Below are 72,089 nucleotides of genomic sequence, written 5' to 3'. Positions count from 1 at the left end.
AATGTCTACCTACACTGATTTTTAGGTTCCAAAGGAAAAGCTAGGTGGCCACTTGTTTACCATACAGTGAAGCTGATCACTTTCATCTATGTAGCTTTCAATTAGTTCTTCAGTGCTTCATTCTCAAATGTGAACAGCAGATAATGACTAGATCTCTGAAGACAGTTTCTGATACGAAAGAGAGGAATCGAAACAAACAAAAAGGAAATTGGCAGAAGTATAAACAATGCAGGGAGTTGTAAAGTTTAATTTCTTTAAACTTTAAAGAAATTGGAATTAATATCCTCAGAGATTATAAAATACAGTGCGTCTGTGACACAAGTATAGGATGCTGTTTGCAAAGCAGAAGGGCAACAATCAGAGAATCAGAAACAGCCTTTGGAAATTGAAACTGTGATAACTGTAATGAAAAGTTCAGCAGAGTTGGGAAAACATTGAAAAGTCTTCAAAAAACTAGAACAAAATGATGAAGAAATATACAAGAGGAAAGAATCCAACTCCGAATTTCATTACAGTTTTTGAAAACAGAAATCAAGAAAATGTAGAGGAAGAGATTATCAAAGGAACAATAAAATTAACCTTCCCAGAACGGAAGGGTAAGAGGTTCTAGATTACTTCCTACCAGATGCTCAGTACGACGGGTGATAAAATACTCACATCAGTGCACACAACAGTGAAATTTCAGAATACTGGGCTAAAGGGAGGATCCTAGAACATCCAAGGTGGGGTGGGAAACAGATCACAACCGGAATGGCACTGGACTGCAAAAAGGCAAGAGCTAGACAGCAATGAGGCAAAGACTTCAAAGACCTGAGAGAAACCTTTTCCAACCTAGAATCCTAGACTGGCAAGATATTCAATCAACTGTTAAGGCACAAATGCAAAAGTCTAAAAAATAATAGCTTCCATGTATATTTTAGCTAAAAGAGTTAAAAAATGTTGCCTTTAGAATATTGGATAGTGGTGAGAGATAAGGATTTGATATATCTGTTATATCGTCATAGAATTTTAAAAACATTTTTAGACTACACACATGTTTAATTTTTGATTAAAAAATAAAATTAATTAAAAAGTAAAACATAAAATCATTTTTCTCATGTCTTTTACCTTAGAACTTTACTTTGTCTTCTATTAACATATTAACCTCCATTTTCCATATTTCTCCTTTTTTAATATTTCAGCCGTGTCTTTGTTTATACATGGATCTGAGTCTGTTTGGGTCATTTTATTCTAGTGCGTAAATTGTGGACAACACACACTCAGGTTTCAGGTTTTGACCCCATCTCTCTGTCTTTTCATAAAGAAGCTTGATCCTTTCGCTTTTATTGATACAACTCCTATGTTTGATCTTTCTTCTGTCATCTTTTCTATGCTTTCCACCTTTTTATGTTTTCTTCGCATTCTGACTTATGATAAATGGATTTAGCATTTTGAGAGACGTATTCCGTTTTAGCTCTACTGATTCTTTAAGTTTTTTTTTCAAAAATGGTTTTCAAAAGGCATTTCTTAAACTGCATTTCCTTAATCATCTGAATCAGAATTGAAACATTAATTTATCCAATTTTTGTTTAAATTCTGCTTTTCTCTTCTCTCTTTTCCCTTCTTTTCACAACTTATTTTTGAGATTTTGCATTCTATCAACTCATTCATACTTTTATCATGTAACAAACCTTGTTCCATATATTGGCCTAGACAGTAGGTTTAGAGAAAGGAACATAATCCTTGCCCTCTAGACACTTGAAGGCTAATAGGGAAGCAATTGTAGTCTAGGGCAAGTGGTATAGCAGAGTTATGCCTATGCTATGGGAGAGGACCTCGGAGAGGCATGCAATCTGGACTATCTTCTCAGGAAAGACTTCCTGGTGGAGGTAACACTTGAGTTGTATCTTAAAGCATGATGTTGATTATTCAGTGCAAAGAATGGGAAGAGATCTTTCTAGGGCGGAGGCAACAGCATATGTAAAGGCAAGGAAGTAGGAAGATGTTTTGGGTTTCGCTAACTATAAATAGCTCGGTGTTGCACAAACTCAAGTGGCTGGTATGAAAAGAAAGAGCCAGAGAGATAAGCAAGAGATCATCTCACTAGGTCACAGATGACCTTGAATGTCACTCTGAAGAAGGATACTACCAAAGAATCTTAAGCAGGATGCAAACAGAACAGCGGAGAGGGTAGGAATGAGGATGGAAGGCGGCAGGCCTTTTATGAGGAACTTATAATAAAGGTGAATTAAATGAAGAAAAAGGGATGGAACAGGAGAAATGAGTATAGTCAAGAGACCTTAAGACTGTGTCCTTGGAGGGAGAACAAGGAGGCTATCTCTCCATGTGCTCTCCAAACTCCCTGGTCCAATCTTTCTCCATCTCCATACAAAGCTCTTTTGGAAATGGAGTAAGACCTTCCAGTTTATACCATAAAGAAACGTCATCTCTGAGGCCTCATGTGTCAGAGTCTAATGGCTTGAACGAGCTGTCTTTTGAGGAGTCAGAGATTCAGGTAGAAGACAGGAGAAGGTAGAAGTCACTTCAAGCCCAATTTAATGAGGTGACAGAGAGACTGAGTGAGCCCTCTTTCCCCTGCCTCAAATTTTCACCCATCCCTTGTGAAGTCTTTCATCTTTTAAACAGAGACAATTTAATAAGGTTTGGCAATGTTAGGAGTTACAAGGAAAAACATGGTTCATCTCAGGGTTTTGCAGGGTAGAGTGGTGTGTTTACGTGGGTGGTGGTGGAGTACTATGAGTAGATGAGAATGAAAGTCCTTAATTTGGTATTCCTAATACACGAATGTTACACCTTTCGTTATGTCCCACAGTCCCTGGGTATTCTGTTCTGTCTTGTTCATTGTTTTTTCTCTTTGCATTTCAGTTTTGGAATGCAAATGCCATATTCACTCATTCATCCATTCGTTTATTCATTCATTTCTTCAAGCTTACTGATTCCTTCCTCAGCTGAGTGCAGTTTAATGATGAGCCCATCAAAGGCATTCTTCATTTCTGTTACTGTGTTTTGATTTCTAGCATTTCCTTTTGATTCTCTTTTAGAGTTTCTCTCTCTCTGCCTACATTACCTATTCATTCTTGCGTAATGTCCACTTTTTCCATTAGAGCCCTTAGCATATTAGCCATAGTAATTTTAAATTCCCAGTCTGATAATTCCAACATATCTGCCATATTTGAGTCTGGTTCTGATGCTTGCTCTGTCTCTTCAAACTGTGTTTTTTTTTGTCTTATAGTATGCCTTGTCATTTTTTGTAACAGATAAAAGGAACCCGGTATTGGTTCCTGCAGAGTTTTCTGCTCCTGGACTTCAGCTCCAGTAAGGTGTGATTCTCTGTCTGCCTGTCTATCTCTTCCATTTTGGGGGGCATCAGCTGGCCTTATAACATCAATTTTCTGATGGATCTAAGAAGAGTTGTTGCTTTTCAGTTTGTTCATCTTTTCTGTTGTTGGTGGATGGAAGAGATGACTTCTAAGCTCCTTACATGTTGGTCTAGAAACCCCAAGAAGTCTTTAATTTGAATTTTATTCATCAAGAGTTTACAAACAATATTAAGGAAGCTGGTTTTAGAATTTTAGAATGACAGCTTTTAACCACTCGTTGCTTACTTGGTGAATAACAGGAAAGAACTAGGCTTTTGCCTTCAAATGAGAATGTTTACCCAGATCCAGTCCTTTTCTTTGTAGATACATAGAACTTTAGGAGACTCTTCCTCACATTTTACAGATATGCACACCTAGGTTCAGAGAGGTAAAGTGATTTTCTCAAGATCACACAGCCAATGACAGATCTGGGGCTTGAGTCCAGGTCTCCTGATAGTCAGTTCAGTGTTTTTTCCTTGGCCCATATGTCTCCTTGGTCTACACTCCTAAAGATAATGGAGTCCTTTAGCCTTCATTCACAGAGATGATAGTCACAAGGAATCTGGAGGAGTGTGTGTGGCCTTACCGAAGTGTGGGAGATGAGGAAGTAATACTAGGATGATTCAGAACCAGGAAGAAATGTCTTGATTGGAGAAAGATGTGTTTCGAAAAGGAAAACAGACTTAGTGGCTATGGGAATGTGAAAGCCACCTTCCCTCACAGTCCCTGGAGCTCAGCATCCTGCCCAAATTCCACAATTGTCTGCACACTGATGCCCTCTAGTGGTTTGGAGAATGACATCCTTTCCCCCAAACTTGTCTACAGTGGAAACTTCAAGCTTGAGCCCCTGGGAGGGAAAGGAAATATTCCTCCTCCATCCCTCTCTCTGGTTCACAGATTTGTGTAACCAGGACTTTTTTCTCTTTTACCCTTTAACTTTTTTTTAATTAAATAATCCAAAGACATTTAAAAACATGAGTGAATATGAGCATTACCGCATATGGAAAACCATATGTACCTAAGTGTGACGATGGAGGAAGAGAAGCCATAGAAACACAGAAAACACCCTGGGATGTTTATACACAAATACACATACTGCGGTGGATGAAGGCTTCATGGGCCCTAGGGGTTACAAAATTTGGGAATCTCCCTTTGATAAAAAGAATATAAAAGTAGAAATACAAAATTAAGTACAGAGCCCTGGAAGGGTTCCATTCATCAGCTTCATAGTGAATGATCCTCGCACATACCCATCTGCTTGTGCACATACAGAGAGGAAAAGAAGGGATAAAACAGAGCTATTTTTATTTTTTAGAATTACCCCTGAAATTCCGTATGTACTAAGAATGGTTCACCTCAGTACAGTCACCTTGGAAGGCTGTGCACTTATTCTTACCATGTTGCCATTGTTTAAAATGTATCTGGAATTGTTCCTTGGAATTGCCTTCAGATCCTCTAGCATGTTCCTTGGAATATCATTAATGATGACAACTTTTATCACCTAAGTTCAGATTCTTTTTTTCTTTTTCGCAGTAGTCAAAGCCACACAGAACCAGCCTTGATAAGTACTAAGACGGATAGTCAAGCTGGCTGATGAGTCTTTTTTAACCAGCTCTGGTAGTCTAGTGGTTAAGATCTGGCACTCTCACCACTGTGGCCCAGGTTCGTTTCCTGGTCAGGGAACTACACCACCCATCTGTCGTTTGTCACACTGTGACAACTGTGTGTTGCTGTGATGTTGAAAGCTGTGCCACCAGCATTTCAAATATCAGCAGAGTCACCCACGGTGGACAGGTTTCAGCAGAGCTTCCAAACTACGACAGACTAGGAAGAAGGACCTGGCTGCCCACTTCTGAAAAATTGGCCAGGAAAACCATATGATTAGCAGTGGAGCATTGTCTGATGTAGCGCTGGAAGGTGAGAGGATGGCGCTAAAAGACAGGACAGGGTTCCACTCTGCTGTACACAGGGGTGCTAGGAGTCAGAATCGACTCAACAGTACTAACAACAAACAGAGAGTCTTTTTCAAAGCTATCAAACTCTTTTGTCCCTTCATTGCTTCTATACTCCCCTGTGAGGAAGTTTCCCTGAAAAGGAACTCCTAAATGTTTTTAGCAATGAAAGAATCATTGGACCAGGTGTATGTTTGTGGCGGCGATGAGAATGTGCCTCGCAGTCCTCCAACTACAGCAAGGACAATTGACCAGGGGCCCAGCTGCAGAGCTGTGAAATCCATTCATTTCCACAAGAAGGCCAGGCCTCCCACGGGCTGCTCCCAGCTCAGAAATGCATGCAGCAGGAACATGACGGCAGATCAGTTTTCAGAAGGGACTCCTCTGATGGCCAACTTTGGCTCAAAGATATCTCAAGACTTTCCTGACCCTTTTTTAGACTACACGGCAGTCTAGGATTTTTCCATCAAACCTTCTCTTCCTCTATCCTTCACTCAAGGTCAAACTTGCATCACAGTCTGATGGCTTTTCCAACTTGCCCAGTCCCTTCCCTGTTTTTTTCCCCATAGGCATTTTTCCTAAAAACCTTTACACAGTTAATCCCATCTTGGTTTCTGCTTCTTGGAGGACCAGACCCAGCTTTCTACAGTGACCACTTAAAAGAACAGCATCATCTTTGTTTTCTCTAATATCTAGGTAACTGTAGTAAAAGATCTGGCCCTATTTTTTACGTTTGACTACTGACGGTTTTTAAGCTCCATCCTTCCTCCTACCTCTTGTACCACGCATCTGGGAGAACTGATAAGAAAGCCTGGGTGCCCCTTCCTTGGCACCAGCAGGAAATTCAAACTCCCCTAGCCCCTGCCCCTTCGTAGGACCTCTCGCCCCAGCCCTGTCCCCTAACCACCGTAATAACCCAGGCCAGTCTCCTTTCGTCCATCTCTCAAGTCATTTTGGACCTGCTTGAGAGCCCTGATCTCAGTTATCTAAGGAACAAGCCTTTTCATACCTTCTTGGTGAGTGTGTGGCATCGTCATTTTGACATACAAACCAAATTTTGGGAGGAGGTCTACCTGTCTTTGAAGCGTGGTCACAACAGGAACAAAATGATGTCAGTTGCCACATTTTGGAATTGGCTACTCGGGTCCACGACTAAGAAGAAGTGTTGCTAAGTGCCCCATGTTCTCCCTTGAGAGGGTCACCAGCTACGTGGTCAGCCCCCTTCCTTCAGGGCGTGTAGAATGATGCCACTCAGTTAAGTTAGCACTGCCCACCCACTGCTCACACACTGTAATATAAAAGGAAGGCTGAGAAGGAGAGGAGGTGGCATTTTGAAGGAGTGTCATGTTCGTGAAAAGTAGCTCTTGCTTTTCCTCCCCAAAGTTAAGAGAGAGAGAGAGAGAGCTACCAAGAAATCAATCATAAAGTGGAAAGTGCCTGAACCTCCTCTCCCTTCACTAAGTCGGAGACTGGAGATCATCTTGTCTGAAAGTTGACAAGCGAATGGAATGGCAAAATCCCTACGACTAGGACATGTCAGAGGTGATAGAAGAGAGAAGGTATGGCTGAGATAGGGTATGCTGGTCGGGGAGCCAGGACTCATCACCACTTCATGTGGCAGAGATGCATATGTGTCCTGAGAAGGCACGAGGGCAGATAGTTCCAGACAACTTGAAGCTACTTCAGCCTATGGGGCTGCTTGTGCGGTTTGGGAGATCCATAAACAAGAGGTGATGGGCAGACAGCCTGGAGTGGGTCCTGGGAGGAGGAGGAGGAGATCGCAACCGAGAGATGAACCCAGGGTAACATGTAGGCGGGCAGGCCCCCTAAGGGTCTCTGAAACAGCAACAAACATCCTGCGTGAAATAACCAGGATTCTTTTGGAAACTTGACACACAGGGAGAACCAATGGCCACTGGCTACTCAGTGTTAGAGCAGAAACAGCAGCCGACAGAAAGAACCAACTTTCCCACTGGGCAGCCAGTAAGAAAACACGTCACCCCCTTCCTCCCTGGCACGCTGACATCATGTGGTATGTACCACCCTCTATCTTCCATGCCACTAGCTGCAAGTCTAGCCCCGTGGGAGGGGAAGCTGCTGGGGGATGGGCGAGAGGGAAGTTGAAATGATCACAGAATTAGCAATTTAAAACAGCACTGAATCTACGAGAAAGGAAGCAAGATTGATTTAGTAACCAAAAGTGATCAAAGAGTTATGGAATTCAACTGCAAAGTCATGAAGGGAATGCACTCTCACATGAGGGAGAAAAAAGTTGATTTTAACCCAAGTAATAGCAGAAACTGGAAAAACAACATGACTTTGTGTTTCTGTTCTAGTGAGTTGATATCCTTCTCTAAATCAGCTACATATGATTTTTAAAAATACAAAAACATCTTTACAGGAAATAATTAAACATCAGCTATAATTTAATGCCCACTATATATACACATAATTAATTGCTTTCACGTATTCAGACAATGTTAATTTAAACTATAGGTTGTGTCTATTATTTCCACCCTCTGTGATGTGCTCACATTGTTCTCTTCACCTTGAATATCACGTCCTTGCACTCCAATCTGTATCACTCAATTTAAAATCTTATGTTACTAGAAAAACAAAGTTATCCTTTTCCTCTCCCTTCAGAGAGTCTGGGGAAGAGAATGGCCCTTGGCAAAGAATTTAATCTAGCTCTTTCAAGAAATAATTACCAAGCCCCTGTTAGATCTTTGTGTAGGCATGAGAGCAGTTCTTAAGAGGCACAAAGCTGGAAAATGGGCCCATTTCTTATCTCCAACAGGCCCCATGGGTCACACTTTGAAAGGGTGGGGCATCTACACTGATCAAAGGTAAATGGTATAAAGCAATAATTACACATAGAGAGGAGGCTTTGAAAACTATGGGGATGTTAGAAAAATATTTCTTTTCCAGCTTATGGGTTTAGACTGTAATCTCTGATAATTAATATTTATCCTTGGGAAATGTGTATGTGTGTATGCTGGAGGAGGAATTGGAAACCCCACAGCTCTCCAATGAGCCATCGATAGAAGAAGGAAGATTGACCTCCACTCTCTATGGTAGGGAGAGCCCTAGGGGGCTGGGATGGGAGTAACCACATCACCCTGGACAGCTCTGTGGGACTTGGAATGCCAAAGGCCACCATGGACTCTCCCTGGGATATCGTCTTAAATGGAAGGACTCGGAGCTGGGCGAGTGTTCTCTTGGGCTGGAGGGAGGTAGTTACTGGGTCGAGATCCGTCCCTGTAGGAAGACAGTCTTCCTGAAACATGAGTAAAGACTCATGAGAAGGAGAGTAGAAGAAGGAGAGGGTTCACGATGAGGAGCAAACCCCCAAACAAGAGAGAGAGCACCACTAAGAGCTGGAGGGAGCCCAGGAGGGCATTCCCTGTGTGGGGTTAACATTGTGAGTGTTTTCCCTACCAGGGCTAAAGTCATATTGGAGTTTTAAACGTCTGTGCTCCTCTAGTACAATGTCCTTTGGTTACTACAATCCTACATAATAATCGATATATATATATATATATATATATATATATATATATATATATATATATGTCTATATATGTATAATAGTGGTTTATGACGGACAAAGGAACAGACTAATGAAGGGAAGCAGGGCCTGCCCAGTTCACCTTTCCATGGGCTGCCATGCAGAGCGAGAAGCATCCTAGACAGAAACTGCTTCCCAGCAAATTGTTCAGAGAACAGAGATGGAGCTGGGAGCTGTGGGAAGGAGCAGGATGGTGAGGCTTGGAAGGCCAGTAAACGAAACCCTCCTCACTCCCTGCGCGTATGAGAAGAAAGTGACCTTTCAAAGTGGGAAGAGGCTGACGTGTTGGTTACTCTATTCACTCCTCAAGGCTGTCTTCTCAAATGCCGCATCATTTACTGAGCCCTCCCTGAGCTCATCCAAGCTAGAAAGAATCCCTTACACCTCTGAAAGCTGAGAGCCCTCGATTTAGGCCTCCCTTATGGCGCTTACCAATTTCTGCTTTAAATGAGAGTTATTTATAAAGAACTCCTTGCCCAGACACCTTTGGTTTGCCTTCACTTCCCCCCGTGCCACTCCATTTTTCACTCTTCTCCTTCCTGCCTTCTGCAGGAGGACACTGAGCTGTATGCAAAACACCAACAGTTGCCTGTGCTCTCCAGCTTCTGTGGGCCCCTGGGGAGCTCTTACAGTAGGCAGGAGGGAGGTTGGGGTATTTAGTCCCCTTGTTCTTTCCCCGGGAGGTCACCTCATGGTAGCTATGTCTCTCAAGATAGCCGACATGAAGAGACTCCATACCTTTCCGGGTTCCAGGATCCACTACATCCCTAAGTTCTGTAGGGCCTGGGGAGGACAGCACCGCAGCTTCACCAGCCCAGGTAACCATAATATTCCTCGTGCTTCTCCTATATTCGTTCCTGTGTAAATAGTTCTTCAGCTTATCATATTCTGGGCCTACCAAATATTTCCAGTTGGGACCCTGCCAGATACACTCCCTTACTAAATAAATTGAGAGCATATCAAAATATGTTTGAATTATGCTTATATCTGAATCATGGCTAAAATAGAGTCTTGCATATTGTAAGTGCCCAATAGTCATTTGTTCAATTAACGATATGCCTACCTCTCCACCTCTAGACCAGAGTTTCTCAACCTGGGCACTACTGACACTTTGAGATGGATAACTGTTGTGGGGGGCTGTCCTATGCATTGTAAGATGTTTGGCAGATCCCCGGCCTCTGTTTACTAGATGCCAGTAGCACCCCAAACCCAATTGTGGCAACCAAAAGTGTCTGCAGACATTGTCTGCAGACAAGACCCCCTGGGGAGCAAAACCATTCCCAGTTGAGTTCACTGCCATAGATGTTTGCTACTCTTGTCATTTCAGCATTTACGTTACAAAAACCAATCTCATTACTTCATAGTAACAGTTCATAGTATACATGCGTGTACATACACATGCACACACATGAATGCACACATCGGGACCCATAGGCGTGGAACGCTTCCGAAGCTGCCTAGTCTGACATATATAAATATATGTGCACCTGTGAAAAATGTATTTGAAAGAAATTTTCTTAGTTGGGAAATCAAAGACACCTTTTCTTATTTTTAAAAACGAAATCTTTATTAACAGGTAGAAAAAAAAAGTCACCCAAAAATTGGAGAAAAGGTTAAATGAGATTTTTTTGACCTCTACAGACATTCATGTGCTTAGATCTTCAAAAGATCATAGGCCGAAGTATAAACGTAGAAATTCTAAACATAGTACATGAAATAGAAAATGATCAAAAGAAACAAGGTGCTTCCAGGTGCAATGGTGAGAACACAGGTGTCTAAGGATCATCCTCCCCCCACACCCAGATACTCGCTGAAGTGACCAACGGCTTGCAAGCACAGAGAAACTTATTATGATGTCTTTTATTTTGCTGCCTGCAAGAGGAGTGTGCTAGGGGCCTTGAAAGTCTAAGTGACACTATCATCTTGGAATATTATCTCAGGTTTCATTCATCTTCTTCCTCTTTTGTATCCACTTGCTTCCTCTCCAGTTCTTTTTCTCTCTCCCACCAATGGATATTGTGTCAGTACCGCCATGTTGCACAAATCCAGGAGACACTCTTCACTTTTTTGGGGAGCTTTCCTATGCTAACGCACTCTCTCTTATAAAAAAATCAGTACAGTGCCTCCCCCTTCCCCTCCAGAGGGGCTGAGGGCATTGTGGGACTGTTTGGAGAAGTATTTCGAAGTCCTGGGTGCATCATAGATGATGGAGGAAACTTTCCCAGGGTCCTGGTGCATGGAACTGAGGCACAATCACTGGACACTCTGTCCTAAGGCTCAAATAGGCAGTTTAAAATGAGGTCACCAATTCCAACAGAGCAGGGCACAGAGGAAGAGTCAGTATACCATTGATATCAGCCATGATGGGAGCCGACAAAAGAAAGTCATGAAATCAGCAAGAAGAAACCCAGGATAATTCTTGAGCCTGAGGAAGTTATAGAGGCAAGAGCAAGAATCTGCAGTGGGTTTTTGTGTTGTTCTCAAAGCAGTTGACAAGAATGTGTTGGATTTAAAGGGACAATAATGTAAAATCAACCACAATAATAGCAAGCAAATTAATTGAATTTCCACCAATCAGATGCACCCAAGTGAGACTTTGATTTGAAGCTGAGATAAGAGACAGACATGGATCATTCACTTTACAGAGAAAGGCAATGGCAACAGCTTTCTAAACATGGCAGAGGTAACTGGTTCTGCTCCTTGTTTCTCACCCGTAATTGTTTCTAGAAACAGCCTAAAACCTGTTCCACCAGCCTTTCCAAAGATTTCCTAAGTTACTAAATAACCTTTAATAAATTGTTTCCTGCTAAAGTACGAAGATTATATGGTCTACAGCTACAAATACAGTAATCCTTGGGTTTTAACTCAAGCTGTGTGTCTGTGTGTGCCCTGAAATAACGCACTCTACACGGGTGGGAATTTGGAAAAGACATGATTGGTGTTTGGGCTCTCATCCTCTGGCAGCCCCCCTTTGGAAACAGGGATGGCTAATTTTATTACCTTTCATTGGAGAAAGACTCCAGTAAGAGGTGAAAGCCTTGTAATAATTTGGGACTTTCTCATTTCAGTGCACAATCAGTATTGTACAGTATATGACAATACAGTACTGAAGCAATATAGATTGCATGAAAAAATATCGATTTCCATTAACCTACATTGTATGCAATTGAATTTTTAGTTCCTACTTATTGCTTTATCATAAGAAGTTACATATATAGTATGTTTATATACACATATACATATGTATATTATACACACACACAGATACACATTTGGTATAATAAGATAATTGAGTTTTTATGACACCTCGTGACAACAAAAATTACATTACAAAAGTTTCATCACAAAAATCAATCTCCCAGGAAACTGACTTGCAGAGGAAGGACTCCAAGGTAATAGAAAGTTTCTGGATAGGATGCAGGTAAGGACAGACCCCAGGAAGTTGAGCCTAGAGTTTGTGGTCACTTTTCACTTGTGGGCAATTTCTGATTCCTCGGGGGGTGGCTGAGAGGATCTAGTAGGTCAAAGATTAAAGTCTAGGGTCCACTAGGCTGGGGTCTTGTTTCCTTCCTCACTTTGGGTTGGGCCTTCAAAGTACAGCACCCTAGAAACCATAGTGCACCAGAAGTAGACAGGTCCTGCCAGGGAATGGAGTACATCTTCCACTCATCTGTATCTCTGATGATCCCTTACCGTTAACGCTACCAAATACCTGGCAGATGCAAATGTAAATTATTTCTACAGAGAATTTTTCCAATACAATATCTGCCACACAATAAAAACAGCACAAAAGAAAAAAAAACATGAACGAAACTCAGCAAAAACAACAAACAGTAAAATAGATTCCCATGGCTCTAGATGTTTTAGTTATTAGGCATAGACTTTACAATAAACATGCTTATTGTGTCCGTGACAATAAATGATGCAATTGAGAATTTTGACAGAGAATTAAAACTATGAAATGAAACAATGAAGTAAAAATTCCAAAATGAAAATAAAAAGTGACATTAAGAATTCAACCGGGCCGGCCCGGCGGCGCAAGTGGTTAAGTGCACGAGCTCGCTGCAGCAGCCCGGGGTTCTCCGGTTTGGATCCTGGGTGCGCACTGACACACCGCTTGTTGAGCCATGCTGTGGCGGCGTCCCATATAAAGTAGAGGAAGATGGGAATGGATGTTAGCCCAGGGCCAGTCTTCCTCAACAAAAAAAAAGAGGAGGATTGGCACATGTTAGCTCAGGGCCAATCTTCCTCACAAAAAAAAAAGAATTCAACAGATTATCAGTATATTAGACACAGCCAAACAGAAAAGAATGAGATGAAATATAGATCAGAAGACAGTATTCAGAATAAATCTTTGAGGACAAAGGAGTGGAAAACACAAAATAGAAGATAATATAGATATGAATATAGTGAGAAGGAGAGGAGCTCAAGAAGGAGAGGAAAGGGAGAATGATGAAGCAATATTTAAAGAGATAAGGTGGCAAAAGTTAAGAAGACCAAGAAGGACAAATGAAAAGAAGTTCAGATCTAAATACATAATAATAAAAACTATTGAAAACCAAAGACCAAGAGAAAATTTTAAAAGCAGCTAGAGAAAAACAAAACATTACTGATCAAGCAAAATAAGCTATATTAACAACCTCAAAGTTGCAGTAATGATAAATAGTAAAGGTAAGTTTCTTGTTCACATCGCATACCCACTGCATGTCAGCATGAGAGCCAAGATACACGGCTCATCATAATTACTAAGGGACCCAGGCTGATGGGTGTGGAGGCAATAAAAGGGCACCACTTGGATTTCCCTACAAGAAGGAACTTGCCATTAGCTGCAAGGAGTGCAACTAACTGAGCCTCCAGCTGCAGCATCTTCAGGATCTACGACAGCATTAGAGCGAAAACTACACACTTCCCAAGCATCTCTCAGCCAATGGCTGAGCACAGTGGCTCAATTAGAGTGTCCTCTAATGGACAAGGTTTTGTCCCAGAGTTCCCCATTTGGTTGGCCGAGACTTTGTCAGATCTGCATGGTAATCTGAGTCTCTCCTTACCTGATTCCACTCCTCCTCCCCTTCAAATCTACATCTGGCGTCAGTTCTACATTGTGGTCTGAAGGATTTCCCAACCGAACTGCTTCTTCCTCCTTCATCTTGCACAGTTGCTACCCATCCACCTATAAAGCTCTTGTACTTCCCTGTCAAAGCTTCTACTTCCTGAAGGACTTGAGCTGATACCATGGGGAAGCCACCAGCTATAACGCCGCCAGGCACCATCCCAGAAGCAGAAGAGAGTTTTGAAAGGTCTTGCATAAGCAAATAAATGCTTCAACTTGAGAGTGACACCTTTCACTTCTACTCACCTCTCACTAACCAGAATTAATTGCATACTCCCATCCAACCACAGGTGTCCAGGAAGTACAATCCAACCATGGGCTGAAGAGCTAGAAGTAATCGGTGAACAGCGTTAAGAGGTACCACAATTACATCTAAAGGAGCAATAGTTTGACTCACAACTAACTTCTCAAGAGGAATAATGGAAATTACAAAACAACAGATGATGAATTTAAAATGGAAGAAAACAATAGACAGCCAAAAATTCTATTCAGAAAAATAGTTTTCAAGAATAGAGAAGTAAAATTATTTTAAAACAACGATAAATAATTTCATTACCAGAAGAACTACACTAAAGAAATACTAAATGGTGTTCTTTAGGAGAATAAATATAGATAGAAGTTCAGAGATAATGAAGAAACTGGGAGTTCTAAAAAAAAAAAACTCCATGGCCAAATAAATATTGGTTGTATAACACAATAACAATAATATATTAGGTTTAAAATATATATAAAATTAAAATGCACAAAAAAATTGCTTATAAGATGAAAAGGAGAAAAAATGAGCTAAAGTGTTCTAAGGGCTTACATTTTCTCAGAACAGATATAATTACTAATCAATATTAGACTTCCAAAATTCAAAATTGAGTGTTGAGTAAATACTAAAAGAGTAATCAAAGCTTGTATATCTAAAATGGGATAGTACAACAAAATCCAAAAGAAGTAAAAAAAAAGAGAAAAAGGATAAAGTAAAGGTGGGACAAATTGAAAATAAATAGAAAGATGGTTTAAATATTGAAACAAAAATATATTAGTAATTACAATAAACATCAATAAACTATATATTCATCCATTAATGGGCACTTAGGTTGTTTCCAAGTCTTGGCTGTTATGAATAATGCAGCAATGAACATGAGGGTACATATATCTTTTCAAGTTAGTGTTTTCAGTTTCTTTTTCACCCAGAAGTGAAATAGTTGGATTATATGGTATTCCTATTTTTAATTTTTTGAGGAATTTAATTTAATTTTTAATTTTTTGAGGAATTTCCATACTGTTTTCCTTAGTGGCTGCACCAGTTTACATTCCCACCAGCAGTGTATGAGAGTTCCCTTTTCTTCCCATCCTTTCCAATACTTCTTATTTCTTGTCTTTTTAATAATAGCCATTCTGACAAATAAAGAAGATGTGGTATATATATACAATGGAATACCACTCAGTCATAAAAAAAGATGAAATTTGCCATTTGTGACAACATGGGTGGAACTTGGTATTACGCTAAGCAGAACAAGCCATACGGAGAAAGGCAAATATCATATGATTTCATTCATATGTGGAAGATAAACAAACAAACACACAGATACAGAGAACAGATTGGTATTTACCAGAGGGGAAAAGGGGTGGGGGGAGGGCAAAAGGGGTAAAGGGGCATATTTGTATGGTGATGGATGGCCACTAGCCTTTCGGTGGTGAACATGATGCAGTCTATACAGAACTCAAAATATAATGACGTACACCCGAAATTTATATAATGTTATAAACCAATGTTACTTCAATAAATAAGACTATATACTTCAGTTAAAATACGAAGTTGTCAACTGGGTTAAAAAAATCAAAAGACATTCATCTTATAAGAGATGTATTCTAAATATAAAAATACAAAAAGTTGAAATATAAAAGGGTAGAAAAAGAGATATTATATGCTATAGACTGACTGTGTTCCCCAAATTTTATATATTGAAACCTAATCCCCAATGTGATGGTATTTGGAGGGGGCTTTGGGGAGCTAATTAGGTCATGAGGATGGAGTCCTCATGAACGAGATTAGTGATCTTATAAAAGAGACTCCAGAGCCTCCCTCCCCCACCTTCTACCGTGTGAAGACACAGCAAGAGGATGGCCTTCTATGAAGCGGAAAGCAGGCTCTCAGTAGACACTGCAACTGCCAGCACTCTGATCCTGGATTTCCCAGCCTCCAGAACTGTGAGAAATAAATTTCTGTTATTTATAAGCCACCTAGTCTATGGCACTTTGTTATAGCAGACCAAATGACTAAGACATTACACAAAACTTAATTTTTAAAAACCTAGTGTACCTAAACTAACAAGAGACAAAATATACTTTAAGGCAAAATGTTTTACTGCAAATAAAAAAGGAATACTTTAGAAAGACAAAAAGGTTCAATTCACCAAGTAGATATAACAATTGTAAATTTGTATGTATTTAATCACATAGTCTCAAAATACATACACATAAATTGAGAGAACCAAAGTTAAACAGACAAATCCACAATCATAGTAGAAGATTTTAACATACCTCTCTCAATAACAGTTAGAAAAATAGACAAAAAATCAATGAAGTTATAGACGATTACAATAACACAATTAGAAAACATGACCTAATAGAGATATAAATATTCCCCTCAATAACATAGAGCTATATATTCTTTTCAAGCACACATGGAACATTTACAGAAATTATCATATGTTGGCCCAAAAGCAAGTTTCATAAAATTCAATTAAAAGATTGAAATGATACATAATGTGTTCTCTGATCAAATTCAAGAATGCTATAAATCAAAAATGATACTAAAAATATCCTGTAAATGGCTGGAAATTAAGAACTAAGCTTATACACAACTTGTGAAGAAATTACAATAAAAATTGGAAAATAAGTTGTACCAAATGATAATAAAAATATGACAAAAATTAATGGGGTGAGGTGGAGGAGGGATTTTTAGACCAGTGAAACTGTTCTATTACTGAAAAGGTAATACATCTCATTATACATTTGTCAAAATCTACAGAATATACAACACAAAAGAATGAACTCTATGGTAAACTCTGGACTTTAGTTAATAACTATGTACCAATATTGATCCATCAATTGTAATATAACATACTGATATAAGAGGTTAATAATAGGAAAAACTATGTGCAGAGTAGGAGAGAGTGCATGTGGGAACTCTCTGTGCTTTCTGATCTATTTTTCTGTAAACCTAAAACTGCCCTAAAAAATAATTATTAATTAAAAAAAGAAAGTAGTGAGATGGAATGAAGCAGCAACCGAGGAAAACAGTTTGGTGGTTCCTCAATAAGTTAAACACAGTGTTACCATATGACCCAGCAATTCCCCTCCTGGGTATATACCCAAAGTAAGTGAAAAGAGGTGTGCAAACAAAAACTTGTATATGAATGGCAGCACTATTCACAATAGCCAAGAGGAAGAAACAGCTCAAATGTCCATCGATCAATGAATGGATAAACAAAAGTGGTATATCCATACAATGGAGTATTATTCAGCTGTAAAAAGGGATGAAGTACTGATACATGCTACAATATGGATCAACTTCAAAATCATTGTGCTTAGTAAAAGAAGCCAGACACAAAAGGCCACATATTGAATGATTCCATCTATGTTAAATACCAGAATAGGCAAATCCATACAGACAGAAAACAGATTAGTGGTTGCCAGGAACTGAGAAGAGAGCAGAATAGTAAGTGATTGTTTAATGGGTACAGAGCTTCTTTTTGGGGTCATGAGATATTCTGAAACTAGATAGTGGTGATGGTTGCAGAACACTGTGAATGTACTAAATGTTACTAATGGGGGGCTGGCTGGGTGGTGAAAGCGGTTAAGTGCGCATGCTCTGCTGTGGCGGCCTGGGGTTCGCTGGTTTGGATCTTGGCTGCGCACCGAAGCACTGTTTGTTGAGCCATGCTGTGGCGGTGTCCCATATAAAGTAGAGGAAGATGGGCACGGATGTTAGCTCAGGGCCAATCTTCCTCAGAAAAAAGAGGAGGATTGGCATCAGATGTTAGCTCAGGGCTGATCTTCCTCACTAAAATAAATAAATAAATAAATAAATAAATAAATAAATAAATGTTACTAGTGGTAAATTTTATGCTATGTGTATTTTAACACAAAACTCAAAAAACTAGTGGGATGCATATATTTCAAGAAATTTGAAAAGGAATAAGTTAAAAGAGTAAATTAATTATAAAAAAGTGGAATAATAAAAAATAAATATAAAAGTAGAATTTGATAAAATAGCCTACAAAAGAGGATCAATAAAGCCATAATTTTGGGGGAGAGGGTTGCCTAGTAAAATCGATACAGGCCTAATGAGATTGTCAAGAGAAAAAAAAAAGAAGACAAATATCCAATGTCAGGAACGAAACAGAGTGTATCATTAAAGATCAGGCAGATGTTACAAAGGAAATAAGAGAAAATTATTAACAGCTTTATGCCAACAAATTTTAAGTTTTAGATGAAATGGATCCAGAAACATAATTTATCAAAAGTGACACAAGAGGAAATAGAAAACCTGAATAGTCTAGTAATTCTTAAAGAAAATGAAACCATAATTTAAAATATTCCACAAGTGCAACTCTAGGAGCAAAGAGCTTCACTGGTAAATAACAGTCTTACACCAAACCTTCCTCAGATTAAAAGACAGACTACTCTCCAGTTTGTTTTATGAAGTCAGAATACCTTAACATAAATACCTGACAAGGTCATTATGAGAAAAGAAAATACTCACTTGTGAACAGGGAGGCAAAAATTCTAAAGAAAGTATGAGCAAGCCAAATCCAGCAACATATGAAAAGGATAATATATTATGATTAGGTTGAATTTATTTCAGGAATGCATGGTTTAATTAAACATTTAAAAACAACATAATATATCACATTAACAGAATAAAGGAGAAAAATAACAGATGCAGAAAAGTCATTTGACAAATTTCAACATCTGTTCATTAAATTAAAAAAAAAAAAACCTTAGCAAGCTAAAAAGAGAAACTTCCTGAACCTGATAAAGGGTACGTGCGCACACGTGTGCCTGTGCACCTACAGCAAACATAATCTTAATGGTGAATTATTGAGTTTTCCCTTTGAGATTAGAAATAATACCTGCTATAAAATAAACATTTTAAATATATACATTTTACAATAGCATCAAAAATATCAAATACCAAGGAATCAATCTAACACAAGTTGTATAAGACTTCTTTGTAGAAAATGTAAAAGGAGAAATTAAAGAAGACTGAAATAAATGAAGGGATGTACCATGCAAATTTGAAACTCAATATTTTTAAGATGTCGATTGTTAGCTAGATTGATACATTCAATACACTCCTAGGGTTTTACTTTTTGTGGAAAATTGGGGACTGACCCTAAACCTTACCTGGAAAAACAAATGGCAAAGATAGTTAAGATGCTCTCAGAGAGGAACAAGGTGGAAAGCTGACTCTACTTGATATCAAGAATTATTATGACTAGATTAATTAAGACAAGGATAGACAAATAGATCAATGGAATAAAAAAGAGCTTTGAAATAGAATCATGCATATATGGATAGATAACAGATGACAGATGTGACACCTCAGAGAAGGAAGTAAGGGTGGTCTTTTCAATAAATTATGCTGGAACAATTGAATATTCATATGCAAAAATAAAGAAAAGAAAAAGAAACTTTTGGCATTTATCTCACATGTCCCCAAATCAGTTCTATCATATGCCCCATATACCCCAATCAGTTCTAGTTGAATTTAGCATGTATTAAGTGTTCAAAGGAAAACAATGAAACTTCTAAAGGATATCTTCATGATCTTGGGGTAGGTGACTTTTAAACATCACACACACACACACACACACACACACACACACACACGGCTAACCACAAAGGAAAAGGTTAACTCAGCTATCTTAAAAAATTAAGAATTTCTACTCATCAAAAGATGCCATTAAGAAAATGCATGAAAAGGCAACCCAAAGACTGGAAGAATATATTTGTTGCTCATAAAGCCAATAGAGGGCTTACAGCCAGAGCATAAAGAACTGTTATAAGTCAATAAGAAAAGGCAGACAGTCTAACAGGAAAATGGGTAAAAGGCTTGAACAGGCTCTTAAACAGGTACAAAAGATCATATTCAAATGGCCAAGAAACATGAAAAAATGCTCAACCTCATTAGAAATCATAGAAATGTGAATTAAAACTATAATGCAAAGCCACTGCATACCCATGAGAATGATGGCTAAAATTTGAAAGGTTGACTTGACCAAGTAGGTGAGGACAGGGAGCAAATCGTTTACAAATTTATAAAGAATATAAATCTGTGCAACCACTTTGGAAAACTGTTAGTCATTGTCTGCTAAAGTTGAAGATCTGCTTTCCCTATAACTCAGCATTTCGTTTCCACCTATATACTTAACAGGAACGTGTACACATGTACATCAGGAATCATGTACTGGAATGGTCACAGCATTGCTATTTGTAACAGCCCCAAACTAAAAACAACCCGACGTGCATCAACAGTAAAAATGGATAAATAACTTGTGGTGTATCCATCCACTGAAACATCTTACAGCAATGAAATGAAAAAAAATGAAGCACCAGCAACGTGAATCTCACAATGAAAACACATGTAAAGCTACATGAAAACACAGTATTGAATGAAGGAAGCCAGACACAACAACAAAATACAGTGTATAATTCATTTATAGAAAGTTTAAGGAATGGCTAAAACTAAAATGTAGCATTTAGATACACATGTGTGATATTACATATATATACATATATCTCATACACATGCACAGAAGTGATAACCATAAAAATCAGGAGGATGATTCTCTTTAGCTGGAGGGCTGGGCAGTGACTGGGCTTAGGTGTGAATGGGGCTCCTAGGGTGCTAATGATGTTCTATTTCCTGATCTGGTGCTAGGTACACGGGCCTTTGGATATCTGCTTTGTGATACATTTTTGAGCTATCCATCTTTTCTTTTGCACGTTTTTTCCTGCGTGCTATATTTAACAATTAAAAAAAAATAGTTTATAAAAACAATCGTTTCCATGCAAACAATAAAATAGTTAGAGGCTATAGAGTCTCAGACTGACAAAAAAAAATTATTTTTCTTATGGCAGTTTTAACAATAAAAGCACTTCCATAGTTATAAATCTATTTTTATTGCAAGCTGAAAAGAATAAATTTTTGGATAAAAACGAACCAAAACATGAAATGTCTCTGTGTTTGCTGTTCAGTCCACACCCCCAGGGTTCTTTCATGAGTGCTACTATTTCTGCGTTTGATCTTTGCCATGTTGCTTGCAATACAGTTCATTCCCCTTGTCCAAGGGGCTGAGAAGGAGTGGGTGGGCTGCACTCTCGGGCTGAGTTCCCCTCCCTTACCCCAAGCAAGGTGCAGAGGAGTGGCCTGTTGAGTGAGGACTCACTTGGGCTCACTCCAGCAACTCGGAGCTGCTCTCATGGGCTTACATTCTAGAAGGAAAACAGAAAACAGGCAAACACATAGTGTGTACCATGTCAGATAGTCATAAATGCTCTCAAGGAGAAGGAAGTCCTAAGAAGCTACCCAACAAGGGAGGGGCTCTATCAATTCTGCTGGCTTCACAGGATCCCACAGTAGGTGGGGCCCAGTAGCATTCGTTGGTGGAAAGGAGGGAGGGAGATAAGGAGAAAGGAAGTAAAGGATGGAGGGAGAAAAAGAAAGAGAAAGAAGCTCCTGATGGAGGTTCTTTTACACACAATTCCCATGGCAAAACCCATGGTATAGGAAAAATTCCTGTGTTATTCTATACATACATATATTCACACTGCATTGACACACTCATAACATGGTTTCTATTTCGAAACTTCCCTTTTTCATTTAAATTATGTCATGAATATCTTTCCATGTTAACAACATAAACATGCATCATCTTTGGAAAACTTGCATCCCAGTACCTACTCAGATTAGTCTCCAGCCTGTCTGTGTGGCATCTGTTTGTCTCTACCAGGGAGGGATGGTCAGCACCACTGCTGCTCTGAGATTCTTCCCAATCCCAACTCTTTCCTTGCTCATCCCCTGCTCACTCCCTGGCTGGCCTGGCGGTGGGCACGGTGTTGTTCAACACAGCATCCACTCCTGGTGTATTCCCCACTCCTTTCTGCTTCCTAACACTCTCTGTTTCCTGGTCTACATGCCCGTTTTCACAGGACCCAGGTTCCACTTTACTTCTTTGGGAAGCATCGTCATTCTAGAACACAGCCACAGTGGACAGCAGGGGCCAAAGGCACTTGGAAAAACAGACTGAGGAAACCAAGGGTAAGGGGAGTTGAGTGAGTCGTTCAAGTCCCTACAGCCAGTTACAGGCAGATCTCAGGCCTGATTCCTAGTCCAAGGCTCTCTCTCTGTGACAACACGCTCCACCAAAAACCAACAGCCCACAGATGTTTGCAGCAGTTATTCGTAATTGCTAAAACTTGGAAGAAACCAAGATGCCCTTCAGTAGGTGAACAGATAAATAAACTGTGGTACATCCAGACAATGGCATATTATGATAGAAAGAAATGAGCTATCAAGCCATGAAAAGAATGGAGGAAACTTAAATGCATATTGCTAAGTGAAAGAAGCTGATCTGAAAAGAATACATACTGTATAATTCCAACTATATGACATTCTGGAAAAGGCAAAAGTATAGAGACAGTAAAAAGATCAGTGGTTCTCAGGGGTTGAGGGGAGGGAGGAATGAATGAATAGGCAGAGCACAGAGGATTCTTAGGGCAGTGAAACTATTCTGCATGATACTATAATGATGAATAAATGTCATTATACATTTGCCCAAACCCATAGAATGTGCAACACCCAGAGTGAACCCTAATGCAAACTACGGGCTTTGCGTGATAATAACATGTCAGTGTAGGTTCAGTTGTAACAAATGTACCACTCTGGTGGGATGTTGATAGCGGGGGAGGCTATGCGTGTGTGTGGAAGGGGAGCAGAGGGTATAGGGGAACTCACTGTGCTTTCCTCTTGATTTTGCTAAAACTGCTCTAAAAAATGTCTATTAACACAAGAAGAAAATTTTCTTCTCCATCGTGACCCAGTGTTAGTTCTGGAAAAAGAGCCTCATAAAATTCATGCTTCTGTGATTCCCTTCCTGGCATTTTTCTGTAACCAGGAAGCAGAATCCTTCTCCAGGCAAGGACAGGATGGCTACACACCTGTCTCCTCTCCACTTGGTGTCCACGGCACATGACAGTTTTCAAAAGGCTTATTGTTCCCTCAGTAGAATTGCAGTGCCAACAAATACATTGGGTTGCTATTTCCAAGTCACTATGAGTCTCACCATGGGAGCCTCAGTGGATAAAATGATTCCATGAAGCACTTCCCCTAATCCTTGTTTAGGGTCTAAAAGCTGCAGTGGCCTCAAGGACCCACCCTCTACTTTCCGCAGCTTGGCTCTTTGAAAGACTTCCATGAGGTGAAAGGCCAACTTAGCGACACACGCACTGCCTTGTCAAAGTCAGGGAAAAGAAACCCACTTTGTTGGGCTCCTACTATGTGTTAGGCTCTGTGCCGGGCACTTGACATACTTTATCTTATCGAATTCTCACAGCGACCCTACAACAGCGATATTATTCTTACCTTACAGCTTAAGAAACAAAGGTGCAGAGAGGTTACTAATTACCAAAGACACTCGGGTAGTGAGTTGTGGAGCTGGAAAGCAATCTCAGCCTGTCCCACTCAACCGCATTACATCAAAGAGTCTTTGCCTCATAGGGACTGAGAGCAAATGATGCTGAGACCAGCGGTTCAGGGAAGAGTGTGGCATGATCCAAGCCCCGTCCTTTGGAGGACTACTCACTTCTGTTAGTGATTCAGCAATTTGGCCAATGGGGAAGAGGCCCTGTTTCATAGACCTTTAGTCCACACCCTACACCAGCCCTGCCAGCCTTCTTCTCTATCCACACACTCTCTGGGTTTCCCTTTGGTGACCTTTTCCTCCTTCAAGGTCACCACTGATGTTCCTTGATGGTTCAGGAGTGTCTTGACTCTTTGGACCTCTGCCTTCTTGATAGTTTTGACCCCCTTGGGAACTTAGACTTGTAAGCTCCAGAACTAGGATGTAAGGTCATTCAACAGTTACCTGTTATAATAAAACTGTGTATGACAGCTTGCAGTAAGCACGTCTTTTTATTCAGATCCTTTGACATGTGAGGCCTTGATGACCCTGGAGAGATTGCCCCTCCCAGGGCCAACTGATTCCTAGAGATAGCAAACAACCCACCTGAGTGCGCCTTTCATGTGCAGACTACCTAGTCCAGAGACCATTCTCTCCAACTTCCTCCGTTATTGAATTCTGACACTCCAGACCACCATCCACCTGCCCTAATTACCCCACTGGGAGGCCAGGTACCAACAGAACAGCCCCTATGCCCTAGAGCCAGCGGAAATTACTCAAACTAGCCAATCCTAAGCCTATCTCCCCTGCCTCTCCAGTTCTTTCCTGCAGAAATCACAATTAAGGCTCTTGTCCACATTTCCCTTTGCTTCCTCCGCCTCCTGACTGACCCTGATGTTTCCCTGTGTGGCCCTGCATACCTCCTGTTTCTAAGGATCTATGAGTATAAAACCCTCCTTCGTGACAGTCATTTCTGTGCCGGCATGTCTTACCAAACCTAGATAAAACAAATCCCAGGTACATTTTAAAACACAGTTACACAAAGATACTGTCCAATAATAACTGGCTTCACTTATACTCAGGAAGCAAATTCAGAGTGTCATTGGTCTCAGATAAATATGAGCTGAGAGTTGATGCTAAATGAGACCAGAGCGTGCATCAGGATATCCTGGTACCCCAGGCACATGGTGAAGAGGAGGGAGTTAGGTAATTGGTTTGATAGTGATTGTGATATAGTGTCTCACATCCTGTTGTTCAGCACCTATATTTGGAAGAAGGTCTGAGTTTAGAAAACTTGAGGGCATATAGAGGGGGATTATGGCTGAGCCTCACAGAGTGTCAAGCATTCTGGGTGTGCGGCTAGTGATACTTATGTGTCTCTTAGCATAGACTGCTTGGAAAGTGCCTAGGAGGCAGAAGGACCTTCCTGGGAGGGAAGGATGTGACTGAAGGCATATTGTGGACCTGTCTGTGTGTCTGATCACTAGCCCTGCTCTATGGTCAATGTTGAATCCTAAAATGAGAAAGACTGAATGTACAAAGAGAATCAACTGCTTTTCTAGGTCGTTCAAGGCACAAACAAGGCTGCTTTGAGGCTCAAATGACAAAGGAAAGCAGAGAGTTTGGGGGGCATGCTCCTTACTTCTGGGTGGAAGCCAGCCCAGCTCACATGCTAAGGATCACTGCAGTGGGGAGCAGTAACTCAGTGAATATGCATTGCCTTGAGGGGTCTGCAGCTCTGGCTGAACCAGCAGACAATCTTTGTGAAAATCCCTGGCAGCCTCAGCAGTAGTGGCAAGGCTTTGTTCAAGCTGCCACGTGGAGACAGACATCAACAAGAAGCTCAAGGCAGGTGAACTTAAGCAGGCTATCCAGGAGCACCCTGGGGACCCGGGCATTCACAGTGGGGCTTTGGGAAAGCTTACAGGGAACAGATAGAGAGCAGGAGTCAGCAACACGGGTATCCAATTCACACTAATGCAACCTCATTTATAACCACAGGTTGGGACGCCTGGGGACAAGCAAGGAATTGAGAAAGCCCTGATGATTATTCCTCTCAAGTTGACATCTGATATTCCATATTAGATATGTGAGCCAGGAAAGCTAAGGCAGCCCCACTGTTTGTGATCTCTTGAATTTCCATACCCTTCCACCCTTCAGGAGACCTTTCCAAGGTTGCTCTCTGTAAGAAAAATGAGAGTGCCTCACAACCTACTCTGACCCGTAATTCACGTGGAAACAAGTTGCTTATCTCTTTGATCTGGACTGCAGCTGGGCACCCCTGTTTGAGTTGCTCGAAAGTTGCATGCTCTCATTGGATTGCACCGACTGTGCCATTGGATGGGAGGAGAGGGAGCATCTCCACATCCGTGTTAACCAGTTTAGAGCCAATTAAAGTAAAAGGAAAACAGCTTAGTTGGCTACTGGATAGGCAGCTCCCTGCTCCTCAGTTTTTCTGGAAAAAAGGATGCTAGGTAAGTGTTGCTGGACAAAGGGTGTGACTACTGCCCCTAAAACTACCAGTGCAAAGATGGTTGATTCTGGTCACAATCCTCTTAGCCCCCAAACTCCCTACCACCAAGACTCACCCACCAAACACCTTCCACCTTTGAGTGCCCAAGTCCCTCTCTTTCTCCTGCACGTCTCAGGTAGAAAGGACATGCTCAGACACTGGTACCTCTTTCTCTGAGTGAGGGAGGGGGCTGCTTGCCCAAGTTGTGCCTGTCTGGCATATTCAGTCAAAACAGTCCTGGTTTCTGGTTTAGTAGTGTCATCTGAGCACAGTTATTCAACAGACAAAACTCAACAGCAGAAATCCTAGAATGCAAACAAACTATGTTCACATCTTAAGTCTGTGACAAGGTTGCTTTTCTGGCTAGGAATACTCATCTCCTTCCCAGCCTCTACTGTTTTAAAAATGTCATTGCAACAACAACAACAACAAAAAATCCACAAGAAAATGGAAATTATAAAGAAAATTCACCCAGAATTGCACCACAAAATCACATCCTTTGTTTTTATTTTCCAGCTTTCTTTCCATCCCACATTCATAAGCATAGAGTTTACATAGTCATAATCATAGCAGGGAGAGTTTTTTTTCTGCCATTTTCATCTAATAGTATACCATTTTTTCCAAGTTATTACACAATTTTTCTAATTATAATTTTAATGACCATATAATATTCTATGGAGCTGATGTTCTATAATCCACTTAATATCTCCTTAACGAAATTGAGTCATTCTTCAAGGTGCATCTCCAGTCCCACATCTTTGGGAAGCCTCATGTGGATACCTCAGGCCTCAGAGAATGTTCCCTTCTTTGAATTAATAAGCATTCTCTCTCTCTCTTTGCCAGACCCCTGACATGAACTCCCTTGTATTTTTTAACATCATGTGTAGATGTGTTGTCCCTCTCTCTAGATTCTAATTGCCTTGAGAACAAAACTTGTCTATTCACCTCTGTATCCCACATGCAGCAGAGTACCTGACATTTTACGCTGCTCAATAAAAGTACATAATAAACAGCAGTGATAATGATGCCAGTAGTGTGAGTGCTCTTCATTACAAGTCTCAGAAACAAACCAACTCTAGGTAAGTTTAGCAGAAAAGAAGCTTATTAAAATTAAACATACATCTAACTTATGACCCAGCAAGTCCACTCCTAGGTATGTATCCACAAGAAACAAAAAGCATATGTCCACAAAAAAACACTTTGTACAAGAATGTTCATATAAATCTCATTCAGCATAACCATAAACTGGAAGACAAAACTCATATCCATTAACAGGAGACTGCATAAATGATTTCTAGCATGTTCATACAACAGAATGCTACTTGGCAATAGAAAGGAGCAAGTTATGGATACACAAAACAACTTGGGTGAATCTCAAAGACATTACACTGAGCGAAGGAAGCCAGACATAGAAGAGCCCAAGAACAGGCAAAACTAACCTATGGTGACAGAAATGTTGCCACCATGAGCACTGAAAACCAGGGAAGATCTCAAATATTACTGAGCTTGCTAGGCACTGGAGTGCAGGTAGCTGCCATTTAAACCCTTTTAGCTGGATTATGGAGCTGTTCTTTTGACGCTGGGGAAATGTGCCAACATATCAATTGAACAACTCCTGCTGACTGCAGGGGGGCATCTCAGGGAGAAGATCTCATTGAAAGAATGTCCACAATTCTAGGTTTCCTTGTCCTGGCAAAGCTCCTAGACACTCAGGAAGCTGGAGTGGGGAGTGAAATAGCACAGTCCAGAACTTGAGATGGAAGCCAACAGCTGGCAGTGTCCTTTAGTCTCTATAACCCATATTGGATTCTGTCCTCTATACCCTTGCTGGGACATGGCAGGGTGGGGAGCATGGGTGTATGGCACAGAAGGGATTGGGGGCCAATGGGCTAAGTACCTGTCAGGGGATCCCTGGGTTTTGAGGGTGGAGGAAGAAGGGGAGATGGCTTACCTCTTGACTGACTTAATCCCCACCCTGGTTTTGCCCTTTATCAGTGAATGCCTCTGCTTGCCTGGGCTGGGCCCAGCAGCTGGAAGCATGTGGATAATCTGAATGTGGGCTTTATCTGGATGTAGGCTGCCCATCAGTTGGGAATGAACAGGTCTCATTGCTTGAATTGAGATCACCTGAGTGAAAAGAACTGGGTTACAGATTTTGCCTAAGGCTGGACATAAAGTTTTCCAGTACCAGGGAGTGGGTAGACGTAGAGTTTGAGCAACACTTTGTTTCTTCATATTTCATATATATGGACCCATCATTTCTCCTAATGGAAAGATTTACTTTTGATGAGCACCCTGGACTTTGGAGACAAGCAAGATTATCTATCGAACGACCTGTGAAACTCAGGTTGCCTTGCAATGAGCTGACTGAGACTGGGGGCTCCCTCTCTCCCCACGAGGAGAATTTGCACATGATCTCAACTTCCTACAAAGTCTCTAAGTGCTAGCCAGCTGGCATTTCCCAGCACCTCCAAGAACAGTTGGCCCAGTTAAACACATATTTGGTTCCCAAGTCCATGTTTATTTGCTGCGTGCAAAATCACTCTCACGCTTGCCCTGTAAAATGAAAGAGCAAAAGAAAAGTGAGGTCCCTTTCCTGGTGTATGATCCCATAGTGCACCCAGCAGGTCTTGTGCAGGTCTCAGTACTGCTCTGTAGGATGATGGGAGAATGGGTGACCTGTGAAGCTACTGACACTTTTACCCTTGAATCTCAGCATGTACCAAGTGAGGCTTGCTGGTGTCCACCAAAAGCCATTACAAATAGTCCTCCCACCAAGACCCAACAGTGGGAAATCTCTCAAACACAGAGAGATGTAGACAATGGGCAGCCAAAACAAATGACAATTATTTATTAAATTTCTAATGATTGGAATGATTTGGGGGAGGGTCCTTCAGACATTTCTGGCCAGTATACATGTTATTCTATTCAATTCAATTCAATTCAGTATAACTGAGTCATCTTTGAGCAGGGGATATAGAATCGTAGATACTTGAATTTCAATCTCACATTCGCCACCCACTTGTTGTGAAATCCTAAAAACTTAACCTCTAAGAGGTTACTTAACTCTTAGATTAAAGGAAGGAGGGAGGGAAGGAGATTTACTCTCCCAAAATTAGCTGCAAGTTCAAAAGCCCTGAATTTGACTCTTCTGTTCACTTTGTACCATCAGTACACTAGGGGCAGTGTATATGGAAAGCCTTTTCTTCCATGACGAAGGGAAAGGTAGAGGGTAAAAGAAATCAAACTAAATCATACCCATTAATATCAAAATGTTATTTACTTCAAATAAAATTACTTCTGCATACACTTTCTTCTGTCTATAGCCCAAAACTAGTTCAAGGCATGGCCCAGAAACCCTCGCCTGGGCATCCCCACTTACTTTGTGGAAGTTCCACCTCAACAAGCCAGGGACCAGATGAGAGTCACAGAGTTTCTCAAGTGAAATCTGGAATATCAGGAGTGGAGGAGGTATAAGATGGGTATCTGCCATGTTTGTTTCTGAGCTAAGAGGGTGGGCTAGGAATACTGACGATTAGAGTACAAAACCCTCATTACCAAGGTAGGACAAGAAGATAAGGATGAAGGATTAGGAAATCTTCCAAAATTTAGAGGCCGCTCTGCTGTGCTTGGAGAATAGTAGACTTCCTCCTTTCTATGCTTGGCAAGAGATTGGGGGCTAGAGTCTGCCAGCCTCAAACAGATTATCAAGTGAGGGGTTGCCTTGGACTCTTACTTGTTCTTTATTTGAACTTTTCTACCCACCTTCCCTTGTTGAATGCAAGAGAGTCTTCTACAGATATGGTGCCCTGTGTTAGTCGGGTTCTCCAGAGAAATAGAATCAAAATCAATTGGAGAATCAAAAGCAATAGGAAATTATTTTTTAAGATTTATTATAAGGAATTATAATAATTGCCCACGTGATTATGGAAGCTGACAAGTCCAAAATCTGTAGAACTGATGTCCCAGTTCATGTCTGAAGGCCATTGGGCTGCTGCAGAACCAGGAAGAGCAGATGACCCAGTATGAAAGTGTCACACAGGAGAATTCTTTCTCACTAGAGGAAGGGTCAGCCCTTTGTGCTATTCAGATCTTCAACTGATTGGATGAGGCCCACCCACACTAGGGAGGGCAATCTGCCTTAGTCTACTGACCTAAATGTTCATCTCATCCAAAAACACCTGGAAACACCAAGAATAATGTTTGACTAAATATCTGGGCACCCTGTGACCCAGTCAAGTTGACATATAAAATTAACTATCACAAGTCCTTTCTCCACAACTACATTGTCAGCCTCAACACCAGCAGTCTACTGTAATTCTCAGTGACTCCTCACCTTTAGGCTGACACTTTTTTTCTAAGTCAGGGAAATGGCTGTGTACTAGTCATTGCGCCATAATGTGCCTCTGTCTGTCAATTTTGCCTTCCCTAGAGCCAAGATGGCACCTTACCATCCACCACCCCAAGCTTCTCTCCATCCCTCTTCTGTCACAAAGTCTTCCGTAAACCAGCACACAAAACTGTCAAGTCCAACCAAGAAAACCCTTGGGAAGGAAAATCTCAGGATCCGTGGTGGAACCAAGATTTGAAGACAGAGGTCCTGACCCCAAGTCCAGTATCCTTTCTGCTCCGTCAGCCTATAGCTCCCAAGATTTAAGGCTTGCATAGTTCCCCGGCCCCGAGAGCAACACAGTCAAAGCTATCTGCTGGACCCTTTGCTGGAGGCCCTGCAGTAATTGTACTTACCGCCTCACGACAAGCCGTTGGCGGTGATGCTGGGAGCGATTACCAGAGCTCAGAAACATCAGCTCAGATAAAATTAGATTTGACCTGAGAGATTGTTCCAAACACCAACTCAACCGCCTTTGATGTTTTGAATCCCATCAAATTGCACATATTTCTCTCTTCCTGGCTTTAAAGTCAGTCTCTTCATCAGAGAAATGAAAAAGACCTGTTTTTCGTAAAATCTTTAAAGCTCTTTCCCTGGAGGTGTTGTTACAGGCTGGCAGAAGTGGCATCTGCTAGTTGTATCACATACCACAGCACTTGAGGCGGGGATGGTAGCTGACTTATCACTTTGAAAGGTGCTGCCCAGAGCCATAGGACATTGAAAAGGAAAACAGTTGCCCCTTACAGATGAAGAGACTGAGGGCCAGAGAGGTCACACACCCACCCAAGGGCGTAGGGGTCAAAATGCCAGAGCTGAGGCTTCCTCCTAGGTCTCTAATCCTCCTGTGCTGGTCTTCTCTTTTATGCTTTCATAATGACTTCTCAACCAGAGCAGGTTTTAACTTAGAGCTTTCAAAATTGGGGGAAGAGAGAAATTACTAACCGGCAGAGGCAGGAACTGAACCCCAAAACTTTGATTTCAGAATCCATTGTCTTTTCTTACTACAATAGGAAGGAGAAGCTTGCAAGGAAGGCAGGTAGGTCAGGAGGAGGGCAGGAAGGCAGGAAGCAGGAGAGATGGAGAAAGAAAGCTCCCTGAGCACAGGGACATGTCTGTCCTGCTGACTGTCTTAGCTCCAGCAGCAGTGCTGTGCTGGCACATAGTAGGTGCTCAATAAACATGTGGGAAAAAGGACGAGAGGCAGGAAGCAAGGAAAGAAGGAAGGAAGGAAAGGAAATAAACAGGCTGTTACCTGAAGACAGTCTTGCTCTGAGGTGGTGGGTTTTATAATCACTTCTTCAGGCTATAGTTGTTTAACTTCTGGTTTTTTGATTTTTGTGTTCTTTGTTTATTTGTTTTTGTTTTCATTTGAGGTTTTGTTTTGTTTTGTCAAGTTAAAGAGATTGGGGTTGTCAGAAGTCTAACTTCTGGATAAGTGGAGCACTGTGGTTTTTATTGAGTGATTTTTGTTGAAGTGATTTTCCCCAGCTCACATAACAATAGCTAGGGTTAGAAGTGAGAAAAAGACATGTGGCCTCCATCAAAGCACACAGAGTTCCATTTCAACTCTTTTCCCTTTTATGTCCTCTATTCTCCCTGTTGTTTGCAGGGTCTGTTTTTTCTGCAAGTGAAATCTACTTGGGCTTTATATTATTCCCTCGGGGTCCAGATTTTCAATTAGCAAATCTGATCAAAAGACCCAAGCAGATATAATTCATTCACTCATTCATTTATACATTCATGCATTTATTCATGCACTCAATCATTCAAAGAATATTTATTGTGCATTTGTGCCACACACTTTGCTAGGTGATTCTAAAGTGAATGGGACTCAATCCCTGACCTCAAGCACTCACAGTGAATAAAGGAAACAAACATATCTACAACTAACGTGATGATCGGAGCACCAAGGAGGTGGGAACCCATTTCTCTGATGGTTATGGGAATAAAGATGTCATAGAGAAAATGATATGAGAACTGAGTTTGAAATATGAATAATATTTCATCAGTAGGTTCGTTTTTAAAGATGAGGGACCAGGTGAGGGGAAATCACTCCTGGCAGAGGTTGAAACCTCCTCAATCAGAATAAAATTAAAAGTTCTCAACGTGGCCTATGAGGTCATCACAATCTGGTGCCTGCCTACTTGTCCAGTCCCATCCTTTATCACCTTTACCCTTTCTCACTGTATGCCAGACACACGAGCCTTCCTTTAGTAACTAAAATCCTTTAAGCTTGTTTCCATCATAGGACATTTGTACTTGCTGTTAAAACATTCTTGTCCAAGTTCTTCATATGGTTGCCTCCATGTCAGCATTTAAGTCTCAGCTCAAATGCCTCATATGAGAGATGTCCTATTAGAATCCCCATTTCACAAATCAAGAATATTCTGTCATGGTTAAGTAACTCAACCAAGGTCACCCAACTAACAAATGAAGTGACAAAGAATTGAACCTAGGCCTAGAGACTCGGCTTGTATCCACTGCACCACACTGCCTGTCTCACAATCCGAACTGATCTTATTTACACATTTACATGTTTCAGTCTCCTTGCACTAGAACATATGGTCCATGAGAGCAGGGCCCCTGTCTGTCTTGGTCACGACTATATCCCCAGCATTTGGCAGAGGGCCTAGCATATAGGATGCACTCAGAAATATTTTTTTTATTTTTATTTTTTTGTGAGGAAGATTGGCCCTGAGCTAACTTCTGTCCCAGTCTTCCCCTATTTTGTACATGGGATGCTGCCACAGCCTGGATTGATGAGTCGTGTGTATGTCCGTGCCCTGGATCCAAACATGAAAACCCCGGCCACTGAAGCCGAATGCATGAGTTTAACCACTATGCCACTGGGCTGGCCCCAGAAAATATTTTTTGAACGAATAAATGAGCAAAACTTGGGAGAGACAAAGTGTGCATAAAGAAAGAAGATTAGGGGTACATTACTCTTAGATAAGGAAATAGTAAGGAAGCTTATTTAACTGTGACCTCTGGGAACTATGTCTCTATGTTTATGTTATCACTCAAAGTAGTGACAGAGTTGTTGGAAATATAGGACAATTAGGAGCAGGCACAGTGGCTGGATGGTAAGGAATTGGGGGAAGTTGAAAGCTTTGGGGGGGTGGGGAATCCTTGCAGTACACCCCAAATTGCAACACAGAAATGACTGCCTACTCCTAACCAAGGAAGATGGGTATCACTTCACAGAGGTCCTTTCCATAGAGTGGCGATCACTGAACAGCAGGAAAATCACTTCCTGAAATGTCCCCGTGGTGTCAATAACCTAGGAGTCCTCTCCAGCTGACCAAGCTTAGATGGCCATAGCAGATGGTGTTAATGAGCCTGAAACGACTCAAGCTATTTCTGCAGTCTGCTGCCTGCCAGAAGCTCACTTGCAGCCACAGGTCACTGAGCTCTTCCCAGCGAAGTGCCAGGGTGCCCGACAGACTGTGTCACCTCGTCTGGTAGCAGGCTTTTCAAGATGGCGGTGGTTCCAGTGCAATGATCGCTGCTCGTGTCCAGAGCCGCTCAGGCGTGACCCAGACTTGCTGTGCCGCTAAAGGGAGGAGCTTAGACTAGCGCTTTGAGATTCTGATTCATAGGGCAGTTTTCCAACTGTTTACCACAACATTTTTTCCTAGCCTCTGAGAGGAAGTCACATGACCTAACAGTTCACTCTTCTCCTAGCTTTCTAGCAAGTAGTCTCTCACGGCTTCAACTGAATAAGCAATGGTGGTTTGGGTTTAAAAAGTCATAGTGTGGTTTCACTATGCAAAATTGTAACTAACATATATTGATTATTTTTTTGTGCTGGAGACTTTTCTAAGCTCTTTACAGACACCATCTCACTGAATTTTAGAACAAGTCTTTGTTATAGAAACTTTACCCCCTTATACAAATGAAAAACTGAGGGATAGAGAAGTTAATAACTTATTCAAAGTATTATGGGCAGAAAGTGGCATAGCCTGTATCTATCAAATTTCAAAGTTGGAGTTCTTAACTTAACTATTGTCCTCTGTTGACATGTCCCCCACTTTCAACCTCTCCAAATATGCCCTAGTCTGGGAGTTGGTACATATCACTATGTACCAATATACCTGCTGTGTTTGGGGAGGATTTCTAAAATTTTGTTTCTTCTTTGAAGAAAAGATTTCTTTCCTAGCATGGAAACCTCAGTACCTGAAACCAAAGATACAGAGACATCTGTTGCTTCTAGCTTTGGCCAGAGTTACTTTAGGAACGAAGTGTCAGAAAATGATCAGTACTGAGGTGTGGCCCATTGACCAGATAGGCAAAGCGTCATTAAATTTCAAATCTCTATTAAATCCAACAAAGATGTATTCTATCGAGGGCCCTCTAAACTCACAATTCCTTTGTATTAGATTATTCAAGGAATACAGAAGAATGTAACAGGTGTGGGGAGGCTTTTATTCTTGGGATGAGCAGGGGGTGAATTTTAGATTGGTCCAATTCAGTCTCATTTTAACTTAGAATATAGGGTTTTACTTCTAAACCACCACCATTCTTTTATTTTTTTTCTAGACCACCATCACCTCCATCTCAAAGAGCTTCCAAGAGTCCTGGGTCATCCTAGGAGGACTGCCCACATGGCAAGGCGGAGGAGGGCTGTACAGAGTGTCCAAATGCAGCTGGCTATCACTCTTAATCAACAGACAATGTTCTGGCAGCTATCCGTGAAAATTACTCACTAGGTGGCAAAGAGGTGGGACTTCTCACAGTTCCTTGGCATACAGGATGTTCAGTTCTCACTTGAATGGGAAGGGAAGATCTTCAGGTAGTGACTCAACTCTCACGTGCCACTCTGGTACTGGGGACAGATGGAGCTCACTTGTGTCTGGGATGGACAGTCCCTTATTAGCGACTTGGCTTCTATCTGTTTGCTCCCAACCAGTCTGCGATGTCTTTATCTAGTCCGGAAGTGGGAAAAACTGCTTTGCATATTCTTCTAAATGTATTGGTCTTACATCCTGAATCCTGACTTTAGAAATCCAAAGTAAAAAATTTGGTTCCATTGTTCTGTTTCTGCTTTGACAATCCTCCCTTAAGGTGAAGGGTACCCCAAGTCTAGTCGCCTGGGCTGGAGGGAAATGCTTCTAAATGTGTTTGCAATGATCTTCCTAATATTTGCCCTCCTAATTACATGCAAGTATTTCCAGTCATGGGCACAGATTGTCAACCACAGGAGGCTGTCTCATAAACTTAACGCATGGAGAGGCAGAGAATGTGTGCTTCTGGCAGGTAGGCTGGCTCTCAAAGAAGAAGAGAGAAAGGCCTGAGCTAAGCACGCTGGGTTTTTTTCTTCCAAACTCATCAGTTAGATAATTATTCCTCTTCTTCTCATGATGAAGTTCAGCAACAGAGTGACAATGGCTATACTAGAGATACGATGGACTCTATGGCTCCACACAGAAGAGTGATTAATTTCAACTAGTAGGTTCAAATAGGGCAAAATGAAGAGACCATCCCAAAGTAGACCAGATCTCCTATTTTCGTCCTGTAGACCTAGGTTCTGCCACCACCTCAAACCCCACCTATTACAAGTAAAGGAGAAAATAAAACAAGAGTTTAATCAGACAGAATATCATGCTATGTGCCTCTTCCCACAACTTTAAAGACTTCTCTGGAGTAGACTAATAAATAGATGTGCTGATGTGGGCCCACTGGGGATTTCAACCACAACTCTATCTGAGGTCTCCTAATCAATTAACCGACTGATCAACTAAAATGCCCTTACTGAGCACCTACTATCTGTCAATTGAGCGTTGTGGTTAGGTGCCCTTCGCTGTGCTGGACTTCAGAGATGAGGTCTTTGGAAACTGGGATTAGGATTTGAAGAATGCGAAACAGTAGGCAGGAGAGACAGTCACTCATATGGTGAGGTATTATAATAAAATGACTGCCTTTACTGAACACCTTCTGTGAGTCAGATGCTAAATGACATGCTTTAAGAGCATTATCTAATTTAATCAGTGAGAAGGAATTATCCTCAATTAGCAAATGATAAAACTGAAGTTAAAGAGGTTAATAATTTGTTCAAGGTTAAATAGTAAGCAAGTGGAGAAACCACTCAAAACCAAGTCTATTTAATTCTTCTACCCAAGTTCTTATTTCTCCTACAGAATGGAACTCCTTCTGCAGGGGAAGAAATTCTCCACTGGTCAGCCATGGAGGCTGTTGTGTCATCATTAAAGACACACTTCCTCAAGTTAAAGCAGTGTTTTTCACACCCACATAATTTTTGGCCATATCATAATATGTTTGATAATTTTATTTAAATCATCTCACATATTTGGCTTAAATAAAGGAATGAATCTCTACTACTTTAAATGGAAATCAGTATCACATATAAAATGAAGATAACTACACATACAAGATAATGTTATTAGATATCATTGAAATATTATTTCCTGTTTAAAGCTCTTAGGTTGGACCTTTTGTCTCTTTGTTAAAAACAAAATGAGAGTAGCAATCATTACAGATGCGTTAAAGACGGGCTGGTACTATACTGAGATGTTCTCCTTGGTGTCCTAAGAAGGTTTGGAGTTGGGTTAAAGGGTTATAACTTTTTCACAAGGTGACTCAATGTAACGCAATGCTTTATGTGTTTACCACCTTAAATCATCTCCAGGGGGCCAATGGTAATACAGGTTTTGGAAATGCTGAGATAGATTATCACATCCCAGGAAATGTCCTGTTAGAATTTTCATGTTCCCTGGCCCATAAGGGAATGGGGGACAAAATTAAACGTTGACCTGAAGAGAAGAGATGTAGAAGTGATGGGAAGGAATAGTAGAAAGAAGATGAGAAAATAGAGGGAAAATGAATGAGTGATTCTGATACTGTGAGAGTTTCATCCAAGAATCACGTGGTCACTTTGCTAGTAGAGCTCAGGGTATAATAATAATAATGGTTATAGTTAATATTTATTGGCATCATAACATATAGTGCTTACCATATGCCAGGCACTCTATTGAGCATTTTCACATATTAATTCATTGAATCATGGTGACAACTCTATGAATTAAGAATCATAATTATCTCCTTTCACAAAAAACAAAAATGAAAGCACAGAGAGTTTAGGCAACTAGGCCATGATCTCACGCCACTTTGTGGTATAGCTGGGATCTGGACCCAAGCAGCAGGGCCAGAGTTGATACAGTCCCAGTATTTTGGTCCTAAGCCATCTCTTAATTTTTCTGAGATAGCTCTCTCCAGGTTTGATAAGTTAGTGCATGGGGTACTGTGCCCATTTTATCACATGCTATGACCATGAATTTAGACAACCTATACTACCAGTAAGTGGTATCTGCAAGGTCTTTCCTTGAGGCACGAACCGTGCCTTGTCTATCATTCAGTCCTCTAGATCCACCACAGACCCTGGAAATTATAGTTGGTGCTCCATAATAATAGTTGGTGACCATGACTAGCAATATGGTAGAATACAAGAGTCAGTTGAATGAATGAACGAAAAGTCAAAGAGTCAGTTGAATGACCCGGGTTCACTTACCAAGAATAAAGGCCTGGATAAGTCATCTCCATTTGCTGTACCTCACTTTCCTCACCTGTAAAGTGGACATCTTAACTTCCTCCCACTTGACTTCCTTGTTATGAAGCTGGTTTAGGGAACCAATGTAAACTCTTTCTAATGGGCAAAGAACTATGTAGAAAGACTTCTGCTTAAAGTATGGTTTGTTTCTAGGGCAAAAGATTTGAACCAATAGTTCATATAAAGGATATCCAGTGGCCAAAAAAAATTTCTTTAGGTTTCCCAATTTCATCAGTTATGAGGGAAATACAAATTGAAGCCACACCTAGACACTACCATGCACCCACCAGAATTGCTAACATAAAAAAGACAAAAAATACCAAGTCTTGGTGAGAATGGGGAGCACCTGGAACTCTTATACATTCACTGCTATCAGGAATATAAAATGGTACAACCACTTTGGAAGATTCTTTGGCATTATCTGCTAAAGACAAATATGTGCAATATTCTATGACCCAGTAATTCCACTCGTATGCATACATATGTTCATCAAAGACATGTAGTAGAATGTTCATAGCAGGACTATTCATAATAGCCCATAATTGGAAACTTACCAAATGCCCAACAACAATAGAATGAACAAATAGTGGTACATTCACACAGTGGAATACTATACAGTAATGAGATTGAACACGCTGCACCTACATGCAACAGTATAGATGAATCTCACAAACTTAGTGTTGAATGAAAGAAGTCAGACCAAAAGAAAGTACATAATATACTATTTTATTTATATAAATGTCAAAAACAGGCAAAACTAATCTATGAAATTAGAAGTCAGGAAAGTGGGGCACCAGGTAGACTTCTGGGAGTACTGGTAATATTCTGTTTCTTGATCCAGATGCTGGTTACATTGCTGTGTGCACTTTGTGAAAGTTAATTGATTTGCATAGATGTGAACATTTCTAAATATATATTATACTTTAATTAAAGGTTCACACAGACACACACACACAAATAGAGACACATATGCAAGCGTAATTGCCTGCCTCTCAAAAAATTAAGCAGCTTCTGGATAGCAATCCCTGAAAAATCTAACTTTCTCACTGTAATGACTATTAAGATAGCAAAAAAAAAAAAAAACGATGAAAACTCAAGCACTCCAAGTTTGGCAGTCAAACCTGTTGCCAGCACTGGAGGGAATTTTCTGTGTGCCTCAAGGCTGCTCGTATAGGATGGAAAGCCATTTTGGCAGACCACCTCTGTGATGCCGCGAGTGAGTCTGTCTACTTGAAAATAAGTAGAAACGCATTTCTTCCTTCTTCAATATCTTTACTCTGGATCAGAAACTCAAGGTCTGCATCTCAGGGAAAACTGAGTTCTGGTCCTTGCTCCAACGTGGGGGCATGTGGGGAGGGGCGGGCAGGGTCCATCTCTTCCTCCCATCTCTAATCTTGTTACCATAGTAAAGGAGCTGGAAAGATTTCCTTACTCAGTTTGGTTTCTAAGTTAGGAATCCTGTTCTTTCTCTATATTCAGGGGGATCCTGTGGCCTGTGGGGAGAATTTGCCTCTGCAGAGCCTTCTTCAGGAAGTATATGCGTTCTTGGAAATGTATTTTTCTGGGAAATATATTTTCTTGGGCCATATTGTTCACCTCACAATTCTTGACAAGCTTGCTGATCATTTAAAATGCTGTCTGGTATTGTTTTGTTATGCCATTTGTTAGTAACAGTTACACACCAGAACTACTAAATCAAAAATTTCTATTTGTTGCTCCATAAAGCAACATGCTGATACTTTCATTGTTCAGGAAATTGAGTGGAAATTTTCTGTTTATTTAAAACTTATGTTGAGGTCAATACCCATAATGTATAAAGTGTTTCAACATGTAAGTAAGAAAACAAGAAAAAGTCCAAAAGAAAATGGAAAAACAGTAAGAACAGCAATTTACAGAATGAGTGAAAATGACCATAAACATGAAAAGACACGCAGCTTCACCAGACAGGAAATAAATGCAAATTAAAAGAATACTGAGATTCTTCAGTTATCAGATTTTCAGATATTAAAAATACCCAATATTGTGCAAACAGGAAATCTCAGACATTGTTGGCAAGTGTGGGAACACCTCCTTTGACGACAATATATTTTAAGATTTAAAACTTACATTTTATGAACATTTTAAAATTGTGAGCCTATGACCCTGTGGTTCCTACAGAGACAGTTATGCAGCTGTGAAAAGACACGGTAAAAGGGTATTCCTTACAGGTTTGTTTGTAATAGAAAAGGGAAGAAACCTAAATATGAATCAATTGGAAACTTTTTATAGTAAATAATAATGTTACCATATCATATTGCTAAATGCAAAAAGAATATGAGAAAAGAGAATATATACTATAATCCACATTTGTAAAAAAATGAGTAAAGAAATAAACATACACATATCTCTATGCTTAGAAAAAATTCTGGAAAAATATACAGAAAACCCTTATCAGTGGTCATTTTGAGAAGGGTGTGATGACAAGGGACTTCACTTTCTACTTTATATATTTCTATATTGCTTGAATTTTTACAATATGTTTATAAAACTGCTACGATCAAGAAAGACAATAAAGATTTTTAACACTTGTAGGCTATACACCTAATGCTAACAATGTTTTGTCTAAGTGATGGGCATTTGGATGATTTTAAAACTTTCTTCATTATATATTTTGTACTTTCCCAAATTGTCTACAATGAATATCTATTTTTTTTGTATCAGAAAAATAGGTGGAATTTTAAATAATGAATATACGCAATTTAAACTATAGCATATGATCAAAATCATGTATAAAATATGGACAGTATAAAGCTTCAAAGGACATACGCCTAAAAGTTAGTAGTAATTTAATGGGTGGTAGGAGTACAAGAGATTTTTCCTTCCTTCTGCTCGTTTGCAATCAACAGCTGAGTAATGTGAAGATCAATGGTGGGAATGACAGTAAGTTTATCCTTATTGTAATTGATGTGCTCATTAGTGCCTAAGTTCTCTCTCCCCTGGTTTCCTACACACTTGCTATTTCCACACAGCAATGTTAATTATGGTGATGAAACACTAGAATGAATGACTAGAAGTGGATCCAGTGGCACCTATGAGACACAAACTAACAGACAGAAAGGAGTCTTTAGAGTTCTTCTGCCCTGCCTCCCACCTTAAGACAAGTAGATTCCTGAAATCCTCCACACAGAGTTATCAGTGCTTTTCCTAAACATACCCAAGGAAACGCACAATCTGGATACTGACATCCATCAGCTGCCTACGAGTAATTCAATCCCACAACTGGTCAAGTAATCCACTACATTGTGTTTTTCTTCTCTTTTACAGACAAAACTGATCAATGGTTGCAGGTCAGTGCTTTCTAAACCAAAATCCAAAATTTTAAAGTTTACCTTTGGAAGGAAAACCTAAAGTGAGGAGGGGTAGCTGACCAAGAGCCCCAGCCCCGAGGCCCTCCATCTTTCACATGTCTCTCACTGCCCACCCCCCCCCACTGCCACCACCATCGCCATGCTGGTTCCCAAGAAAACACTGATCCTTTTTTAACGGCCCAAGCAGAAATAAACATCTTTATTTTTATCTTTTTCACTAAATAGAATTCTCAAAAATTCTTTCCAAAATACTAATATCGCCATATAAACTATGAAAAGAACAAAAGCCACAAGGATACACCAAAATGTTGACAGTGGTCATATCTAAGAAGTCAGACTATATATTATTGTTTTGACTAATTCTTTTTTTCTAGGTTCTAAAAAATAAAGCACATACATTTTTACTGTGCAGCAAATCTTTCACTATGTATACACAAGTCTTTCTTCATCTCAGGAAGATTTTCTTCTACTATATCTTTGATTTTTGCTTATAGTCAAACTGTTCAATTTTCTACTTCGAGAATGATAATTATCTATATGCTGATTTTACATTCTCTGTTCTCGTTATCTATTATTTTTCTAATTGGAATTTCCCCTCATTTTCTTCTACATTCTTGGGTAACTTCTCCAATTTGCTCTCTATGCCACTTATACAATTTTTTTTTTTTTCCCTGCAGGATCAGTTCCATTTTTTCTTCAACTGCTGTTAAAATATTAGCTTCATTGTCATGTTTTTCCATCTCCTTTTCCATCTTATCCTACTGTCTTTTCATTTAGGTCATTCTCTCCTTAAAGATATTTTTATTATGTGTCAGAGAAATAATGACTTCTTGTACTATGCAGAAAATGCCATATCATGCCCTTATAATTTGTCCTTGATTCTGAAATATATCATTTTCACATACAGATTCTTATTTGTCTTTGTCTTGATATTACCTTTCTCTTCTTCACAGTATTTTTCACAAATAGATACTTAAATTTCCCTTAATGCCTTGATGTGGCATTCTGTCCATCTCGGTGATGATTAAATCTACTCAGACCTATGGCTACAGCATGCATTAACAAGTACAGCTCCTAGTCCAACCTTCATTTGGACGAAATGAGCCAGTGGGGAGCAGAATACGGTGGTTTGATGCTGAAAGAGATCAACAGGAGGGCTCTGGACCCTGGGAGATGAGAGGGGTCCAGAAAGTGAAATAGGAGTGCATTTTAAGTAAACTTTATCTTCTTTGCAAATTGGCCCTGGGCTGGCATTGGCCATTTCTCTTCCTTCAGGGTCTCAGTGTCTCCCATGCAAGTGTGACAAGGAAGAGTTTTGTGAGCTATGAATAAGGGTGATGAGGAAGAAGAGGCTTCTGTGGTCAAATATGTTAAGGAAACAGGATTAAATAAAGTTTAAGTTAAGTTTATTGTGTCAATACTCAGACACTCAAATATGCGGAGTGTGTTGTGAATTTCTAAGAAGTGGCTCTATTAGGCAGCATTTCCCAGACCTTGTTGACAGTGGCAAACATTTTTTATTTCTTATTGGAAAAGCAGTTTTCTTATTGGAAAAGCAGTTTTCTTATTGGAAAAACATTTCTGAGAAGACACTGAGAAACAGCATTCGAATTTTTGAACACTTGCCATTCTCACTCATTCAGGCCTTTGTCTACCTGTGCAGACAAGGTCAGGGGTCACCAGGGTAAGCTAGTTGCAACACGCCAGCTCCACCAGGCTCCCTGGGAAAACCTGGAAGTGTCTGAGGGGTGGGTAAGCCAGGACCAGCTGTGCATGGCAAACACGAAGTGGGGCATGGATGTGTCCTGCCCTCCACGGCAATGGATGAGGATTGAGGGAAGAAACACATCCAATAACAAAAGGTCAAAAGCAAGAAGCCCAGTTATCAGCAAGGCCTTGCGTCCTTCTTCCTTTTCATATGCATCTAGCAGTACAGCCTAGAAGCAAAGTGTATGTACTGTTATGTCTGAGCAAACTGTAGCCTACAGATGTTCTCTTGATCTGATATGGCCCATAGTTTCTCACAAAATTCAAAGAGTATTAAATTAGAAGGAAATAAGCCACTCATTGAGCCCAACACCCTTGATTTGCAAGTGGAGACACTGTGGGCCTGAGAGGAAAAGCAGCTTGTCATAAGTCACCCAAAATAGTAGTTCCGGGTTGGAACCTGATCTCCAGTGCTCCTGCCACTAAACCGCGATGCCTAGCATGTAAGTTTAGAAAACACAAGTGTGAATTAAAGACCAAATAGCTGAACAAGGGCACTTTATTCTAAGCATTTTATTCATCATTCTAAAACAATCACAAAATTTATAGTTTTCTTATCTTCCCATTTTGGCAGACAAAAAACAAATTATTATTTCATTCATTCACTCATCCATTTGTTCATTCATTCAATAAACGTTTACTGAGCATCTACTATATACCAGGTGCTGTATTAAGGGCTTGGAGTATAATGATGAGAAAACTTGGCACCTCTCAGCTTACATTTTGATGGAGGGGCCAGACGCTATCAAAATAATCACATAAAGGAGTATTACGAGGCTGAGTCTGACAAATTGTGCAAGTACTAGACACATATAGACACACAGAAAGCTGAAAAGTAATTATGACTAGAATAAGCAAAATTAATACTGAACCATAAATACAGAGAGTCAAGAAGCCTAAAAATAGGAATGTTTCTATGACCCAGGAATCCCGTATGCCGGAAACGTGGAGGCAGAAATGAAAATACCTACGTTGTAATCCTCATGTCTCTGAAAAGTCTCTGGGATAGATCCAATCCACAACGATGGTTCCAGACTAATTTCCTATTTGGTAAACCCAAGTGACTCTCTCACCTCCTTCAGTGACACAGCTTTCTGGTAAAGCAACAAATAGGCATTTATAATTGTGAACCTGAGTCGAATCGCACCACTGAGCTAGGGGCACAAGTACAAGAAGTCTCAAGAAGTGCCCTCTGACAGTCTATATGAGGCTTGCAGGAAATACACCTAAGTGCGCTGTGTGTGTGGAGAAGAATTCAGTGCAGTTGCTGGGCAGGGCTGGGGGAGTGGAGTTCCTGTCACACCTGGGGAAGGTCTTCCTTTCTCCTCTCCTTCTAAGTGTGTGCAGGTCTGCGGGAGTGCACTTTCAAGATTCCCTCAGGTTGTGAACAAAGAACCAACTGGGCTTTGGAGGGTGTTATGAGAGGTTCGGGGATTCGATCGGAGACGTAAAAGACACTTTCCACTCCAAACAAATGGACTGAAGGTATATTTTATTATATAGAGGATAGTAAAGGTGACAGTCTGCAAACAGATCCAAATAGGTCAAATATTAAGAGGGAAAAAACATCAGCCCGACTGGAAAGGGAAAACACCCACATCGGCTGAAGAGAAATGACACAAATCAACCAGAAAGAGAAACACCAGGTTGACCAAAAAGAGAACACATCAAATCAATTACTTCATATCAAATCAATTGCTTCACATCAAATCAGTTACTCACAACATCCATGCCCCACTGCCGGGAGAGCTCTGTCAATCGACACGGCAAGGATCACACGTCCTGGGCAAGGTGTCCCTTCCACAGGTGGAACTCTCACCGGGTCTCAGTTTCCAGCAGTTTTTATACCATCAGTAATTTTCAGAGTAAGCAATTACAGAGTTTGCAGAGCAAGCAGTTAGTGTTCCCATGTACAAAATGGTTATCAGTGGCGTACGTGCATTGAGCCCCCTGGCTAACGTCCCAGCCCAGTAGTTGTGTACGTGCATTGTTCTCTTTGGTTATCGTCTCAGCCCGGCACAGATGGCCAGTCCATCCCGTGCTACGACGCTCCAAGAGCCTTGAAATGTTACAACTTGTAACTCTCTCCGTGGGAGAAAGGCCAGTTCCCGGGAAAAGGCCAGTTCCCACCACACAGAAAGCAGCTTTGTATTTCTTTTTGTGCTGGTGGCTGTAGGTCAATGGAGCGGCCAAACATGGCTGCACTCATGTCAAGACATATTCGGCCGTGGCCGTCTCCATTAACCATAAGACACCATACGCACAGACAATGAACTTCGTACACAAGTACATAAGGCACATCCAAGAATCCAAAATCCAATGACTACAATAATTATAAAACTATCTTGCAATAAAGGACCCAAACCCCAAGGTAACCAATCAAATAACCCCTTAGAATATGAAATGTTATTAACTTGATCTTGCAAATCATGTACAGTATCAAAGATAACATTAGTTTGATCTGATACATTGAAACAACACATACCCGGTATTTTAGTACAAGGTGTTTGATGGAGAAGAAACAAATAGTCTAAAGCAGCTCGTTGTATAAGAGTCTCTCTACGCAGTTCTTGTAATTCTTGAGATATAGCCAAGAAGGCTCTAACAGTATCATTCATTATATGTGTCAACAAGCAGGAAAGGTGTTCAATTTGACGATGGTTGTCTACAATTAGACCAGGATCAGGTAGTAGAAGGGTGGCCAGCGTTGCCACAGTAGAGATGGGAAGAAGGTTAACATGAGGGTCACAATCTGCAGTGAGTGCTCGTTTCACTCGAGAATTCTTGGTAGGGAAAGCGGCTATAAGGGGAACTATTGGACCAATACCACATGCAACAGATGTGTCAGTTGGAATGTGTGAATACGCAGCATTATCACATAACCAGAAATATCCAGCAGGTAATCGTGAGGGGGTAGGAATACTAACAGGGATAGTCTTATTACAATAGAATGGAATATATGTACAATTAATACAGTAACATGTAGTGGAGGTCACTCCTGATATGGGCATCGTTACTACAGAAGGAGGAATAGTAACTTTAGCATGTAACACATTAGGTAAAGTAACACCTAGACCCAACAGATTAGCTTGCAGAAGTCCAGAAGGATTATTACTGTTTCTGAGACAAAAAGCAGTTTCATTAAGAACTGTATGAGCTAAATGTAACCACAGATTAGTGTTTTTAAGAGGAGTAGTGGCATTAGGAAGGATGCTAATAAATCGAGTTTCTTTAAGAAACGGGGAATCTGGATTTCCCTTCTTCCATTTAATACAAGAATATCAGCCCCCATCACGGAGGGTAACAGAAGACAGAGCAATGGAGAAATTATAATTAGTTCTGCGTGACTGGTCAGATATAGGCTTGTACCGAGAGATTGCTTGATGTTTCTGAGACCAAATTTCTCGGCCATTCATAGTCCAGGTTATAGGTCCCACTGGTGTAGAGCAGTTGGTCCAGCAGTGCAGGGTCAAAGGTTGTCCTACGGAGACATTAGTTGGCGTGTAGGTCTGCAGCAGACATGGAAGTGCAGCACAGCATAGTAAACACAGAAGGAATATCTATTCACGCAAAGAAACAGAATTTTTAGGAACATGATATAATTGTTCATTTCCTGGATACATTACTATGAGTGTTGCAGTGGGCCCTTGGGCCACTACTTCTGCGGCACGGGGAGCCGCATTGGGTGGATGTGTCACCCACACTTTTGCTCCAGGTTTCCATCCATCTGTAGATCCAAATCCTTGTATTCCTCTTTTAGTTAATTCACTTGGAGGTTGTCCTTGTGACACATTTGGAGTCAAGAGGGGAAGCACCAATAATTGTCCCATTCGTTCCCCAGACTCTACAGTTAGTACTGTGTCACTACCATTATATAATATAAATTTTATTTCTCCCTGGCAATCTGGATCAATAACTCCTCCCAGTACATCAATACCTTTTGCTGCCAGTCCAGAGCGTCCTTTTAACAAACCAAAGGTATTTTTGGGAAATTGTACCCCTATCCCAGTAGGGACTATAGACTGCTTCCTAGGGGGCAATTGAATAGAATGAACAGTAGATAAATCCAATCCAGCCGCTTCGGCCGTGGCAGGAAAAGGCGGTTTAGCAGACTGAGTCAGGGGCCAATAGGTTAAGGTCATAAGCTCATGGGTGGCGGCTGCCACTTCTGTAATCTTTGCTGGTAACAACCTTGACAGAGGAGTCTCGTTAGGGCCTAGTGGCCTGTTATTTAACATATTTAGAGCAGTGCTTAGATGGTTGTGCCACCCCTTTAATGAGCCATGACCAAGTTTCCTCAATTGTTGTTTAAGCAATCCATTCATTCGTTCTATGAGGCCTGCAGCTTGGGGGTAATAAGGTATATGATAAATCCATTCTATATAATTTTCCTTGGTATAGGTTTGAATCAACTTACCTGTAAAGTGGGAACCATTGTCACTCTGAATTTGCCTTGGTGTTCCATCATATAACTTGATTATATCTAATAATTTTATGGCACTTTGTTGGGTGGCCGCTTTAGCTGGTATAGCCAATAAATAACCAGAATATGTATCAACAGCAGTGCAGGCATAAGTATATCCACAAGAATTTGGCAATGGTCCAATAAAATCTATTTGCCATGTATGGGCGGGAAATAATCCCTTTTGGATATGACCTTGGTAGGGGTGTGGAACTCCCCGTTTATTTAACTGTTGGCATAACTGACATTGTTGTACTGCAGTGGCAATATCATCATGGGTGACAAGGATTCCCCTTTGTTGTGCCCACCTGTATGAAGCTTGTTCTCCCAAGTGTCCACTCTTTTCATGGACCCATTGTGCTAAGCCTGGGTTGTGCGTTGCACGAATCTGCACCAGCTGATTAGCATGAGAATTATGCTTTCGTTCTGCAGAAATTAAAGAACTGTGAGCATCAACATGAAATACAGTAACAATTGTGTTTTGACACCATAACCATATGTCTTCCCATAATTTCTTTCCCCATATTTCTTTATCATTAATTTTCCAATCATGTTTTTTCCATTGTGGCATCCACGTTGCCAAACCTTGTGCCACTGCCCATGAATCAGTATATATATGACATTGTTGCCCCTGTTCTTGTTGAAGTGCCTGATACACCGCATGAAGTTCAGCATATTGGCTATTCATATTCTCTCCAGTGGTGACAATTGTTTGTTGGGTGGATGGGTTGTAGGCAACTGCTTTCCATTTCCGTGAGCTCGATATTATTTTGGCAGAATCATCCGTAAACCAGGTATGTTTTTGTTGTTCTTCAGTCAATTGATCATATGAGACACCCCATTTAACAGGAGATTCTGTTATATCAGTCTTGGGTGACACAGTTGGCTCACTGCTATATTGAGACACTTGTTCATGCAATAGGGACAACCCCTTTGGGCCAGGTTTGGCCCGGTCTTGAATATACCATTTCCATTTGATGATATTAAATTCTTGTGCATGTCCAATTTTATGAGTGACAGGCATGCTATGAATCCATTGCATGATGGGTATCTGAGGTCGCATAATTACCTCATGTCCCAGGGTAAGACTTTCTGAGTCTATTAGAGCCCAATAGCAGGCTAACAACTGTTTTTCAAAAGGACTGTATCTTTCACTGGAACAGGGAAGCTTGCGACTCCAAAATCCCAGAGGATAACGTCGGGCACCTTGTTTTTGCCATAAACTCCAGCTGGCATACTGATCAATGACATCTATCTGTAACTCAATGGGTCCCGGTTTAATTGGCCATAGATCTAAAGCAGTCTGAATAGCATGCTTGGCTGCTTCAAAAGCTTCTTTTTGTTGTATTCCCCATTCAAATTCATATTTTTTCCTGGTAACTTTATATAAAGGTGCAAGGAGCCGACTTAAATGTGGAATATGTGCCCTCCAAAATCCGAATAATCCAATAAATTTTTGTGCTTCCTTTTTGTTACGGGGTGCTGCAAAATCTAATATCTTTTGTCTAGCTTTAGGTAAAATTTCTTGTTTTCCATTATTCCAAAGTACTCCCAAAAATTTAACATTTGAACTCGGGCCCTGAATTTTAGCTGGATTAGTTTTCCATCCATCCTCCTCAAGTATGTCCATTACTTTTTCTAACTGTTGTTGTACTTTTTCTTCTTCATTTCCTTGGATCATAATATCATCTATATAATGTACTATTTGGACATCATCAGAAGCAGGTACCTTTGCCAAGGTTTCAGGAACCTGTCGATGGCAGATAGTGGGACTATGCACATATCCCTGAGGAAGTCTAGTAAAGGTATATTGTTGTCCCAGCCACGTGAAAGCAAACTGTTCTTGGACACTTTTAGGTATAGGTATGGTGAAAAAGGCATTAGCCAAGTCTATGACTGCATACCAAGTGCCTGGATAACATTGCACTTTTTCTATAAGAGTAATCAAATCAGGGACGGCCGCTTGAATAGCCGGAGTCACTTTGTTTAGCTCTCTGTAATCTACAGTCATTCTCCATGTCCCATCACCTTTTTTAACAGGCCAGATAGGATTATTCCAGGCTGTAGTTACTCTGCGAAGGACTTTTACAGCCAAATAATCTTCTATGGTCTCAGATATTTCTTGTTGTCCTCCAGGGATGCGATACTGTCTTTGATTGATCACTTGCGTGGCAGGTGGAATTTCTACTTCATGATGCAAACATCCCACAATTACAGCATTAATATGAAAAGACAAAGCTCTAATAGCAAATTGGTATTGTCCATCAGCCAAATTTAATGTCAATCCTTTTAGAATATCAATCCCAATTATATATTCTGGTATCGGCACAATCATAACTAGATATGTGCGCCGGGATAGTTGCCCAATTTGCATAGAAAGATTAGTGGTAACTGCCTGGATTTCTTTTCCTCCCAATCCAGTTATCAGAATTGATGTACCTTGAAACTTAGTTGGATTCCCATAGATAAGGGTGGCCTCCGCCCCTGTATCTACAAGTGCCTTCACACTAGTTGTAGATCCATTCTTCCAAAATATTTTAATTGGTACATGTGGTCTAATATCTTTTCTTATAGTGGCACTAATCGATACAGAGGTTTGGCCTTCCCCTCAATCACATAAGTCAGCAATAAGAGGATCCAAGGGAGGAGGTGGTGCACTAGGTGCAGTAGGTACTGGGTTGGAAGCATTCTCTATATTGTCCCTTCTGTTCACTTGTTTTACATTCAGCCCTCTTTCTTTATATAATTTCCATAATTCTCTAGTGTCAACTCCATCAATCTGGTCTTTAGGTACTCCTGCCTGGAGTAGAGCCAAAAACATATCACCTCGAGTCATTTTATCTTTTTTAAAGAATGTTTCTCTTTTTTCTCTTCTTGGAGAATTTTCAGTTGTCTGTCAGTCTCCCAAGTCTGCTAGCTGCATAATCTTATCTGCAAGTGTTGATATAGGGCTTTCAGTTTCATTCATGAGAAGGGTTGTAATTATTTGTTTGTATGCTGGGGGTGCAGTTTTTATCAACTTGTTTCGCACCTGGACACTTAAAGTCATTTCATTTAAAGCTTCACCACACCCCAGAAACACAGCCCGTTTCATGGTTTCTTCTCTCATCTTTTGAACACAATCTTTTAAAGTATACCATGGTCTATTAGTGTCTGGCCACATATCATCCGTGGGGTATTTATCTTGAGCTCCTTTTACTGCAAGAGCCAATAAAGTTGTACCATCAGTGTCTTGTCCACGATCATTTGGGGGGTGAGCATTCATGCTCCAGTCTCTGAAAGCTCCCCGTATTACTGGATCATTGGACAAAACTACAAATTTAAAAGCATCTCCTGCATCCAGATTAATTCCTGTAGCGCCCATATCATATAGGCGAACAAGCCAGGTTATAATGGCTTCTCCAGGCTTTTGTGTAGCCTGGGCTAAAATATCAGAAATTTCTTGTTGGTTAAAATCCTCAATCACATCTTTCCTTACAGGATGATTACCATCCATTTCCATCCGCCGACGGCGAAGAGGACGTGCCTCTGTGTGTTTGGGCGGTTTTTCCTCTTCCTCATGATCAGTTTCAGAATCGTCATCCCAGATATCACCATCTCATGTGTCCGGGTCCCACTTAGGACCGGCCGATGCTATGGCCATATGAACTTTTCGTTCGTTTACCTTTCCTCTCCTCTTTCTGTATTTATATTTGGCAACTCTTACAGCAGCCTTTTCTGCTATAGCTTGGTAGTTACGAGCCTGATCTCCCAGTGCAAGATATTGACATTGAATCATAGCCAAGCGAGACTGCAAATCTAAATTTTCTTTTTCCGAGAGTGCCTTCTCTGTCTGTATCTTATCCCTATCTTCTATAGCCCGGCGATAAGCAGTCAACAAACATCAACCTCGCCGTGCCAAAAAAGAAACATCATCTTTCGCTTTTCTTTCCACCGTCTGCAAAGCTTTGGTCACATCCAACGGTTCAAATCGTCGCAGGCGAGCATCCCAAGCTTCACATAACCCTGACCTACGAGCCCACTCCCCAGCCAGAGTGCAAAAGGGAGGGTCCTCCTATCCTGGAATTTCTTCCACCTTGACTTCAGGCAACTGTAAATCTGAATATTCCTTTTCCAAGAGTGCCTTCTCTGTCTGTATCTTATTTCTATCTTCTATAGCCCGGCGATATTCCTTTTCCAAGAGTGCCTTCTCTGTCTGTATCTTATCCCTATCCTCTATAGCCCGGCGATAAGCAGTCAACAAACATCAACCTCGCCGTGCCAAAAAAGAAACATCATCTTTCGCTTTTCTTTCCACCGTCTGCAAAGCTTTGGTCACATCCAACGGTTCAAATCGTCGCAGACGAGCATCCCAACCTTCACATAACCCTGACCTATGAGCCCACTCCCCAGCCAGAGTGCAAAAGGGAGAGTCCTCCCATCCTGGAATTTCTTCCACCTTGGCTTCAGTTACCTTTCGTTTGAATAGGAAAGGCATCTCCTTAATCGAATCCTGCTCACAGCGCCAATTGTGTTATGAGAGGTTCGGGGATTCGATCGGAGACGTAAAAGACACTTTCCACTCCAAACAAATGGACTGAAGGTATATTTTATTATATAGAGGATAGTAAAGGTGACAGTCTGCAAACAGATCCAAATAGGTCAAATATTAAGAGGGAAAAAACATCAGCCCGACTGGAAAGGGAAAACACCCACATCGGCTGAAGAGAAATGACACAAATCAACCAGAAAGAGAAACACCAGGTTGACCAAAAAGAGAACACATCAAATCAATTACTTCATATCAAATCAATTGCTTCACATCAAATCAGTTACTCACAACATCCATGCCCCACTGCCGGGAGAGCTCTGTCAATCGACACGGCAAGGATCACACGTCCTGGGCAAGGTGTCCCTTCCACAGGTGGAACTCTCACCGGGTCTCAGTTTCCAGCAGTTTTTATACCATCAGTAATTTTCAGAGTAAGCAATTACAGAGTTTGCAGAGCAAGCAGTTAGTGTTCCCATGTACAAAATGGTTATCAGTGGCGTACGTGCATTGAGCCCCCTGGCTAACGTCCCAGCCCAGTAGTTGTGTACGTGCATTGTTCTCTTTGGTTATCGTCTCAGCCTGGCACAGATGGCCAGTCCATCCCGTGCTACGACGCTCCAAGAGCCTTGAAATGTTACAACTTGCAACTCTCTCCGTGGGAGAAAGGCCAGTTCCCGGGGAAAAGGCCAGTTCCCACCACACAGAAAGCAGCTTTGTATTTCTTTTTGTGCTGGTGGCTGTAGGTCAATGGAGCAGCCAAACATGGCTGCACTCATGTCAAGACAGAGGGAGACCAGGCAGCCTTCCTCCCACTGGCTCCTCCTCTGCACCGTGGGGCATCGCTCAAGTCCTTCATCTGTGTAGGGCCCCAGTGCCCTTCCTTTTTAAAAGCCCTCACTTGAAAATTAAATGAGATTACAAGTTTTAAGCCTGGCACGTTGTAAGAGTTCAACAAATATCAGTCCCTCCTTTCCACCCTCCCCCTGCTTCCTAAGTTAGGTTGCTTCCTGACCTTGTCACTAAATGCCAGACCCTAATTTATCTGGCTCCCAATTTCATCATCTGCAAAATAAAAGAGTAGAGCAGGAGGTGATTGCTGGGGTTCCTTTTAATTCAAGGATTTTAGGATTCCATCATGGTAATAGATGTACCATGCAGAGAAGGAACAGCAGAGACTAGGATTTCTGTGACTTTGGTCTGTAGGAATGAGTTCTATGAGGCTCCCCAGCATCAACCATGACCTAGGCAAAGACAAGAAAAATTAATGACTAGGAAAGGGCCAACATTGCAGTGTGTATGCCTACAAACAATTCACACGCAGTTGAAGGCGCCCTGCTGGAAACCAACATTTCATTTGCAGCTTCATTTGCAGCAGAAAAGTTGCTATTTGCAATAATGTCAGTAACTGTCGGTTGGGATTCAGTGGCTCCTGGCATGAGCCATCACCAAACAACCAATTTCCACTTTGCAAGTCAGAATACCCCTCCAGTGCTCCTGTGCTGGAGGCGAAGGGAGGTGTGGGTCTCTACTGGGACAAGTTTGGGCAGGGAGTCCACAGGGGCTTCAGATGGCTGTTTCTGGCTTGCAATTCTTGCCACTTGCAAGCTCTTCACACCACAAACACATAGCTTTTCTTATTCTGGGAGCCCTCAGGAGCCTACCCATCTTTCCAAGAGTCAGAAAGAGGAGGGAGGAAGGCAGGCAATAAGAAAAAAGAAAAACAGGAAGATGCGGCTGTGTGGAGCAACAAATAGAACGTCAGATGGCCCCAGGAGCCCTGGGTATTCTGCTCAGATCTGTCATGAGCCAGCGGTGTGACCAGGGCAGTCACTTCCTCCCTCTGGATGCAGTTTATGCAGGTGTAAAGAGCCGAGGTTAGATGAGGTGGTCTTGATTTGGCTTCCATCTCTAACATCCTATGACTCAATTATTCTAAACGGGAAAGGGTGAAGAAAAGGAGGAGATGAGAGAAGGGAAGGAGAAGGTGGAAAGCAGGTGGGTGAGGCTTCTTAGAAAAGGAGGGGGAGGAAAGATGAGGAAGGCTGCCACAATAAAGAGGAAAACAACACAGATTTGCAGAAAGTATTCCTCGCAGAGCTATAAGTAATCTCTACAGTAATCATGATTACAATCATTATCATAAACAACTGAAGTCCTAATTAACTTCTTAAAGGGCAGCATCCTGTAGATGATTCAGGAATGCTCTCCCTCCGACGCCCCACTCTCCAGAACCCATGGGGATCCCTCCCCTGTGAGTTTATAGTTCTGGGGAACCAAAGAAGAGGCGGGGGGAAGCACTTGGGCTGTGAGTCTGGCCAACTGGCATTGAGTTGCCCAGGGCAGCCCTATGAACGCCTGGCCAAGGTTGCCCTGCAGAGACGGGGTCCCGAGTATCCACACCCACGTGCTCTGCACATGCACCACCAGCATGCTCAGTCACTCTGCATCATCACGGGACTCCCAGCTACATCCTTAAGATGGTGGCCATGAGCCAAAGCTTTCTTGTCCATATAAGAACCGCTTTTGACTTTCCTGGCTACCTTGTTCTATTATCATTCTCACTCGCTTTACTTTAGCTCTCCTAACAGCCATTGTTAGCTCAGCTCCTGGCTGGCCTGGCCGCTAGGGTGTGCACTGGTCTCTGATCTCGTATTCCCCCCACTTCCTTTTGCTTTTCTCAGAACTGACCTGGCCCCTTTCCTTTCCTAGATCTGATCTACAGAGTAATTTGGGTCTAACTCTGAGTCCCCTAACAACCAGTTTCAGGAACTGCTTATACACAGCCCAGATCACCCTGCCCCCAGCAAACTGTGAGGGATCCACAATAGAGCTTCACTTAAGGGCTCTCCTGTGACATTCAGATTATGTTTACAAGATTGAGAAGGGGGGGTGGGGAACATAATCAATTCAAAGACAATTTCTGGAAAGAAATCAGGTTCAAATCTTTTCAGGGAGTTAGCTTTTTAAAAAATTGTTAAGTGATGCAAGCCATTCTAACTTCTCACAAAGGCCTCTAAGTGCTTTGGGATTGGTTTGTAATCTGTTGCAAGAAAAACCTAAATTCACAATAAAATAATCCCAAGGACTGTAATGGATGAGGTCATATTGGTTTGTGGTGTTTTGACATTGCCTGTAGGACAGGGGGTGGATATGAATAAGAGAACAATGACCAGGAAAAAACAGTATTAACCCAAAAGCTTAGGTGAGACGTAGAGTTGCTACCTCTAAAAAAATGCCAACTAGAGGGATTTTTAAAGCATCCCCAGTAACCAGCGAAAGCACAAGTACACCCCACAAAGTCTATGATACTGGGAAGGGACTTACAGTAAATTCATAATTTAGGACCAGGAGAATATTAGCAATTTCATTAGGCAGAAATGGAGAACAGTTGCACTAGTGAGGGCATAAAATTTGGTTTATGTTTTTTCATTCTGCAACATTTCTCCAATGTTATTTAAAAATTTATATGTAAATATAGTCATTTTTTATCTCTACATATTGTTATATTAATAGCTTGTTTTTATAGATTTAGGAGCCCTGGCATTTTGGCTTATTGCATCTCTGTGTTTTCCATTCAACAGCAAACTGGCTTGTGCATTGGAATTGCATGGTGGCAGCTGCCGGGAGACATTAAACAGACCCCAAGTAGAGTTCTTAGACAGTGGGGTTGTGGATCTCTGCATCAGAAACACCTGAAATGCTTGTTGAAAATGTGCATTCCCACTACCCCCTAAAGGTTTCCAGTCTTAGACTGAGACCCAGAAATCAGAATCTCATGGAGCAAGACCCAAGATTCAGGTTTTGAATAAGAATCTGTGGCAAACTCCATTTTCTAAAGATATCTGCAACAAAATACCTCCCACCCATATTGTCTTCTGTGATATAATGTTGCCTCCACACCATCAAGAGGTGGGGTCTGTGTCCCCCTCCCTCCTTGGATCAGGATGGGCTTATGGCTGCTTTGACCAATCAACAACAGTGGAAGTGACATTGAGTGACTTCCGAGGCTCAGTCATAAAAGATGACGCAGTTTCCACCTTGTTCTTAGAGTCCTCACACTTCAATTCCTGAGCCACTGTATACGTCCAGCTCTGCTGAGGCTGCCATGCTGTGTGGAAGCCAAGCCACCTAGAGAGGCCCATGTAGATGTTCTGGTGGACAGTCCTGCTCTTCAAGTCATCCCAACCCAGATATTTGAATGAAGAGTGATTAAGATGATTCTGCCCTAGAAGACAAGCCTCCCTAGTTCAACACTATCCAATGAGGATAGACGATAACACTTGAGTTGTTATTGACATTAGAGTTAGCTTTAATGTCAAGACTGATAATCGTTTATTTACCCATTCATTCAGTAAAATATTTATCGATTGCCTGCTATTGCCAGATTGTCCTAAAATCTGGACATACAGCAAAAACCCAGAAAAATCCCCCAGTGTCGTGGAGGATACAGTCTAAGAGTAGCAGGGCAGAGTGTGGCTTCGGAGGATAGATAAAACAACTAAATTAGTACATTAACAAGATAACTTAAGGAGATGTTAAATGTTGTGAAGACAGTGAAACAAGATGATGTGATGGGGAGGCACTATTTCAGATTGTTTGGTCAGCGAAAGCCTTTAGTAGGAGTTATCACTTGAATTGAGACCTGTATTAGTTTCCTGGGGCTGTCATAACCAAGTACCACAGACTGGGCAGCTTAAATAACAGAAATTTATTGTCTCACAGTTCTGAGGTCAGAAGTCCAAAATCAAGATGTTGGCAGTGTTGTTTCCTTCTGAGGGCCATGAGAGAGAATCTGTTCCAAGCTTCTCTCCTGGCTTCTGGCGGTTTGCTGGCAATCTTTGCCATTCCTTGGCTTGAAGAGGCATCACCCCTTGAAGAGGCATCACTCCGATCTCTGTCTTCATCTTCACATGGCATTCTCCCTGTGTGCGTGTCTATCTCCCAATTTCCTCTTTTTATAAGGACTCCAGTCATATCAGATTACAGGCCCACGCTACTCCCGTGTGACCTTATCCTAATTTAACTAATTACACCTGCAATGACTCTATTTCTAAATAAGGTCACATTCTGAGGCACCAGGGGGGTTAGGTCTTCAACATATGAATTTTGGGAGCACATAATTCAACCTTTAACAAGACTTAAAGGGTGAGGATGCTGCTACACAATAATCCGGAGCTGAGCATTCCAAGCAGAGAGTAAAGCAGAAGCAGAAACAAGCTTGATGTTCAAGAACCAGACAGCAGTGAATGCTGGAATGCAGAGAGGAGGCGGGAGCTCAGTATTATCTTCATCATCATTATGAACATTCCTTTAAACATTGACATCGACAATGCTCTCACCAGGAGTCCGAGCTGCCCAGCTGTCACATGCAATCATCAGCAGTCCTGTCAATTCTACTTCAGACACATTGCTCATAACCCGAGCCTCCTCTCCAACCCCAGCAGCACGGCTTTGGTGGGGCATTTATTTCTTGCTTACACGATTTCAGTTGCTGGTTCATTGATCTTCCTGCCTTTAGACTCTCTGCTCTCCCATCCATCCTCTGGAATACCAACAGAATCATTTTCTCAGGCATAAATCTGATCTATTCTCACTCATTCTAAAAAAATCCTCCTTTGTCTCTCCATCATTTGCAAGATGAAAAAAATCTCCAGCCCGGTGCAGAAGGTTATACAAACCCAGCTTAGCTCCCGCTGACATTTCTAGCCCTTCTGTAAACTGGACTCACCTCCCATTCCCCAGACTCCCTGTGCACTTTCTGGGCTCTGTTTTGGTTCATGGTTTACCACTCTTCCCACTCTCTTCTTGATGGACACCTTATCTTTCAGGATCCAGTTTGGTACTCATCTCCTCTAAAAATATAGCTACTCTTCTCCACTCTTTCCAGAAAGCCACCTCACTCTCCTGTGCCTGATATAGGATTAATTGCTCCTTTATCTTTGCTCCAAGAGCACTTGGCTCAGCATTTATCATCTTGGCTTATACGTATTTGTTTGAATACTGGTCATTTGCCCCCTTTGGTAAACCATGAATTCTTTGAGGTCAGTAACAGTGCTTAGTGTATTTGGTGTTGAATAAATGTTTGCCAGATGGAACTTAATGGAATACTAGTAATTGCATGCGTGCTGGCCTTCAAGTCAGCCTCAAAGCAGTCACCACCCTCTTGGTCACAGACACCACTGGACCAAGATCAGTATTAATACTAACGTCCCTGTCAGTGTCTGCATCACCATCAATATGGCTTAGCTGACTTGGCAGCTAGGCATGAACTCAAATCCTGACACTGTCACAGACCTTAGGAGCTGTCTTAGTACCATCTTAATCTCTCTGGGCCTCAGTTACTTTATCTGTAAAATGAGACATTTGGACCAGATAAACTCTGAACATTTTGCTTGCCAAAGACCTAGCATTAGCCTTGTCTTTCATGCTGGAATCAGAGTCTATATAATCATTGTTTCACCATCGATGTTAACATCAATATTGCTCTTCTTGTTCAGTCTCGTGGACACAGGTGTGGGGGATGCCTTCCTGCTGCTCCTGTTTTTTGATTGTGTTTTTGGGGCGGTTTTTTTGGCAATAGCTCTTTGGACACCGACATTGCCTTTAGAGTTTTTTAGATTTGTGTGTTAGGAGAGGGGAATGGTTAAGGGTGTAGTTTTGCACATTTTTTTGTTTTTACTTATCAGCTCCTGGGTCGTGGTAAATTAAAGCAGCTTTTCTGAAAATTCACCAACAGGAAGCTGTGCTGAACTTCTCTCATGGCCTCCTAGACCCTCTCCCATTAATTTCCTCTAATTCTCATTAGCATGTTTCTACTGCAGACTCGGAAGCAGAGAGAAATTCTTGTGCAGCTAATTTAACACCTGCAGGCTTTGAGAGTTGGTGGAGAAACCACATCAATAAAATAATCACTTGCTTTCTCAGACATTTTAAATTTGAACTCTTTAAAGGTTAGACTTTTGTTATGATTTCTATTTATGTTTTTACATCAAGTCATATGTTAATTAATGCTCTTGTCTTTTCAAATGTAAAGAGAGGCAGAAAAAAAATCTGAATGGAATCATTTTCAGTATATGAATGGCCATAGTCAGGAAAGTATTCTGACATTTCAGAGGGAGGTGTGGCTTTTCTCTTCCGCAGCACCACAGGCTGCTTTAAAAATCCCTGGCAAAACCAGGGGGTGGCTGCAAGGTGGGACTAGCAGATGGGGCACAGCCTGAGCTGGGTCAGGTCCCATGGTTTGGAGATTCATCAGGCAAAGATGGAAGCTCTCTGCTGTGCTGGTGTGTGAGCATGAAGTGTAGGAAGAGGGATGAGCAGGAGGATCATCAGAAGTTTGAGGACAGTGTCTGTGGGAGTGTTACTCCTCCTTCTCATGGGTGCAGGGAGCTTATTCCCTCCTCCCTCAAAAATAAAAAACAAGTGAGAGGTGGGGAAGAGGGTTTTAAGAGCGTCACTAGGAGAAATTGCCAGTACCTGCAGGGAGGAGCTGGATGCCACATTCGGAACAGGGCACACACAACAATTCCTGGGAGAATCTGACCATGTCCCTGAAAGTGATATAGACAGAGTGACAGACACCCCCTTCTCTGGAGATTTCTAAGGGCAGGAAGCCTGCAGAAGAAGTCCTCAGCAGGTGAGCTGTGGGGACTGTGGTAGAGTGTGCCTGATGGAGGATGAAGGGCAGCACCCCAGGCCTCCCGGGCCCTCCAAGAGCGAGAAGAGGCACCTAGTCATCCCAGAGCATCACATGGAGGACTGCCCAAGTTAGAATAGTAAGCAGGTGTTGAAGACATGCCAAGGGCTCAGCCAGGCAAGCACAGTGATACCCATCAGGAGCAAGGTCAAGGGTGTGGACCACTGGCAGCTCCGAAGGGAGACAAGGAGGATATCAGTGATAAAAGAGGCTACAATGAAGTCGAACTTTATCCCAGGACAACCTGCACACATCTACACAGGTGCCACCACATTTCTGGAGACCAGCAGAAACAGATGGAATGAGACGGACCCAGCGAGACCAGGCTGCTTCACAAAGCTGACAGGTAAGGTCATCTCTGATGTCCCTCTAACTCCTCCCTGCCCTTCTGAAGGAATGGAGCCTGGAAATGTGGTGGGAAGAAAAGAACCCAGAAGCAGACCAGGGACCCACCCTGCACAGCAAGAGAGGAGTGTAAGACTAGACCCCCTCCACCTGCATCACTACAGGGCTCCAAAGCTGATTACAAGGAGATAAAAAATTTAAAACAGGATATTTGATTAAAGCCTTAAACCAGACTGGACTTTTAATAACCAAAGGAACCAGAAAGTTATGCAATTTGCCCAAGTTGTGTCTAAGGGGGTGGGAAGCAGATTCAATAGAATGTGGATGAAGGCACCGATAGGAAAAATAAAGCTGATTGATGTTAGAACTCACCAAGTTCTGACTGCGAAGCAAACTGTTTTTCAGGAGGTCATAATGATGAATAAATATGACAATTATTAAACACACACACACATTTAGCAGAATCAAACTTCCTAAAAATTCTCCTTCGTCTAACTTCTTTCCTTAAAGTCTCACACATGTGGCAGCTGTTAAAAAATGTCCCCTGCCCTCTACATGTAGTCCCTTCACTGCCCCATGGCCTCCTTTGAAAGTCAAGACTTCCCAACACTCCTTCCTGACCCACACACCCACACGAGCCCTGGAGAGTGAGTGGAATCCTTCTGCTCAGGTTGAATTTCTAGGGAGGAGCAGCCCTGTGGGAAATCCAGAGAATGTCACTGTCTTAGTCTGTTCAGGGTTCTATAAGAAAAATACCATAAACTGGGTAGCTTAAACAACAAATGTTTATTTCTCACAGTTCTGGAGGCTAGCAAGTCCAAGATCAAGGTGGCAGCAGATTCTGTATCTGGTGAGAACCTGCTTCCTGCTTCATAGGCGGCTGTCTTCTCTTTATATCCTCACATGACGGAAAAATGGGAGAGAGCTCTCTGGGGTCTCTTTTATAATGGTACTAATTCCATTTATGAGGGCTCCACCTTCATGATCTAATCACTTCCCAAAGGCTCCACCTCCTAATTCCATCACGTTGAGGGTTAGGATTTCAACATATGAATTAGAGAGGGGGACACAAACATTCAGTCCATAACAGTCACCCTTTATCTGGTTTCACTTCCTTCTTCCTTTTGTGACTTGCCCCTTCATGATATTTGCCCATTTCTCTATTTCTATTCCATTTTTAAAATTGTCTTATAAAAGCACTTTCTTCACACACTAAGAATATTAGTCCTTCGTCATATGTGATACGAATATTTTTTCTGGTTTGCTACTTATATTTCGACCTTTTTGTAGTTATGTATGCTTTTAAAAGTTTGGGTAAGGTATCAATCTTTTCTTTATAATTTCCAAGCACTTCAGTCAGAGGTATTCTCTTTTAATGTCTTTCTTCCTCCCTCCACTTCTGAATTACACTCAGCTGCCTCCACTCTGTGTGTTTCATGCCCACTTTCCTCCTGCAGTCGCTCTTCAATTAGTGGGAGGCCTTTGATAAGCAGTCTCTTTACATGTAAGAAATACAGGTGATACGCTTGCTGGATCCTTGTTTGTCCATAAACATCGTTTTTTGTTTTTTTTGTCCCTGCATTTTCTTGATAGTTTAGCTGGGTATAGAATTCTACATTCAAAAGTTCCTCCTTAGAAATTTGAATATATTGCTCCTCTACCTAAAATCTGGTGTTGTTGACATGAAGTGGATGTCAGTATGCTTATCTTTCTGGGAGTGACCTCTTTTTTCTCCCCGGAAGCTTTAAGAACACTTACTCTATTTTATTGAGTTAGGAAATTTCAGCAGGAGGTGTCTATATGTGGGTTATTTTTTTTATTTATCCTTCCCTCTACTCAGTAGATGCTCAATAGTAAGAGTCATGTCTACTGTCAGCTCTGGGAATTTTATTTTTACCTTTAATGTCTATAATTATTTTTTACCTTCTTATGTTTCTGTTTTCTTCTTCTGGAAAGGCTGTTAGATTGCTGTCAGGCCTCGCAGATGTGTCATTTGTGTCTCAATTTTTTTTTCTTACATTTCATTTATCTTTTTGCTCTGAGCTCTGAGAGATTTCTTTGACATTCTTTTTCAGATCAAAAAATTGATCATCTCTGACTGTTTATTATTCAACCTATCTAGTGAAATCTTTACTCTTGCAGTAATATCTTAATTTTGAAAAATTCTTTCTTATTCTTTGATTGAAACTTTCCAAGCAGACTGCTAATTTGTGCTTATAGTATCTTGTCAAACCTGTAGGCAGAAATCAAAGTATTTTAAATAGGTCTCATCTTCTCCCTGAGTTATCTCTTTTTCTCCCCTCTGGGATTATTTATTTGGTGTATACTGATCTTTTCTTCTCTTTCATGATGTTGGGTTTTTTTGAAATGCCTTGCATTTTTCGTTTGCAAGTATTTGCTTTTTTTTTTTTTAAGGAAGAGCTACTTTGATATGTGCAGATAATTGGTGTGCATTTACTCAGCAGTTGTGTGATTTTCATAACAGGCCTCTTCTTAAATAGAAAGACCAAATGTGAGCTTTCAGTCAGCAAACATAATTATAGGCAGGCTCCCTTGTAATGTTTGGGGACCAGGAACAAGGAAACAGGCTAGTGACTTCCATAATTGCCACTGCAAAGCCCTGTGAGAATGGAGCCCTTGAGTGTTTCAGTTCTGCTCTGTTCTTTTGCAGTCCCCAGCATCCTCATCAAGAGCTCTCCTAGGGTAGACTAGACATGGATGCAAATCATTTGTTTACTTCTCTCATTGAAAGGTAGAGTTTGATCCTGTTTTTCTTGAGTCTGTAGGGATCTGTGATTGCTTTGACCTATAGAATACAGCTGGAGTGACACTGTCAGTTCTGGGGCTGGGCCAGCTCTCATTTCCCGTCTCTTTGAACAATGGCTCTGGCGAAAGTTAGCAATGGCATGTAAGAAGTCCAACTTCCTGAGACCATCATGCTGTGAGGAGGCTGAAGCTAGCCACATGGAGAGGCTGTATGGAGAGACAGTTGCCTGACCAGACCCCAGATGTCCCAGTCACTTGGATGGCTTGCCCCCAGGCACCAGACATGTGAATGAGAAACCTTCAGCAGACTCCACCAGCCCCATTGCCCATCTGCCTGCACCTACACAGGAGAGAGAACCATCAAGCTGACCAGTCAACCCACAGAAAGATGAGAGGAGATAATGCAGAATGGTTTTTAACCATTAAGTTTTGGAGTGGTTTGTTACAAAGCAGCAAAAATAGATCACCCATTTCTTGTAGCGACAGATCAACTACTTTCTCTAAAAAGCAGTTCTTAAACTTTGGCCAGAAGATAAAAGCTGTGGCTGCCAGCAACTGTGTTTAAGGGGAAAAGACTCACTAACATAGTCTTTAAAATGTACTTCTTCAATAAAAACCTTGAAGATGACCTCTACATCCATTCTTGCATTTGGGGACTCCAACTTGGATCTTCTCTGGGCTCTTCTGAGAGGACTGATGTTTAACTCTGGTGCCTTGGACAGAGATTTCTTCCACTTTTTCTTGGTCATTCAGATAAAAACTATACTGTATCCTCCAGATAGTCTCCAAAACTTAAGAGTTACTAATGGTATCTATTTCTTTTCCCCTGTTCTGTTATGGTGTGTGTGTGTAAGTAATTTCAATGCAAACTTTGGAGAATCTGGAAGTAGCAACATGTGCACAGGCTGTCATCCTGAACCAGAATATATTAAATTCCTGAACAGAACTCAGTGGTAAGAGGGCTCATCTTGCATTTTAGATAGTTTTAGGAGTTCTGGGAAAGTAAAGAATGTGCCATCTGCTAATATCCCATAAAAATAATTACCTGGGGGAAATTCATGCAAAAATGCAAGCAAACGAGTATTCCCAAGGGAGAGTGGTACATTTGCCCATGTTGCCAAAGGCTATCCTTATCTTACACACACACTGAAGCAGCATAAACGACAGCAAACATCAGAGAATGGGGAAAAAATGATACAGAATTTTATGGCCAGCATGAACGCTTTAGAGGCAAGTCCCCAATATTTCTGTGACTTTGAAGAGTTTGTATTTTATACTGCAGGCACTTTTGGTGGGAGGAGGGAGAGCACCAGAAAATTAACTGACTTTTTGCTTAAATAGGTGAGTAGAGGAGATGAGATAAATCTTTCAAAGTAGAGAGATGTTAGGCAAGTGTTCCCTCTGGGTTGTATGCTAGGGTTCAAAGACACCAATGAGGAGAAAGAGAAAGGATTAGGGACTGGCCTGAGAAGATGGTCTGTGTGAAGCGAGAAGACCTATTAGCTGTGGTTGTTTGTCATGCTTGTCAGAAGTTTCTTCAGAGATGCAAATAACTCTTATTTGAAATTTTAGAGCCTTAATTGGCTTCTGTTTCTATTTTTAATGCATGAATCTTGTGGTCTCTAAAGTCTGTAGGGCTGACTTTTGAGAGAAAGGGATAGGGCCCTGGGAGAAAAATTCCCAAGAATGAAAATGAAAAATGAAAGACTTGGATAGTTCCGACAGGCCACACTGAAATATACAAGTTTCCTGAGAAGGTTACAAATTTGGTGCCTCTTACAACTGTTATAATCTGAGTATTTGTTGGTCCTTTTATTTGTAAGCACAACCAATCATGGAGGTGGTGAAGCAGTGATGGAAGGCCACTGGCATTGGTTCCCAGACTGTTCTCTCATCCAGAACAATCAGCTCTGGCCCAAACCTTGAACATCCCATGCAGTAAAACCAAAGCCTTGTAGTTCACCACACTCAATCTCCTTAGAAAGCCATGTTATCATCATCATCATCACCATCATCATTATCATTATTGTGGTTATTATTGTTATTATTTGGACAAGCTTCTTAGATGTTTGCCCCCTAAGCAACTCATCAGAATATTCCTTCTAACTCACGTGCATGTCACTTCCTAAAAGCATTCCAGTAAACACAATTTTCTCCACTTTGTTTTATTTTCAGTGATGTTTTAGTGGCCTGCTTGGGTTGGTGTCCCATACAAATGTTCCATTAGCCTGCCTCTTAATCTGGCTGTGCTCTAGTCTGACTTTCAGAAGAGAAGAATCATAAGAGATGAGTCAGTGAAGGCTTAAGAAGGATCAGACATAGCTCCGCCTAAAAATCAATAGAGCTCAGGAGATACCAGTGTTCAAAACTTTTAAGACTTCTTCTGTCTGAGTAAGCTCACCATGATTTTCCTCCAATCTGCTGTTTCTGGTAGCAGTTATTTTCAAACTTTAATGGGTTTAAGAATCACCTTGAGAATCTGCCAAAAAGTCAGATTACCAGAAATTCTGATTTATTGGCTTCAGAGTGAGGCCCAGAAATATCATTTCTGTTTTTTTTTTTTTTCTTTTTTTTGTGAGGAAGATCAGCCCTGAGCTAACATCCATGCTAATCCTCCTCTTTTTGCTGAGGAAGACCGGCTCTGAGCTAACATCTATTGCCAATCCTCCACCTTTTTTTCCCCCCAAAGCCCCAGTAGATAGTTGTATGTCATAGCTGCACATCCTTCTATTTGCTGTATGTGGGACACGGCCTCAGCATGGCAGGAGAAGCAGTGCGTCGGTGCACACCCGGGATCTGAACCCGGGCCGCCAGTAGCAGAGTGCGCACACTTAACTGCTAAGCCATGGGCCAGCCCCAGAAATATCATTTCTAATAAAGACCCCGCCCTGTCAATTTTGATGCAGGTGAAGCATTGACCTCACACTAAGAAATAATCGGCACACATTACACAAACCTTACGTGACCTGGAAAGCTGGGTGTATTTACTTAAGATGAGGAGGGGATAAAAAAGGAGATATTGTGCAGCTGCATCCTATTCCAAATGGAGTGCAGAGGCAAGAACCCCAAAGAAAGGAATAAACAGTATTATCAAAAAGGAGGGCAAATTAACCAATCACTGGTGATTACAGATAATGAAATAAGGAGTGATTTGAGGATGGCTAGTTATGCTTAAAAATAATCCTTGGAGAAAATGCTCTCATAGGAGGCACCTGAAAGCAGTGAACAGAGAAGGATTCCTTCAGGAAGAAGAGGATTCATAGATTCATCAGTTCAGCTTAGAGAATGAATGAGCCACCAAATGGATTGTGTCCTTCAGAGAAACATCACAGAAAATGAAAATGGGAAAGAATCAGGCTAAAATTTGTTATGTCAAGGAGGTTTTATCTCTATTTCCAAGTCTGATCAATTGGAAGTGGCTCCCTGGAGCACTTTGTCAAGAGAGATGGTGAAGTCATTTCTAGGCTTAGCAGAAAAGTGAGCATTGATTGATTAGTTATGTCTGCCATTGGCAAGGAGAAGGAGAATCAGACGCATCCTTGCAATTTCTGCTTTAGGCAGTGATTGTAAAGTTATCCAAGTTCCACTCTAGTAGAAAGGCTCAGTCATTCCTGATAAGTACCATCTCTTTCCTGCAATTTCCAATTAGGGAAAGATTTGCCATGTGAACAATAATATAAACACATTGTGAGATTATGTTACACTGCTAAAGATGGTTGCTATACTAGAACATCACAAATGTTTACCCGGTGGAAATCCAGACCTGTTGTCCTTGCCCGTTCTCCATCATAGTCTCTTAGCCACGTGTTCCATACTCCTTGCTTTGCCTGATTTTCCAAGAGAGAAGGAAGAGCTGTAAGCCTCTTTCCTGTTCCGTTCAAGGCCTTACTTGCCACTCCTACCTCAGTGACCTCAAGATTTCAAACACACAAAAATGAGCGGTACTTCATAAAATGGCTGTGTGCACCTGCTTGAGAGCAAACTCTCTTTAAGTACTTACTGAAAAAAAAAAAGAAAAAAAGTCAATGTGCTTACATATAATTGAGAGGCTAATTGCCAATCAACCATGTCTGTTCATTCAAGCGAGTGCCTGTCAACACTTTGTTGGCCTAATTCAAGTTACTGCATGTATGTATGAAAGAAATAAAACTGCAGTATAGAATATTTTTAAAAAATTTAGATTGGCGATCTTCTATAATTCAGATTTTTCTCTCATTCAGATTCACTCTCCTCTACTGTAGTAAATACTTTTTGGTTGCTTTCTTGTCTGTCTCCCCCCCACCTCCCTTCCACCCGTACTTCTTTCTTCCTAACAGCTCCCAGTCTGGGTTGGGGATGCCTGTTGTTCTAGGGAAGCTCATTTTACCCCTTTTCTAGAGATAGAGCACATGACCAATCAGGGCATTTGTCCTCCTGGCCACAGTGATTGGCTCAGTGTTGGTCATGTGACCTTAACCAATCCAATCAGAGTGATACTTTGGACTTCTGCTGGGAATAAAGACGGCGTCTCTTTCTTGCTGCAGCTGTGTAGCTCTTGAAACTTCTGAAAGCCATCTTAGAATGAAGAGGAGAGCCAGCCTTAGGAGAAGACAATTCTGAGGAAAACATTGTTGAAAGACCAAAAAAAACCCTTGGTGGCATTATCGAGCTGCTCTACCTGTGGAATTTTCAGGGAAATGAATCAGTATATTTTCTCCATTGTTAAAGCCAGTTTTAATTAGCTGCTTTCTTCTCTGTGCCTTGTAACACTAGCTAATACACCTAGTTAATCTGAGTCAGGAGAATCCATTTCATCAGCTGTCTTTGTTTCCTATGACTCAACTTTTCCTTTTCTAATTTTCTTTTATGAATGAGATTTGGGAAGCTGGGTAATAAATAGCTGATAATGACTGGGATGAAAATCTCAGTCCTGTTCCAGGGGATGCTTTGGAAAAGAATATGCATCTTCTGAATCAATACCATTTACATGACGCTAACAGGAAGGGAATGAGAAATAGGCTGGTTTTGTTGTAGATGAAAATGCCTGTGTACTATGGGGAGGAATTAATTATGCAAAATAGTGAAATATGTGCAGACAAATGCTAATTTGTCGACCTGTAAACTGAGCTTCCTAAATCTTAGTTTGCAATAAATTGAGCCATTTTCAAATATATTAGGCAAATGAACTGAAACCCTAGTATAATACACACATTTAATCCTCGTGCCCATGCACATAGTACTTGCCGTGGAGTATGAACCCCTGACCTCCAGGGTCAGATTTTATTACATCTTCTGCGAATACACCTGTGAATATTGCAGCTTCTTGTTTCTGCCACGGTAACACCATAGCTGCTCAAAGAATAAAACCGGATAATGAAATAGAACCACAGATTTATACATGTGAGGGGGATGTAGAGAAGAGTGTATCCAGCTAGCTTTCCAGGCAACAACTGGAAGTGGGGGCAGTGACCTCCAATCTAATGCATCCTTAGGAATTTCACTTGCAGATCAGAGCACAAAACATAGCAGGCTCTGTGAAGACAGTTCAGGAAGTTGTAACTAGAGACAAATTCTCCTGGGCAAGTAGCTTCAGAGTCTTGTGCAAAAGGAAGACATCTAAGAGAGAAATGGATAGAGTATGCAACAGTAAGCTATTAGTTTAGAGTTGCCTTTGCTCATCTTTGTAATGCAGTTAGCCATGTCTGGATGTCATGGTCTAGATCCACATACTGGGAGGGAGTTTGGACTCTAGTGCTTCTTGCAACCAGCCACAGAAGAGCTACAGAGCTACAGTGTCACTGCTGGAGTTGGGCTAGCCTTGCAAGAGGGACGAAACAGCCCTGGAAGTTTAAAAGTGCTTCTCTTGGAGCTACTCCTGGTTGTTTAAACACTCCATTGGTAAAGGGGAAATTAACAGGAGATGTTTCATAAACATCGTTGGAGGAGGTCGTCGAGAGGATGTGGATGCTGGATAACCCTCAGAGCTGGACCTGGTCAATCAGAGGCTCTTCACCCCCACCCCTGTCCTTGGAATGTATGTTCTGCCCACTGTTCCAACAGTGGGCGCCATTTTCAAGGATGCAGCCTTCAGAGAGTAAGGTGTTGAGACCATCTGGACAGTATAGGTGACTGAATCTCATTAAGGCCTTTATATAAACTTTTAAGATTCCAGCAGGCGGGTACATATATCTACTTGTCTTGTGGCCGCCCAAGACAACCCTCATATGTAGGTTCCCTTGCTTGTTAACACTGCCGCCTACCAATCTGGGGTGGTCTGCCTCTTTCTTTGGTCTCTCCTTGCCCTCTGTGTAGGGGGCCAGTTTCAGATTTCACCTGGGAAACTCCCCAGGTTGCCGAACCAAAAACATACTTAATGAAATCATCTCAGGTAGGAGTAATTTCAGTGTTAAAAATGTGACAGAAGAAAAATAATAAGGCAGGGGCTCTTAAATGTCCCCTTTTTGTTTCTTTTGCCAACCTGGTTCTGGGGGCAGGTCTGGTGACAGGAGCCCACATCACTGGACACCAGGTGTCCCAATTACATTGCTTTAGGTGAAAAGACCCATCTGCTCTTTCAAACTCAGCTCTCCCTGAGAGCCCCCAGTCCCTGCTGCCCACAAAGGCTCCAGTTTCACTCTTTCCTGTGCACACGTGCAGCTGCAGTGCCAATCACCTACGAAAGCCGTGCAAGGGTTGGGAAGAGCCTTGTAGGGGAAGCGGAGGCCTCTTGGGCCTTGGAAAACTCTGGCGATCATTTATATTTAGGAAAGGATATTTTTTCAAATCCTCTATTCTTTAAAAAAGTAGCTTAATTTATTTTTGAATATACAATTAATACACATAGTTTAACCTCCACGTTTTGAAATGATGTACATAGAAAAAAAAAAAATCTCCTTGCCACTCTTGTTCCCCAGTAAAAAACTTCCCTTTGCAGAGGCAAATCAATGTCATTCATCTTTTCTATATTCTTACTGTGGAATTTTAATCATTTACAAGCAGTGACAAGCATATACGTATTCCCATTGTGATAGAAATGGCAACATATGATACACACTGTTCTGAATTTCCTTTTTTCACTTCCTATTCTTGGAGATAATGTCATATCAGTATATAAAGCACTTCCTTCTACTTTTTTATGGCTGAATAGTAGTCCACTATATGAATGTACCAGTATTGCTTTAACTACACCCCAATGGACAGGCACGTAGGTTGTTTCCATTATTTTGCTTTTCAAGTAAGTGCTGCCAAAAATAGCCTTGTCTGTGTATCATTTTGCACATGGACAAGTTTATAAGTAGAATAAATTCTCAGAAGTGGAATTGCTAAGTCAAAGGGAATGCACGTTTATAATTTGGAGAGATTTCTAATTGCTCTCCTCCATAGAGGTTATACCATTATATCTCATCCAGTAGTCTGTGAGAGTGCCTCTTTCCCCACACATTCACTAGTATAATGTTAATCAAACTTTTTGATCATTGCCAATCTGAGTGGTTAAAAAAAAAGTTATGACAGTGTGGTTTTAATTTTTTATTTATATTATTATAGTCGAGGTTAGTATCTTTTCAGGTATTTGAGGATCATCTTATCCTTTTCTATGAACAATCTATTCACATCTTTTGTTCACGTAATTGGAGGAGCTCTTTACATATTGGAAAAATTAATTCATCTGTGATTGAATTACAAATGTTTTCTGAGGTTGTCCTTTGTCTTTGATTTTGCTAAATATTTCCCCCATGCAGACCTTTTATTGTTATTGTTGTTATTAAGTTAAATTTATCAATATTTTCTTTTATGAAATTTGAGTTCTATGTTATATTTTATGGCAGCATAATCCAATATACCCTTTATCCATTTTCCCCCAATGGTAACATCTTGCAAAACTACAATATTACAAACACGACATTGACATTGATATAATCTATCAATCTTGTTCAGATTTTATCAGTTTTACATCTCCTCGGTGTGTGAATGTATTTGTGTGTGCATGTGTGTGCACATGTGTGTATTTAGTTCTATGCATTTTTATCACATGTATAGGTTTGCGTATCCATCACCACAGATACAGAACATTTCCCATCAGCACAAAGATCTCTCATACTGCCCTTTTATAATGACCCCCCACCTCCCTCCTACCTTTGCCCCCTGTAATGAAGCTCTGGCAACCATTAATCTGTTCTCCATCTCTATAATTTTGTTGTTCCAAGGATGTTATATCAATGAAATAATGCAGTATGTAACCTTTTGAGATTGGCTTTTTTACTCAATGTAATTCCCCTGAGATTCATCCAACTTGTTGCATATCAGTAATTAGCTCCTTTTTATTGCTGAGCAGTATTTCATGATTCGGATGTACCACCACTTAACTATTTATCATTGAAGGACATTTCGTTTTTTCAAAGTTGGGGCTGTTATGAGTAAAGCTACTATGAACATTCATGTACAGGGGTTTGTGTGAATACACGTTCTCATTTTTGTGGGATAAATGCCTAAAAGTGCATTTACTGGGTCATTTATAATCACGTTTACTTTTGTAAGAAACTGCCAAACTTTTCCAGAGTGGCTGTACCACCAACAATGTACGAGTGACCCAGTTTCTCTGCATCTTCACCAGCATTTGGTATTGCCACTGTTCTTTATTTTAACCATTCTAATGTGAATATAGTGATATCTCATTGTGGTTTTAATTTGTGTTTCCCTAATGGCTAATGATGCTGAACATCTTTCATGTGCTTATTTGCCTTCTGTATATCAGTGAAATGCCTGGTCACATCCCTTGCCCATTTTGTAATTGGACTTTTTCTTTTTACTGTTGAGTCTTGGGTTTCTCTACATATTCTAGATAACACTCTTTTGTCAGACATGTGGTTTGCAAGTATTTTCTTCCACTCTGTAGTTTGTCATTTCATTCTCTTAACAGTAACTTTCACAGAGCAGAAGCTAATTTTTCTGAAAACCAATTGATCAGTTTTTCTTTATTTAGGGGAAAAAAATCAAGAAATGTGACATATATAATACCCAAGTGTGCTGGTTGAAAAATGTACACTCTTAACACATTCTGTAG

This window comes from Diceros bicornis, chromosome 18 (genome assembly GCF_020826845.1).
Source record: "Diceros bicornis minor isolate mBicDic1 chromosome 18, mDicBic1.mat.cur, whole genome shotgun sequence".
NCBI classification, from domain to species: domain Eukaryota; kingdom Metazoa; phylum Chordata; class Mammalia; order Perissodactyla; family Rhinocerotidae; genus Diceros; species Diceros bicornis.
Note: the sequence above shows the minus strand (reverse complement) of the source record.